Source organism: Nycticebus coucang, chromosome 9, assembly GCF_027406575.1.
Source record: "Nycticebus coucang isolate mNycCou1 chromosome 9, mNycCou1.pri, whole genome shotgun sequence".
In the NCBI taxonomy this organism is placed as follows: Eukaryota; Metazoa; Chordata; class Mammalia; order Primates; family Lorisidae; genus Nycticebus; species Nycticebus coucang.
In genome coordinates, this window is record NC_069788.1 from 68,712,276 (window position 1) to 68,776,306 (window position 64,031).

At 40.2% G+C, this 64,031-nt stretch overlaps 3 protein-coding genes and 1 pseudogene across 5 annotated transcripts; 3 read left to right on the forward strand and 1 right to left on the reverse strand.

Annotated features, from left to right (window-relative positions):
- Positions 1-477: 477 nt before the first annotated feature.
- LOC128595089 (uncharacterized) lies at positions 478-573 on the forward strand (annotated as a pseudogene).
- A 3,523-nt stretch (positions 574-4,096) lies between these two features.
- PAK1IP1 (PAK1 interacting protein 1) lies at positions 4,097-19,200 on the reverse strand. 2 transcript variants are annotated; one of them, XM_053601573.1, is made up of 10 exons: positions 19,063-19,200; positions 16,159-16,321; positions 10,872-10,992; positions 10,722-10,796; positions 10,058-10,110; positions 7,851-7,996; positions 7,662-7,759; positions 5,552-5,651; positions 4,739-4,862; positions 4,097-4,589 (listed from the first exon to the last, which is right to left on the reverse strand). In XM_053601573.1, exons 1-10 carry the CDS (start codon positions 19,144-19,146, stop codon positions 4,384-4,386), a joined length of 1,170 nt encoding a protein of 389 aa, XP_053457548.1. In that variant the 5' UTR covers positions 19,147-19,200; the 3' UTR covers positions 4,097-4,383. The 2 variants fall into 2 exon arrangements, with proteins under 2 accessions (XP_053457548.1, XP_053457547.1); XM_053601572.1 differs by lacking the exon at positions 19,063-19,200 and adding an exon at positions 18,060-18,623.
- A 123-nt stretch (positions 19,201-19,323) lies between these two features.
- C9H6orf52 (chromosome 9 C6orf52 homolog) lies at positions 19,324-34,014 on the forward strand. Of its 2 annotated transcripts, none has more exons than XM_053601575.1 (4): positions 19,324-19,455; positions 24,079-24,244; positions 28,438-28,483; positions 33,839-34,014. In XM_053601575.1, exons 1-4 carry the CDS (start codon positions 19,448-19,450, stop codon positions 33,979-33,981), a joined length of 363 nt encoding a protein of 120 aa, XP_053457550.1. In that variant the 5' UTR covers positions 19,324-19,447; the 3' UTR covers positions 33,982-34,014. The 2 variants fall into 2 exon arrangements, with proteins under 2 accessions (XP_053457550.1, XP_053457549.1); XM_053601574.1 differs by lacking the exon at positions 19,324-19,455 and adding an exon at positions 23,695-23,858.
- Positions 34,015-41,195: 7,181 nt separating this feature from the next.
- On the forward strand, positions 41,196-43,958 carry LOC128593516 (disks large-associated protein 5-like). Its single transcript, XM_053601567.1, is given in 2 exon segments — positions 41,196-41,504; positions 41,507-43,958. Coding segments are annotated over 2 exon segments (2,346 nt in total). The 5' UTR covers positions 41,196-41,239; the 3' UTR covers positions 43,588-43,958.
- The last annotated feature ends 20,073 nt before the right edge of the window (positions 43,959-64,031 follow it).

Genomic DNA, 64,031 nt, shown 5'->3' on the forward strand with positions numbered 1-64,031 from the left:
TAAGACTAACACACATCTTCCAACTCCCTTTCATAAATTAAAAAAAAAAAAAAAGAAAGAAAACTTCTTTGTGGGGCTTAAAACAGTTATCTTTCTCCCAGTCATACCCTTCTATTCAAACTTCAGATAGAATGGGTTAAATACAGTTACTAGGGTTACTCACAGGCAACCCCTGTCCAGTAAAATTAGGCAAAAGATAACAGGGGTGTATTTTGAAAACATTTCAGGACATCACATTTCTCAAGAGGTGAAATATATAATCTAAAACCTAAGTATTTAATGTTCTACTTTGAGCTTAATGACTATGCATTTAAGAGACCAAAATAGCCAGTTAAAGCTTTACAGTCAAATGTCCCACCAAGAATTTTAAACAGTAAGGGGAATGTGTCATCTATTATATTCAACCCTATTGTAAAATGCATTTCCCACAAACTAGAATTAAATTCCTGGAAGCTTTATCAAGTAAATTCTTCATCTGTGCTCGCTTTGGCGGCACATATACTAAAATTGGAACCATACAGAGAAGATTAGCATGAGGATGACCCGCAAATTCGTGAAGCGTTCCATATTTTATTATTTGTGTCTTCTTTCTTGTGTATTTATTCTATACAATAAAATGGCTTAAAACACCCCCCCCCAAAAGTAACTTCTTTATCATAAAGTGATTAATCTCATGTTGGTTCTAGGGAGAATGGTGTAAGAATTATTTGTATCTTGGACTCAGTGGGTAGGGTGCCAGCCACAGACACCAGGGCTGGTGGGTTCAAACCTGGCCCAAGCCTGCTAAACAATGATAATTACAACAAAAAACAGCCAGGCATTGTGGTGGGCACTGTAGTCCCAGCTACTTGGAAGGCTGAGGCAAGAGAATCACTTAAGCCCAAAAGTTTGAGGTTGCTGTGAGCTGTGATGACACGGCACTGTACCAAGGGTGACTACTGAGACTGCCCCCCAAAAGAATTATTTATATGCTCCTATCCTCCTTTACTCAATCAAAACTATATTCAGGGACTTCATATTCTGGAGAGATGACTTTTGCCCCATTTAAGTACAACTAGAAACCCAAGACATTATGAGAAGACAATGGAAGTTGGGGTCTTTGTCTTTTTTTGAAAGTTCATTACAATCTCTGAACCCCACCTAGCATGCACCTATTGAAAGTGATTCCCCAAACTATACTCTTACAATTTTTTTCGATTTTTTTTCTGATTTATTTTAAAAAATAATTGCAAACAAGTATGCAAACACAGTTTATCCATACTCATAAATGGAAACTCCTATACTTTTACATCATGTTTTCGGAAGGTTTTTTTTTTAGCATTAAAATTTGCACATTGCTAGCTTAAGTTATTTGCAAATTTGAAAGTATACAAAACAAAAATAATTGGGGCATTTGGATGAGAAATGACCTTAAGAATGCCTCTAGGAGCTTACGTTGCGTTTCATTTTATTTACTAATAATATAGTACAGACTGCTATGAAGTCTACTTACTTTGTTTAGGTCGGAAATAGTTCCTCAGCCATAAAGGGAACTATAGTAGACCTCCCTATTCTCCAACTTTTCAACTATCCACCGAGGATGTTTCCTGAGACATTTCCCTTTGATTTCGCAAATCAGTATGTTTACTTTCTTTATCCTCAAGTATCTAAAAGGGAAATTTAATTTCTTTCACGATTTTATGTTTATAATGATGTTTACCATGGTGAAAATATTAAAAATATGCAGTGCATACTTAATAGTCGTTAGTGTTGTAAAAGACCTTATATAAATTGGTTTATGTGTAATATTTCATTTCAGATAAATAGTAAACATTTTTCCTCTATTTTAGAGATGAAAAACCTGACACTCCAAGAGCTTCAATATATACCCCAAATGTATCACATTACTAATTGTAAAAATGTGTAACTCTATGAAAATTTTATCAAAAAACACCAAAAAACATCTTCAAGATCTAAGGCTAGACGAAGATTTCTCAGACTTACTACCAAAAGCAAGATTCATGACAGGAAAAACTGATAAAGTGAACTTCATCAAAATTAAAAACTTTAGTTATACAAAAGACCCTGGTAGAAGAATAAAGGCATGCTACCAACTACGTAAAAATACGTGCAAACCACAAATCTGACAAAGTCCAAGTCTCTAAAATATGTAAATAACTCTCAGCCAGGCACAGTGGCTCACACCTGCAATCCCAGTACTTTGAAAGGCTGAGGTAGGAAAACTGTTTGAGGCCAGGAGTTCCACATCAACTTGAACACCATAGCAAGAGGCCAGCTGTACAAAAATTAGTTTGGTAGGGTGACACATGCCTATAACCCCAGCTACTCAGGAGGCTGAGGTAGGGAGATCACTTGATCCCAGGAGTTTAAGGCTGCAGTGAGCTATAATCAGTCCACTGTATTCTAGCCGGAGGAACAGAAATCCTAATTTCAAAGGTGGCGGGGGGACAAGAAAAAGAAAAAGTACTTACATAATTTTCCAGGTAAGAAAAGATGAAAAGATATTAACAGGCTAGATGTAAGACTTATCTTTGTTTAAGATTAGCTAAGTGAATTTTTTGATGCCTTGAAAGGAATAAAGCAAAATTCAAAAATGTCATTTTCCTTCCTCTAAATTATCTGATGCATCCATTGCTTGGAAGCATATCGATTTAGAGAAGTCTGGTCTTCTGGGTATATGCCCAGTAGAGGGATTATAGGATTGAATGGCAGATCTATTTTTTTTTTTTTTTGTAGAGACAGAGTCTCACTGTACCGCCCTCCGGTAGAGTGCCGTGTGACTTCCTTCCTCTAAATTATCTGATGCATCCATTGCTTGGAAGCATATCGATTTAGAGAAGTCTGGTCTTCTGGGTATATGCCCAGTAGAGGGATTATAGGATTGAATGGCAGATCTATTTTTTTTTTTTTTTGTAGAGACAGAGTCTCACTGTACCGCCCTCCGGTAGAGTGCCGTGTGACTTCCTTCCTCTAAATTATCTGATGCATCCATTGCTTGGAAGCATATCGGTTTAAAGAAGTTTGGTCTTCTGGGTATATGCCCAGTAGAGGGATTATAGGATTGAATGGCAGATCTATTTTTTTTTTTTTTTGTAGAGACAGAGTCTCACTGTACCGCCCTCCGGTAGAGTGCCGTGGCGTCACACGGCTCACAGCAACCTCCAACTCCTGGAGGATTCTCCTTAAGCGATTCTCTTGCCTCAGCCTCCGGAGTAGCTGGGACCACAGGCGCCCGCCACAACGCCCGGCTATTTTTTGGCCTGGGCTGAGGTTTGAACCCGCCAACCTCGGCATATGGGGCCGGCGCCCTACTCACTGAGCCACAGGCGCCGCCCGGCAGGCAGATCTATTTTTTGATCTCTAAGTGTTCACCCTTGTTATGAAACTAATGTAGGACCTTCACACGAAAGCTATAACCCAGTTACAACCTAAGAATAGGGAGAAGGAGGAAAGGGAGGGGAGGGAAGGGGGAGGGAGGTGGAAGGAGGGGGATTAATGGGATTACACCTGCGGTGCATCTTACAAGGGTATATGTGCATCCTAGTAAATGTGGAATGTAAAGGTCTTAGCAAAATAACTAAGAAAATGCTAAGAAAGCTATGTTAACTAGTGTGATGAAAATGTGTCAAACAATCTATGAACCAAGTGTATGGTGCCCCATGATCATATTAATGTACAGAGCTATGATTTAATAAAAATTAAAAAAAAGAAAAAAAAGAAGTTTGGCAATCTCTATAATCTTATGTATGTAGTCCTCTATATAAGCATATGTTTCATACATATATGTTATATAATCTACACATGTCTTAATTTACTTGGTTTGAAAAATCTTTTTATACTTTGTTATCAAAATAAACAAAGTTTGCATTCAAATTACTACTTACCATTTGAAGAAGCCAGAGTAAGGCAGTTTCTTCTGCATTTTGGAGAAAAATTTGAAAAACAACTCTATCCACCTCTGGCAAAAAATTGTGAATATGTTCAAGACTTAACCATTGTGATGAAAATGTGTCAAATGGTCTATGAAGCGAATGTATGATGCCCCATGATCATATCAATGTATAAAGTTATGATTTAATAAAAAAAAGACTTAATATTATTTTAAATCATAGTAATCTCATTTATTTTGCCCAAAGTAAAAATTACATATCACACATTAGATCACTGATATATAATTCATGAAATAACCTGTCAAAAGCAATTTTACCAGTTTTAAAAGAAAGAAAGAACACTTAAAAATGGTTTTATAAAATGTACATTTCTCCAAAAGAAGACATTTCTTGTTTTTACTCAGAAAGAAAAAAAATATTTAGGTACATTTGAAAAGAATGATTCCATCTGAAAGACGTTCTCTTAGCAGGTATCTGGGATTTACTACAACATTTATATTTTCTTCTTTTTTCTCTTCTTTTCTAAGTTTTCTACCAATTTCCTCTTCTTGGTTGACACCAGGCTATTTCTGTTCCTTGGCTTATTGCTGTTATCAGTTAAACCGCATTTCTCTGCATTCGGTTTTGACTGCTTTTCTTCTTCCTGCACTGTGTCATCAGATTCCTCTTTGCTGATTTTGAACTGTTCTTCTTTACTTGCTAAAACACAAGAGAGAGTGCATTTCAAGACCATTTTTTCCTTTTGAATGAAATAAACATAGGTTAGCAATAAAGTTGTGTAGATCTCTTCTGCTTCAGTTAAGAGATAACAGATTTTTCAAATTTTTCAAGTGATCAACTTCAGTTACCGGGAGAAGGCTCTCCACCTGGAGGAAGGCTTTCATTCATGTCTGGCACTCTGTCTAGCCACACTCCAAGACATGTCAGCCTGGCGTTAGTATTTACTTCACAGAGTAGGGATGGGGGAACTTTCTACAGGAAGATAGAAAATCCATTAAGTAAATTCTGAATAATTACTTTTTTTCCATAATCAAGTCGCCTTAATTTAAAATTGACTGCATTTCACTGTATTTACTGTAGAAGTACTCTATTATCTTGATTCATACTTGGTTTGACTATGTTCTTCACTGAGCCAATTTCCAAGAAGGACCCAGAAATTAAAAATTCTAAAGAAAAGGACCATGTCTCTTCTGTTGTTTAACAAAGAACCTTGCACAAAACAGACTCTTCACAAACCATATTCACAGAATGCTTATGAGAAAACAAATAATAAACCAAGAGAGACAACAAAGAGATGCGGTTAGAGAATTTAATTGTCTAATATCTGGTTCAAAATTAACATTAGTTCCACAACTGATCACAAGCACTCAAATTGTTTTTAGCAATGGCAGCATTTTTAATCTAACACCTTTTAGGGAACAAAGTAGAGCTTCTCTGATTAAAAGAGAAGAGTGAGTTCCGGGATCCTGTCAGCTCAGACTCATAAATGCCGACCTCAAGGCAGCTCTGTGGATCTTTAAAACCGTTAATATCAATCACACCTGGAAGGGATCAAAAGATCTATGCTTTATGACCAGAAAAAAATATTCTACCACATTTAACTCAAAGTAAAATAGCAAGGATTACATTAAGGTGTATTTATACTGTGCAGAGACACTGACCTTATCCTGCTTCAGCTTCCACATTTTGATGAAACCATCACTTGAAGCTGTAACAATAACATGATGCTCTGGAATTTCAAAACTGAAAATGTCTTTTACCCTAGGATAGAAATATTAACACTTTCAAAGGCCTATTCTTTGAAATAGTGCAATGCTGTTAGACTACTAGGACTACTCTCTTGCTTTTTTGAGGCTATAAGTATTTCCAAAGTGATCGATGAATGGTGTCATAGAATACTGCTATGCTTCACATTCTGGTTAGTCAATGGCTCACTTTTAAAGCCAAAATACAAGATTAAATTGACTTAATGGATAATAAAGACATCCAACACAGTCCTTCACCTAACAAAGCTCCAAGTTCAGTAAGGACAACAGAAAACTTTCCCACCCTTTCCCTCAGCTCCAGTGCCACCATCGCTAGTCCAATCTGCTGTCATTTTTCTTCTGGATCATGGAAGTAGACTAATTGGCCTTTCTGCTTCATTTTTGTCCCCTCAGAATTAAAAAAAAATGCAAATTAGATGTTACTTCTAGGCTTAAAACCCTATAAAACTGGGATTTGCTTTAAAATAACATGGAAAAGGCAGCGGCTGCAGATGTCGATGAAGCAAGACTGGCCATAAAGTGACAGGTGCTAAAGCTCATGGTGGGTCTGTAAGGGTTGGCTCCTTAATCTGGTTTCCTTCTTTTAAATTTTTCCAAAATACTCATTAGAAGTAAATGAAACAATAGAGTAAAATCTAAATTCTTCATCTGGGCCCACTGTGTTGTCCACCTTGCTTATTCTCATCTAGTCACACCTGCCTTCTGTCTGTCCCTAAAATACACCAAACTCTTTCCTCCGTCAGGGCCTTAGTGCCTATGGGTTTCTCTTTTTAGAATTAGCTCTTTTTTTGTCGTTAGGTTTTCACTCATTCTTCCTTCATCATCATATCTAAACCAATTACCCGTATTACTTTTTAATCATAATACCTTTCTATTTCCATCCTGCTTGTTTCTAAGCTGTCTTCTTGCCTCATTACACTATAAGAACCGCAAGAACACAAGCTCTTGTCTTTTTTATTCATCATCAAATACCTAGTGTAGTAATTTATAACAGATGCTTGACAAATGGCCAATAACCTAAGTGTTACCAGTACATTTGAAGTGGCCTTCCTTGAACGATGTTTTGACTTCTAATACAGGGTAAAGATAAGGCTGTATCCTGACTACAATACTCTTGAGTATTTACAAAGACAGACTGCATAAAACTTAACCATTATTTAGAAAATATGAACGAAGACTTATGTGAGACATAGAACATGCAGATGATAAAAGAGAAAGCAGAGACCTAAGAGTCTGACAGAACTGGGCTTGAATTCCAGCTCCATCACCTAAAAGTGGGGTGATCTAGGCCAAATCACTTAGCTACGTAATCTGAGATTCAGTGTATACCCCCTAGAAATGCAGTAATAAGATGGCATAAAATAAAATTCAGTATCATTTCATTTCTCCTGCAGGAAAAAAATTATGTAGAAAAGGGAAGAAGTGGACAAGAAGAATAAAATAAAAGGACCAGAGTGGCCAGGGACAAAGCTTAAGATTGTTTAGTTCTTTATTTTATCAAATAATGCTTCACTATAGGCCTCAAGTCTAATGGACTTATTTAAAAAATAAATATATTGAACAAATAACTAGTCCTGATCACACTTTCACCACTTTTGCATCATTAAGGCCAGGAAGATAACATTTTCCACCATCTTCTTATACTCCAGATACTATATACCAGGCGTCCTCAAACTTTTTAAACAGGGGGCCAGTTCACTGTTCCTCAGACCATTGGAGGGCTCGACTATAGTTAAAAAAAAAAACAAAAAAACTATGAACAAATTCCTATGCACACTGCACATATCTTATTTTGAAGTAAAAAACAAAACGGGAACAAATACAACTCACATTGCCTCATGTGGCCCGCGGGCCGCAGTTTGAGGACCCCTGCTATATACCATACACATAGTATGTCTCCTTACTTCTGCAGTTCACGAAAACATATACTCCTGATTTATGACACCGCTGCACATAGACCATTTATTAAGACAGTACAGATGCACACACAGATTGGTAAAAATACCTGTTTTCATGAGCCTTAAATTCACAGAGGCACACAAGTGAATTACAGTCAATAAACCTTACAACTTCTTCATCTCCAGCCACTGCAAGGACAGACTCCTAAGAGAGAAAAAGAGTAATAATCTCTAGAACGTCAGCAACTATTTCAACCATCCCCATAAACTCCCATCACTGATTTCTAAGTACTTACTGAAAGAAATGTAACAGAAGAAATTCTCCTTTCATTTGTGATGGTGCCACTGATGGATGCAGTGTCAAGCTGATAGATGTCTATTTTATTTAGTATGACAACTATGTATTTCTCTCCCCTCGGAGACCATTCCACTATGTGAGCATCTGAAGGTAATAAACCACGGTTTATTTATATTATGAAGAAAACATAAAGGGACCAAAGTAATAATAAAATAGCAAATATTTATATTTTGTGTTTTCACATCCACTCTATCTTTATATCTTATGAATTACATTTTATTTCAGAATTTACAAGGGTACGCATGTTTTGGTTAGTTTGTTCTACACATTTCAGGTCAAAGTTGTAAGTGTGCCCTTCATCTACAATGCATGCATTATACCAGTTAGGTGTGAGTTAACCCAACTTCTCATCTGCCCTCCCATCTACTTAATTCCCATTGGGTTTTACTTCCATTATGTTGCCATAAATGTTGATTAATTAGGTTCAATTAAGTATTGAGTACATGCAGTATTTGTTTTTCTATTCAGGCCATACTTTACTTAGAAGAATGGTCTCAATGTCCAACCAGGTTGTTACAAAAGATACTAGATTACCATTTTTTTCAATAGCTGCATAGTACTTAATGGTAAACCATACCACATTTTATTAATCCGCTAATGTACTGAAAGGCATTTGGGCTGTTTCCATATCCTAGCAACTGTGAATTGTGCTGCTATAAGCATTTGAGTGCTCGTGTCTTCATGATAAATTTCTTTTTTTCCTTTGGGGAAATACATAGTGGTGGAATTGCAGGCCTGAATGGTAGGTTGACTTTTAACTCTTGGAGGTATCTCCATGCTGCTTTCCATAGAGGCTGTACCAGTTTACAGTCCCACCAACAGTGTGTAAGTGTTCCTTTCCCTCTGCATCCACACCAACACTTGTTTTGGGACTTTTTGATAAGAGCCATTCTTGCTGCAGTTAGGTGGTATCTCAATGTGGTTTTGATTTGCATTTTACCTATGAAAAGTCTGACATCCATACACTTTCCTAATGCATTTCCTTCTCCTAAACTCAGCTCAGGTTGCGGGGAGCTGCATCTACTTCAGGGAGATAGAGATGAGAGTTGCCCAGAACTAAACAGGTAGCTGCTGGGCCCACGCCTTGCTCTCTCACCTTGAAAACAACTTGTTCCTATCCATAAAGACCCACAGCTTTGACCCGCTGATGTTCTCTGCTTCTTCCAGCAGCTGCAGAGTGCCATTCCACCAGGGTTTGGATAGGTCTACCCAGGGGCACCAAAATTGGTTACCAAAGCGTGGCACTCATCTCCAAGGTCACATCGTTTGAAAAGTGTATTACTTTACTAGCAAGGGAGAAAAATGACAGACTACTGTCTCAAAATCCAAATTCCTCATGAGTAACATTTTATTTTTATTTTTTGGAGACAGGGTCTCACTATGTCACCCTGGGTAGGGTGCTGTGGCATCACAGCTCACAGCAATCTTCAATTTGGGCTTAAGCGGTTCTCTTCCCTGAGCCTTCCAAGTAGGTGGGACTACAGGTGCCCACCACAACACCCGGCTGTTTTTTTTGTTATAGTTGTCATTGTTTAGTAGGCCCAGGCTGGGTTCAAACCCGCCAGCCCTGGTATATATGGCCAGTGTCCTAGCCATGAGTAACATTTTAGATAATTATCTGAGTTCAAAAAATCTCCAAAAGTTACATTAACACTCAGCCCTAAAATAGGAAAAAAGGTAAACTAAAACATTTCCTCTCAGAGGTAACCACCATCACGGAGGGAAATAAATGTGTATGTGCACACACATAAACATACACATATCCATTAAGTAGCTGTAAAATATATAGGCTGAGTACCCCTTATCTGAAATATTTTGGATTTCAATTTTTTTCCAGATTTTGGAACATTTGCATATATGTAATGAAGTATCTTGAGGATAAGCTCCAAGTGTAAACATGCAATTCATTTGTTTCAATATGCATCTTATACACATAATCTGAAGGCTTTTTACACAATATTTTTAATACTTTTATGCATAAAACAAAGTTTTAACTGTGTTTTGACTTTGACTCATCACATGAGGTCACATATGTACTTTTACACTTACAGCGTTGTAATAGTGGTCAAAATGTTTCAAATTTTAGAGGATTCTGGATTTCAGATTAGGAATGTTCAACCTGTATCTCAAATAAATAATACTCACTTTGTTTTATGTTTTTTATGAATGCTGATCTTCCTTCAACAAGATTCCATGTTCTGCAAAACAGGAAGCTCACTCATAGCATGATTATCAATTAAGTTTCACTGAGTATAAAAGAGCAAGCATAACTCAAATGATAATATTTGCTAAATATGGGCTATTTAAAGCAACTGCCATCTTTTGTATAGCAGCGTCATGAAATATTTATCAAGATTAAAGCTCCTTTTGTTCCCATATTCCTTTAATATGCTGAGTCAATTTGTATCTATTGCATTTTCTTTTTTTTTTTTTTTGTATCTATTGCATTTTCAAAAACTTTCCCCTCCTAAAACATTTCTCTTGAGCAGTGGTTCTCAACCTTCCTAATGCTGTGATGTATTTTCATTGTTACAAAGGGGTTGCGACCCACAGGTTGAGAACCACTGCTCTTGAGGATCACTCTCCTCTTCACTTGACAGCTTCCAATGACTGCGTGTGAGGGCTTCTTGAATACAGAGCTTGTTGCTTTTATCCTACCATCATGAAAACGTTGACTGGCTTTCTACCTTTCCCTGTTTCACAGTATCTTTAAACAGATGAAAGCTGTGAAATAATACAGAAATAGCACCTAAGTATTACAGTAAAAGATACACCTTAATAAAGATTCTCTTGAGTGTTAATGACCTACCTTAATGTCTTATCTGTACCAACAGACAGGGCCAACTTGCCAGATGGATGAACAGAAAGGTAGGTCACATGTCCTCTAAAATGAAACCAACAGTTAGCCCCCAACTTGATCAGCACATCCAGAATGCCAATGGGAAGGAGCAGGACTCACTTGTGAGCTTTAATTGACTTTAGGCATTCCCATTTCTTTGCATCCCAGACACAGATGAGTCCGTCTTCTGCTCCACTGATTAAGTGTCTGTTGCCATAGAATTTCAAGCACGTTATTGTACCTAGGAAAAAATCAAGACAGGCTGTTTTCATAGTTTGTTCAGTTATAAATATAGATTTGACCTAATCAGTTCACTTTCTTGATTTTCCTCTTTAAAATTATAAAATTTGGAGATGGTTAGCTAGGATACTTTGAGCAGAAGTCAAACAAAACTAGCCAGCTAGGCTTGGCCCCTGTGGCTCAAGTGGCTAAGGCGCCAGCCACATACACCTGAGCTGGCAGGTTCAAATCCAACCTGGGCTCGCCAAACAACAATGACAGCTGCAACCAAAAAATAGCCGGGCGTTGTAGCGGGTGCCTTGTAGTCCCAGCTATTTGGGAGGCAGAGGCAGGAGAATCACTTGAGTCCAGGAGTTGGAGGTTGCTATGAGCTGTGATGCCAGGGCACTCTACCCAGGGAGACAGCTTGAAGCTCTGTCTCAAAAAAAAAAAAAACAAAACTAGCCAGCTAAAGTGGGAAACAAACCAAGATGACTTTTACTTTTTAAACAGTGAGTTAGCTAACCAACCAGACATGATCCAATCATCATCACTGCAAAGCTGCTTTGATTAAATTTCCATATACTTATCATTCATTGTCAAAAGAATTTATTAGAACAATTAGATAAAATGTTACACTCTTCAACTATGCTCTCTGGAATCTCCTTTCTTGTGGTTAACAAACTTTCCTACATCTTTTCGACTTTCTCATGAAACATCCCACTTCCCTTTACTAACACTGAAGCTTAGATCTCTGATGAATTTCCCCTACAGCTCCAGCAGTGAAATGCTGGAAGAGGCTGAGCTCTCCTAGCTCTCCAAAGCAGTCCCTACCATTACACCTTTACTCCCCCCCCCCCCAGTAAAATTCCCTATTTCTTTGGTATTTGTGTCACCTAGCTTCACCGCCCTGTGACTCAGGGGCCAGCAAACTATTGCCTACTGGTCAAATCTGACTGATGTCTTTTTTTTTTTTTTAATTAAATCATAGCTGTGTACATTAATGCACAGTACCATGTGCTGGTTTTACATACAATTTGAAATATTTTCATCAAACTGGTTAACATAGCCTTCCTGGCATTTTCTTAGTTTCTGTGTTAAGACATTTATATTCTACATTTAGTAAATTTCACATGTACCCTTGTAAGATGCACCGTAGAGTAGTTCCACCAATTACCCTCCCCTGATGTCTTATTTTTATAAAATATAATTTCATTGGAAAACAGCCACCAGAAATGTTTATGGCTGCTTTTGCACCACAGAGACAGAGCTGAATAATTGTAACAGAGACTATATGGCCCACAAAATCTAAATATACACTATCTGGTCCTTTACAGATTATGAGTGTGAACTTCTAAGTCATTTTCCATCTATACACAGCCTGGTCAATCTTTTAAACTAATCTTTACATTGAAAGTACCAAAGATCTTTAATGAAGTATTTTACACACAACAAAAGTATTAATAATGTGTGGGCTTAAAGACCACCTTTTTCTCAAAGTGGAAGCCATTAGCCACCTTTGCTCATGTTTTCCTCTCCCTATTATATTCTTACTTTGGAAAGCATGCTTTCCCACATCTGCTTCCTAGGAAAAGAGTTTATTGCCAACTGTCAGAAACACAGGACACAAGGAATGGAGGAAACCAAGAACCCTACTTCATTGAAACGCCATCTAAACTCCTCCTACTAAGTAAGTTCTTTTCTTATTGTTCAACACTAATACTAACATAACATGTTTGAACAGATCAGATTTCATTTATTTCTTCCAAGCCAAAAGAATGCTTTTTTTTTTTTTCAAAAGAATTCTTGTATGAACTGGAATTGAGAGTGGGAGGAAGGAATTTATATTGAAATCATTCAGGGCATAGCTTCTGGTGAAGAGCAAAACATCTGTCAAAGTAGCTAAGGGCCATCTGCTATGGTCTAAATGTGTCCCTCCAAAATTCATCTGCTGAAACTTAGTCACCAACGTGATAGTATTAAGAGCGAGAGCTGGGCACAGTGGCTCATGCTTGTAATCCTAGCACTCTGGGAGGCCGAGGCAGGTGGATTGCTTGAGCTCAGGTGTTTGAGAACAGCCTGAACAAGAATAAGACCCCATAGCCAGGCATTGTGGCAGATGCCTGTGGTCCCAACTACTCGGGAGGCTAAAGCAAGAGAATTGCCTAAGCCCAAGAGCTAGAAGTTACTGTGAGCTGTGATGCCATAGCACCTACTGAGGGTGACAAAATGAGACTCTGTCTCTAAAAAAAATAAAATAAAATAAGACCCCATCTCTAAAAATAGCCAGGTATTGTGGTAGGCACCTGTAGTCCCAGCTACTTGGGAGGCTGAGGCAAGAGGATCAATTGAGCCCAAGAATTTGACGTTGCTGTGAGCTATGAAACCAGGGCACTTTACCCAGGGTGACAAAGTGAGATTTTGTCTTTAAAAAAGAAGAGGACTGGAGCCTTTGGGGGTGGGGCTAACTCATGAGACTCTTAGTTCTCCTTTATAGGATTTTGAAGGGAGCTGCCTTGTCCTTCTCCCATGTGAAGACTCAACAAGGCATCATCTACAGAGAGCAGACTCTCACCAGACACTGAAATACACCAGCGTCTTGATCAGCCTCCAGAACTATTTGAAATAAATCTGTTATTTTTATAAACTATCCAGTCTAAGATACAGTAGAACGTCCATAGTTAACCATCTCCCTACACTGACCACCTCCTTAAGCTGAGACCTAATTTTCATAGACTGGACAAGCACATGTATGTATCAACATAGGTCACCTAGTTCCTTATGTCGACCACCTGTGCATATTGATCAGTCTGTTACAGTCCCTTGGGTGGTCAACTTACAGAGGTTCTACTGTACTCTGTAATAGTTAAGCCAAACGGACTACGACAGCATCTACCGTTTTCCCCGAAAATAAGACAGTGTCTTATTGTAAGGTGTGCTCCCAAAGATGAGCTGTCTTATTTCAGGGGACGTCTTATCTTCCTTGTAAGTAGTTTTATTTTCAGAGGATGTCTTATTTTTGGGGAAACAGGGTAATAGAAAGAAGCCATGTAGCACTCTAAATTTATTGCTAGAAACCAATCCCTGAATTTATGAAATACAGAGTAGGATAATGGGCAACCCTCTGCCTTTCTTTGCTGGAGACCAATTTCCCTGGCTGAGATGCTTCTCATTCTCTGTATCTGTCTGTCTCCTGGGAAAATGCAAGGTAAACAGCACAAAATATTCAATACTGAGAAAAAAAGTTACCTATTCAGTCTTTTCCTCCCTTGATCCTGTCACTATTCTGAACAACTTCACTATCAGTGAGGAAAACCACCCATGAGTTGGGAATTACTGCTCCTTGACCTCAACTCCAGCAACCTTTGCCTCCGCGGTATTTGAGTTCCCCATACCCATTGTTCCTACCTAATGCTGCTCCAAGTTGGAAGTCCTTAACTCTAGGAACCTATCCTTTGGCTACAAGCTCACAACTTCCCCGCCCTTTCATGCCTTTCCGCACTCACACTCTACTTGTTTTTTTTTATTTCAGAGATCTCCCTACCCTTGACATCCCATTTTCTCTAGGCTGACCTATAGCTAAAAGCCTATATGCTCTGTGCCCTGAAGGCCTAAGGAAAAGGCAGTTTTGATTTCCTGCACTGACCATAAGTTTCCTTGCAAGCCTCAATAACTCAGTAAACAAAGTTGTTAAGCCTGATTGCTGGAGGTAAAATTCCACAGTCAGTGACACAACATTCTGGCTGTAAGCCTGGGGGTTTTGGGGGCAAAGAGTCTCCACCCCCAGTGACCCAGCTCAGAGGGTGACTCATATGTGTCTAAAAGCTGAATGGCCTCTGAACTATGGGTAAGTGAGGTAATGAGTTACTGTGTCCTAGGTTGCCAATGGGTTTCAGAGATTTTAAGAGTAATTATACTACATCTTCGAAGAGGTCTTATGATTTATCAGTTATGGGCAAAACAACTGACATATGTCTTGTGTGAGAATTAAGAAATTTATAATCAGTTAATCAGTAGACTAGTAGGCGCCATGGTAAAAATAATTGAATATTACAATCAAGGTAGTGGAGAAATGTATGGTTATAGATTAATAGTGTGTACGTGACTGGTTGGCTATTTAAGCTGGCTGAAAATAAAGAATATTGCTACTTGCCATAAAAGAGCTTGTAGCCATTCTTTGCCCCATACAATTTCAAAAAGCAGGTTCTACCAACGCGTCATCGACCACGCGATTGGCCTTCATGCAACCCTGACCACCTACTCTTTCACCAAAATCCTTAATTCCCTTATAACTCAATCCTTCTACTACACACACTAACTTTCCTCTATCTATAGAAATGTACGTGGCTTACTGCTGAAGAAACTCAAAAAACATTGCAAACTGATGTTACTCAATCCACAGCTTCCAACCTAAATGGAGCAAGCTACCCTCAGTCCTTCTGCTTGCTCTTAGTTAGCACCTCTCTCATATCCAAATGGCCAGCGCTTCCCTCAAGCCCACACCACTCATCTGCTTGCTCATTCACTCTCACTCTGCCAATTCAATCCCTACCTGCCTTCTCTCAAAATTTCAAGATCTGGTCCCATCTACCTTGGCACTGTCCAGCCCCACTCCAATTTAACTTTCTCATAATCCAGAACTACTTACAGTTCTCAAGCACACTAGTGGCTAAAAACACAGGTTCTAGATCTGGGTTCAAGTTCTAGTTCCACTGTTTTGTGACCTTAGGCTAGTCATGCAATATCTTTGAACCTAGGTGTCCCCTTCTACGAACTAAAGATGTAACAGTACCTTTTTGGCACACTGAGGGATACATGATATGCCCTCAGTGAAGTTAGGTATTAGATATTGATACGATGCTACTTGTGCTCATCATAGTGCCTCCTCTGCCTGGAATAACCTTTCTTCTCCTAGCAAACCTGGCTAACAACTGACATTTCTTTTAAGATAATTCAGATGTCATTTTAAGCAAAGCAAAACCCCACTCCCCAAATGAGTTAAATATCTCTTTTCTGTCTCCCAATTCACACAGTGAGCAATATGACAGCAAGGATTTTTTTGTTGTTGTTGTTCTCTATTTCCTACTACAGAAACTGCTAGAAAACAGACGTTTAAAGAACTGCTCAACTGAAGTCAAATTGTAAAATATACCTCCACATCACTATCTTAAGGATACAATTTTCTTACCATTGTGATGCACTAGAGCCCCATGCTCTATCTTCTTTTTCATGTCATAAATGTGAATTGTTTCATCTTTACTCCCAGTGACTACAAAACGACTATTTACAGCTACTGCTGACAAGGAGGCAGTGTGGGCATGGTGAGTGAAGTCAGCCACCAGGGACCATTTCTGTTAAAGAGAAGATGTATGATCAACTGCCACAGTCACACCACAATTCTCCAGAAACAGATAAGTGATTTCATAATCCATGAAAACTACCAATGGATCCTATAAATGGAGAAAAAACTATGCAATTATGTATAGATGAAAACTAACAAGAATCTAAAAACTGAATAAGGAAGGTAAAACAAAGAGGTGGGAAGGCAATACTGGTATACTAACTCCGAAACACAGCAATGGAATCTGGACGAGATAGACTTCCAGATCCCACCCAAATCTTGAACTCTTTAATAGATGTGCTTATATGTGAGACTTCCACATCATTTACTCTTTCAAATGTTCAAATATTTATTTGAATTTATTCATTTAAATAATGAGTGCCTACTATGTATGCACTTGCCACGATTTGTGGCACTTGATATACAGCAAGAGACAAACTTTAATGGAATTTCCATTCTAATGGGAGACACAAAATAAATTAATACGATGTCATTTAGAAATACCTATAATGACAAGTCCTAGAAAGAAAAGCAAACAGAGTAAGGGTATGTTTCCATTAGTATGAACAATATACAGAATCACCATAAAATACACTTACTGACAGGTGACTTTTGGATTGGAAATGTGACTGGATGAGTGCGAAGAATGACAGCAAAACACACACACACACACACTCCTTAAACTGAAAGCGCTGTATCAAAGCATATTCAAAGAAGAAAATCAATCAAATCAAAGAAGAAAAAGCCCCCACCAAACTTCTCTGAACACACTTAAAACTTATTACTCCAAATCAAGTCCTGAATAACCACAGTGACAAATAGTTCTATCAATTGATTAGGACCAAAGGGGCCTCTCTTTTGTGTTAAGGCATAGCATTCCCGAGGGTCTGCTATGGCCTTAAATCTAGGAATAACTTCTGTCAATTCATGATACAAAAGTAATGTTGGTTATCCAGGGGTCCTCAAACTATGGCCCACGGGCCACATGCAGCGGTGTGAATTGTATTTGTTCCCGTTTTGTTTTTTTTACTTCAAAATAAGATAATGTGCATAGGAATTTGTTCATAGTTTTTTTTAAAAAACTATAGTCTGGCCCTCCAACGGTCTGAGGGACAGTGAACTGGCCCCCTGTTTAAAAAGTTTGAAGATGCCTGATAGTCTGTTGTCTAGACTTAGAACCAGTATTGGGTAATGATTAAGAGCTTCAAGTGTCAGAGCCACTTGGGGGTCCTAAACCTTCTGAGGCAGCTCTGCCAATTATTAGCTGTGTGCCCTTGAGCAGTTACATAACCTATCTCTGAAGAACTCTCATCTGAAAAATGAGAATAACTGTATCTGTCTCAATAGGTTGCTGTGAAGTGCACTGTGTCTAGAACACAGTAAGCAATTTTACTACCAAAAACCCATATTCAATAGTATCACCTCTGAATATTCAAAACATGTCACCTTTTAGTCAAAGGCTGAAAGCAGACAAATAACCAGGGTAGAAAACAAAATAAACAAAAGCAATTAGCCAAGTCACATACATCCAGTCTTCTAATTCAACACTGACACGTTCACGTCTTCATAAATAAGTACCATACTCACTAAAATAGATTTCCAGGAGGTGCCTGGAATTGCTTCCAGAATAAAATAGTAGTAGACTAGAAAGAAGTTGGAGACCTAGAAATCTGGGTACAATCCTATCTACCTATGACTACTGGCAACTTACTTAGACTTTTTATTCACACATCTAATAAAATACTTACATTCTGTTGTAATTTTTCTCCATGTATTTGACTTCTCAGTCTTACACCCTTTATGTAGGGAACATCTATAGAACAAGATCCATACCGCCAACATCTTTGTACTTGCATCACCAAACCCACAGTAAGTTCCCAACAAATAATAAACGAGTAAACGAATTTTATCTAGGAGAGATTTATACTAATCTAACTCTAATATTTTGTAAAACTCCAAGACAGAAACTTAATGAAACAGCGAGTTGTTCTTCAGTAAATGCTGAACACCTACACTGACAATCAACTTCTGGAAGTAACCCTTAAATCCAAAATCAATAACTCTTGTCCACGTGCGCAAATATCCGCTTCCTTCGTGCCCTGTTGTCTTTCTGTCTACTATAATCAGCAAATATTATCTCATTTTGGTAAAATGCCTGTGTCCGACCTGCGGCCCGCAAGCAGCATTTTGTTTGTTTGAGATAGAGTCTCACTTTGTCACCCTTGGTAGAGTGCCGCGACGTCATAGCTCACAGCAACCTCCAACTCTCGGGCTTAAGTGATTCTCTTGCCTCAACCTCCCAAGTAGCTGGGACTACAGGCGCCCACTACATCACTCCACATTTTTAGAGATGGGGTCTCGCTGTTGCTCAGGCTGGTTTCGAACTTATGAGCTCAGGCAATCCACCCACCTCGGCCTCCCAGAGTGCTAGGATTACAGGCATGAACCACCACGCCCGGCCTTGAGCAGCATTCTGATTCTGTGAGGACTCTGTTTTTTGCTAATCAGCGTTCGTTAGTGTCGGTATATTTAATGTGTGGCCCAAGACAACTCTTATTTCTCCAACGCATGGCAGAGAAAAAAAATATTTTAAAAGTTAGACACCCCTTAGCTTTACTTAGTTGACTCATTAATTCAAAGAGATCAGACGCAGAAGGCGGGCGCTGGAACGTTGACCCCTGCGGTGTGGGAACCAAACCTGACCCCTCCCCGCCCCGCCTCCAGAGGTCGTCTCGGCGCGCGGTATCTCACCTGGTGGTCGCCGCTCGCCTCGGAATGCGGGTGGACAGTGAATCCAAAAAGGACCTGCTCGTAGCTACCAGCGACCAGCTCCATCCAGCAGCTCACGTGCTTTTTCGGCGAGCTCCGATCAGTTTAGCAGAGGCAACAAAATCGGATGCAAAGGGGTAGCGGGGTGGGGGGGAAAGCGGGTCCTTCCTGTGTCGGCGCACGAAGTATACGTCAGAACGGCGGGCTGTCTTTTAGACTCCTGTGTCTGTGGAAACTGTTCTAGCGCTTGGAGAGCAGGTGAACTTTCCAAGAGGAGAATAAGGATGGACGCCATATGAGAAAGTTCCCATCGCAAAGAGAAAAAAATGGGGGGCAAGCAGGCATCTCCTAGGAAGCTGCGAGCGAAATGCGTGGGTGAGGAATGGGGCGGGACTTCCTCTACGGAAGCGCCTCTAGGCGAAGCGGTGGAATGGGGGCGGAGCTAATTTCCGGCGGCGGCTCGGTGGGGCTGCGATTTGGCTGTTGGAGTTAGGTTTCTTTTTTTGGCAGTTAGGTAGAAACTTTCTGTCATCACCAGAGGGGTAGAAAGATAGCCTGACTTCAGGTAGAAGGTACAGGTCATAATTGGTGAGCGTTCTAGAAGGAAATCTCACATTATTGGCACTCCCCCTCTTGCTCCAATTTTGGGTGGCAAAGTCAAACCTTAATGGAAGCAAAGGTAGCCTTTTACATTTGCACAAGGTATGGACAGATTCAGGGATGTGTTAAAAGAAACCACAGCTTTCTCACGTGCTTCTAAATACAGGATAGTCTTGGGTTTTAGAGTTCTAATACTATAGCAGGTGGATTTGACAAACAGGAGTTAGATGTATACGCATCTGTTGAAATCTTCAGCTCCCATTTGAACTGTAATAGTAGCTTTCAGCACTTAGACCAAGACCCTTTTGTTTCCAAGTACTTTTGTTCTCTGGTGTTCTGAATCGTCAGTACTTATGTAACTCTATGAACTTTAAGTGATGCTGGTTTGAGTCTTGTAAAGGTGATTTCACTTTGGATGATTGGGTAATCATAGCACAATGGAGGCTTGTCTTCTAACTTTAGCAATTCTACATACACTCCTGGGATGCCAAAACGCTGTGGTCAAACTAATTCGCAGTATAGTGGAAACACTTGTATTCATTCATGTTAGATAGTAAAACTCGTCAGTTATTTTACTATTAAGATTATTTCTCATTTACTATTTAACTCTTTCTACTAAACAACCACTAAAGGTCTGGAGTGTGATGTGGGTGTCCCCTGGGCATGGGATAAAGAATGATAAGACATTTCTCTGAAGTCTCATTTTATCTTTAAAAAAATGATTTTTCTTGGTGGTAGCTGAAAGCTACCTTAGCTCAAGTGGCTAAGGCGCCAGCCATATACACCAGAGCTGGTGGGTTGGAATCTGGCCCAGGCCTGCCAAACAATGACAACTACCAGCGAAAAATAGCCGGGCGTTGTGGCGGGCGCCTGTAGTTCCAGCTACTTAGGAGGCTAATGCAAGAGAATCGCTTAAGCCCAGGAGTTGGAGGTTGCTGTGAGCTGTGACGCCAGGGCACTCTACCCAGGGCTGTGGCTTGAGGGTCTGTCTCCAGGAAAAAAAAAAAATTTTTTTTTCTTTTTTTCTGAGGCAAAGTCTCAAGCTGTCGCCCTGGGTAGAGTTCTGTGGCGTCATAGCTCACAGCAACCTCCAACTCTTGGGCTCAAGCAATCCTCTTGCCTCAGTTTTTCTAGTTTTAGTAGAGACAGGGTCTTGCTCTTGCACAGGGTGGAAAAAAAGATTTTTTTTTTTTTTTTGCATTTTACCACATGACATACAGGTTCATCTTAAGGCAAAAGTAATATTCTCTCAAGCAAAAAAAGAAGGAAAAAAATACTTTAAATAAAACTGTTTCAAAATCACCAGCTTTATACATTCTGTTGCTTCTCCAATGTTTCTGGTACTCAGAGACCCCAATTGCTGTTTAATTAGTACTCATTTAGTATGTTTTTTGAAATTAATTTTATCTTAGTAAAACAGTGTAATTACTACATCGAACATGCTTTTACCTAAATTGTCACCTTTTAGAGGAGACAACCAAGTGGTTTTTAAAAAATCTTTTGAACCAACCAAGAATTTTAGAATATAATTAGTTCTAGAATGAAAACTGTAGTGGAATCACAATAAACATTCTCCTTAACTCCGTGATTTTCAAACTGTGTGCAATGAGAGGATGTTAGGGGTGCCGAAAAATGTTTTAAAGATCATGAATTATTTTGAAAGAAGTTCAAAGTACAGTAAACCTATTCTTTTACCCTTTGTTTTTGATCAATGTAATTTAAGTTTGCCACAGAAGTTTATAGGTTCAAGTATGCCATGAGATAAAGTTGAAAAACACTGCTTCAACTGTTAAAAATCAGTGGGAACGATCATAGAGCTCAAAGTCAGGTGTTACCAATTCAGTCAGGTGTTATTAATCTTGGTGGGGAGGGCATGGATAAATTTCAGGGGTTTTGAATATTCTGAAATTCCATGCAAAATTTGGATGTAAATCTTCAGAGCATGGATAAGATATAACTAGATTTTCATAAAGAATAGTGCGTCATTCAAGTTAAAATGCACTTCACGTCTCTTAGTTTATAAATGCTGAAATAAGTCCAGAAAAATGACTTTTCAGGAACACATAGCTAAGTAACAAAAGAACCAGCTTTGCTGCTATTAGTTATGTTTCCTTAACCTTGAACACTGTCTTTAACTGAGGGAAAAAAACAGCATTTGATTTTATTTATGGCCATGACAGTAGTTTCAAAACTTGCTCGGGCTGTAGGTTTTCATTGTCTAAAGAAAAACACACAATACAGATTGTATACCTGCTCAACTGGATTCTAAGGGAGCATACTTCCTGTAAGTCCTCCTCTTCTTTCCAACACAGAATGTAAAAAGCTATTTAATCTCATTCTTGTGAAATCTGCAGTTACTGAAAAACAACCAACTGTTGAGAGTTCATTGATCAGCACAAGCACAGATTTTTTTGTTGTTGTTTTCTTTTGAATTATTCATTGAAAAGCTTTTTGCCCTTGAGCCATGCACTGATTTATTCACTCTTTCAACAAATACCACATGACATACTGGTTCATCTTAATAGTAATAAAAGTGTGTGGGGTTATTTGATTTACTTAATAACAGCCAGTTTTTCTTTTTGGGCAGTGGTGGTGAAGTGAATATCCTGGTCTAAAAACAGAATGTAGAGGAAGAAAATCAACCCTGTTAGAAATACTAGGTATCACGAGAGTCTAATATTCCTGCTTAAATTCCCCTCCTTTATAAAATGTGATAGGTACCACTCTGTTACATTCTAGGACTATGTGTAGGTTGCATGTGATTGGATTCCCAGATGTCTTTGGCCCTCTTTGTATTTTCCAGAGCTGAGGGCAGTGAAGATAGTGCTCTGACTTGCCCTAGGTCACTGCCCTGATATAAATTTCCTTCACCTGCTTTATGGGAGTAATACAGGTGAAATACAGAAGGTTTGCATTTGGGGCTTTTAGAGAGCAAAACAATGTTTGTGAGCCCTTCCTTCCACTGTCATTTGAAGGCCCCTTAGTGCTCATCTTCATCTTGAACCTTGCTTACAAGTCTTCTGTCCTCAGCTTCTGCCGTCTTCCTGGGTGGTTTCAACATGAGATGTTGGCCTCCACTCTAAATCTGTTGAATTAGAACCTACTTTTCATTTATTTATTTAGAGACAGGGTCTTGCTCTATCACCCAGGCTGGAGTGCAGTGGCACAATTATAGCTCACTACAGCCCCAAACTCCTAGGTCAACGGATCTTGCTGCCTCAGTGGCCAGAGCAATTGGCACAGGTGTGTGCCACCATGCCCAGATAAGCTTTTGTTTTTAAGATACGGGGCCTTGCTTTGTTGCCCTGGCTGGTCTTAAACTTCCAGCCTCAAGCAATCCTCTGTCTCCCAAAGTGCTGGAATTATAGGTATAAGCCATTGTTTCTGGCCAGAGCCTGTATTTTAAACATGTCCAAATAATTTGTGTGCACATTAAAGTTTGGGAAGCTACCACTTTCTCATGCCTAAAGAAATAAAAAAGCAAAACCACAGAAATCTTTAAAATTTTACCCTGTACCCATATTATGGTTGTTTGTGTGTGAGACTTACCATCACTTCCCTCCCTCTTAATTTTGCAGCTTATTGGGATAATGATTTCAACCTGCAGAGGATTAAAAAACTGCTATATGCTGGTTCTTTTTATTATTAGCATATAACTGAGGAGGAAAACACCAAACTATGGTATTTTTCTTAAGGTTTTAATTATTAAAAGTGGCTCTCTTACCTATTATGGTAAGAGACTGTGTCCTTCAGAGTGGAGCAACACACTCTGCCCTTCTGACACACCCCTGGCTCAGTTCTGCTGGCTTCTCCAAGCCTCACAGATGGGGAGGAGCTGGCAGCTGGCAACCAAAGAAACAGATTACAGAAGTTCTCCCAGGTGACCCCAACTGCACCCCTGCCCCCACCCACGCCTTCCCCTCATTGTCAGAAAACTGAAGCAATTAATTGCCTAACAGGAATTGCTACTAAATGTAATTACTCTTTCTCAGAGGTAGTTGGGAGAGGTATTTGTCAGGGTTGAGAGGTCTTCATCCATCAGCTGGCGTTTTGACAGAGAAATAAATACTACATTCTGGGGTCTCCTTTTGTAGTGTTTCTGGATAAATGGCCCAACGGCAGAGTTTTGCAGGTCTTGGCATAGCTCAACAAAATAACTGTTATTGCCACTGGCAAAGGTGAGTGGGTTTTTTTCCTACTTCTAATGAAAATGAAAGCTATTGGTGTTCTGTTTGTTACATAGTTACAAACTATTGCTTGGAACATAGGTGTTTTTCAGAGAGTTAAAGCAGAGATTATTTTTTCTTGAAACTTCCTAGAATGAAGAGTCTGGGGGTTAGATGATTCTGTGTTGTTTGATGATGGTTGTCATTCCCACGGTCTCCCCTCTGCTACTAGAGTGAAGCTGGAGTTCCGGCCCGGCCAGGGGTACCACTATGGATACTGGTACAAGCAGCAACACAGCTTTTATCCTCTTTCTGGCTATGGCTGTGCAGTGGATGAAAGTGGAATGTCAGTATATGAGACTCCTGAACACTCAGCTGAGACATCTGTTGTACCTCAGGTATCCTTTACTGAAATGAATCTGTGTCATTCATGTGCCCCCAACATGTAAACTTCGCTTTCCTGTCTTCATGTGCCCATGTCCTGTCATCCGATTGCCACGGCTCATGGCTTTTGCTCTCTGTTTTAATAACCGAGCATAAAGCTGATAACCTAAGAAAATAGGTTTTGACAGCTTTATTGAAGTACCATTGATATTCAAAAAGGAGTAAGTCTTCTAGATCTTTCCCTCATACTCTTGTTGAAAGAAAAAAATCAACGTGATTGGGCTTTGTTTCTTTTTAGGGGTTGGAGGGCGCTATAGGCGAGAATGGACAATATAGTACATAGTGGTTTGCTCTTTGCTTCTGGTGTAAAAAGGAGATTGAAAATTGCCCATTTAGACATGCTGTGATATCTTTAACACATGCTTTATCTGACATTGTGTTTTCAGTGCATTCACAGACCTCAAGCATTTATCTTGAGTGTTATCTTTGTTTTGTTCTTGTTAAGAATAAATTTCTGGACGTGGAAGGGCTAGGTTAAAGGACATAACATAGACCATTTTAAATAGCAAATGTAGAAGCCTGCACGAGTTTCTGGGGGATACATCTGCTTCTCTACACTCTATTAGCCACTCTGATAGGCAAAAGACACATTCATTTATTACTGAGGGCAAATACCTTTAAAAATGTTTATTGGCATTTGGTTTTGTGACTGTCCTTCATCTACTCTTCTTCCTGTGGGATTGTGGCCATTTTGCTCGACTGCATAAAATATTCACATATTAGGGAAATGGATGTTTTGCAATCAAAATTTTATAGACTGCTCTTCCCCCAACAGTTTGTCTATTAGAATGCACGGTGACACTTTATGTAATGGCCTTTGCCTTAAAACCAAAGTTGGATTTATAGCTAGATCCTTGGTCTTTTAAAAAAAATCTATTGACTTACTGATTTAGACCAGGTCTTGCTCTGTCACCTGGCTGGAGTACAGTGGTGCAATCATAGGTCAGTGCAACCTCAAACTCCTGGGCTCAAGTGATCCTCCAGCCTCAGCCTCTTGAGTAGTTGGGAGTGTAGGTAACTGCCATCATGCCTGGCTAATCTTTTTATTTTTACTTTGTTTTCTTTTTTTTTTTTTTTTTTTGAGACAGTCTCACTTTATCACCTTCAGTGTTGTGGCGTTACAGCTCACAGCAACCTCAAACTCTAGTGCTTAAGTGATTCTCTTGCCTCAGCCTCCCAAGTAGGTGGGACTACAGGCACCCGCCACAATGCCTGACTATTTTTTTCAGAGACTAGGTTTGCTGTGGCTCAGGCTGGTCTTGAAGTCATGAGCTCAGGCAATCCACCAGCCTCAGTCTCCCAGAGTGCTAGGATTACAGGTGTAAGCCACTGTACTCGTATTTCTTTTTTTTTTTTTTTTTCCAGTTTTTGGCCAGGGCTGGGTTTGAACCTGCCACCTCTGGCATATGGGGCTGGTGCCCTACTCCTTTGAGCCACAGGCGCTGTCCCGCTGTACTCCTAAGTAGTCTATTTTAGAGATGGGGTCTTGCTATATTGCCCTCTCTGGTCTCAAACTCCTGGCCTCAAGCGATCTTTCTAGTTTGGCCTCCTATAGCCTCCTATAGTGCTGGGATCACAGGCATAAACCACTGCACCCATCTTGGTCTTGAAAACTTGGAATTGCTTAATATTTTATTGCCCAAACTTCATTTTCAACTTTTTTTTTAAACAGAGTCTCAGTCTGTTGCATGGGTAAAACACAGTAGCCTCATAGCTCACAGCAACCTGAAACTCTTGGGTTCAAGCAATCCTCCTGCCTCAGCCTACCAAGTAGCCGGGACCACAGGTGGGTGCCATAACACCCACCTAATTGTTTTGTTAGTAGAGATGGGGTCTCACTTGTGCTCAGGCTGGTCCTGACCTCAAGTAATCTTACCTCCGCCTGCCAGTATGCTGGAATTATAGGTGTGAGCCATTGCGCTTAGCCTCATTTCCAAAATTTTAAGTCTGTTTTAGGTGTTCCTCCTGCATAAAACATCTTGTTAGATTTCTTGTCCTTTTTTGTTCTTCCTTTTAGCCCAATTTGGGTTTTTCCCAAATAAGTGATATTTTATATTTTATAAGCGATATTGCACCACTTATAAAAAACCTGTTGCTGTATTGCCTGAGGTTTTAGCACACTATTTTTCTTTTTACCCCCTTCTTTTTTTGGAAAGTGGTCTATTTGTCTTCTGGCAGTTACCTTTTATCTTTAAAGAAGTACAGGTATGAGTATAATATCAACTTCTGAAATGAAAGTATATCTTCATTTCCTGTCACTCGTGAGAAAATTAAGACATTAACATTTTTTTTTCTCACCCAAACACCCCTTCTTTCTATTTCTCCATTTTTGTTTTCACATTCTGGAATTTTTCTCACCCTCTAGTCAAATTGTTACTATAGAATACATTAAGTCTAGAATTATAAATACGTTCTCTGTGGTGACCATGCTGTGCCATCTAGCTGCCATCCTGGTGGGTGTTTCCTGTTTGGAAGTTGCTCAGCAAAATGGCAGAAGTCCGTAGTAGATCTTTCACTCACACATCCTCATTTTGGTGTTATTAATAAAATGTGTCAGGAGGCCATGTTAATTTACTTCCTGCTCCCCCAATGTGCCATGCCTCTGTCCCTGGCCCTTATTACCTCAAGTTAAGGAGTTAGATGCCCCCAATCAATCAATCTCCTCCTACTTTTTTTTTTTTTTTTTAAGAGACAGAGTCTCATTTTGTCACCCTCAGTAGAATGCTGTGGTGTCACAGCTCACAGCAACCTCCAGCTCTTGGGCTTTCGCGATTCTCCTGCCTCAGCCTCCAGAGCAGCTGGGACTACAGGCACCTGCCACAGCACCTGGCTATTTTTTTTGTTGCTGTTAGGGCGGGACTGCGTTTGAATCCGCCACCCTCAGTATATGGGGCTGGCGTCCTACTCACTGAGCCACAGCCACCCTCCTCTGTTACATTTTGACATCATGACTTGCTTAAGATTAGAGAGAGTGGATGTCTTCAAAATGATTTTCGGGTCTTTGTGGACCATCAGCACAGCTTTCCCATATTGTGTCCAGGAGAGGCAAATGTTTTATAGATGTGCCTTCCTTTGAGGACAGCCAGCTGCATACACTGCCCAGGTGGCCCTCAGACCAGAGCGCATGCTCTGTCTCCAGGTAGTTTCTGCTTTCCCTTCCCTGGTCACTTATGTTTACTAGAATACACGTTGAAAAGGAAGAGATGGGAGTTTATTTGGACACTGTATTATGGGACAGGCCTTCCTTAAGCACAGATTCTGGCTGTCCCAGACTTTGGTAAATAGATAAAAGACGCAGACAGTAGGATAAAATTTATGGTAACTATGTAGTTTATTTTCTGAACCATGATGTATTTCAGAGTGAAGGGGAGACATACTTTTAGATAGACTGAAAATAAGAGATAGTGGATCCTTGGCTGTCAATACCATTTCATTCTTATTAGCAAGGGAGGCTTCATTAAGTTCACTGGTGCCAGGAGTGTCCTTAAACATCTGTGCATAATTAAGGCAGGTTCCCCGCAGGTGTATATGAAAAGGAGACATAAAAATGTATGCTGCCCCAGTATAGCTGGCAGAGACTGGGTTAACCAACCAGAATTCATTTGGGTAGTGCTTCTGGAATTTACATTTCTCTTCTGTAAGAATAGGATCAGTTGGTTTGCTTTTCTGTAGGCTCTGCATTTCCTGGGGCACCTAATGTCCTGGTCCTTAGCTAAGCCATGGGGTTGCAGACACAATTAGAAGGCCAAGAGGAAAATGTATTCTTGGAGACTGCAGGTTATCTTCCAGAAGGAAAAGCAGGACTACAGGTAGAGAGGTAGACTTCTAGTGCAGGAAATGAGGAGTCTGGGTGCCAGCTCAGGCCCTGGGATACCAGTTAGTTCTAGGAATCTTCAGAGAGGTCAGAGGCCTTTCTCAGGCTTGTTCCTTCTATGTGACTTCTGTTGGCTCAGTTCATTCATTTCATAACTGTGGTATAATATCATCTAAAGATTCTTTTAATCAAAACTCAAAGCTATTTCATTTGAGTTTCATTTAAGAAATAGAAATTATTTTTTAATTTGAGAGCTAGAGTTTTCCCCATGAAAGTGTATATTATTAAACTTGTAATTTTTTTCTTAAAACAGTGATGTTGTTGTTGTTGTAGGAGACTACAGTTCTTGCTGAAAACCAAGATGAAGACCCAGTAGAAGGTAAATGTAAACCTTGTGCTGCAGTGATTGAAAACAAAACATAACCCTGTTTCCAGGCTCCTCATTCGCTCACCTTGCTAGAAACCAAGAGATCTTCCTGGAAAATTCCAGTGTAGGTTGCCTAACCATTCTCTTCAGTAATTTAAACTGCTTTTGGAGGTTGCTTCCATGGGGACAACTTCGACTAAGCCCCACTCTGGGTTGTTCTGAAGGATTTGGAAATGGGGACATTCCAAACAGTAAGATGACAATAAGTGTTATAGTTAATATCTGTTTTCTGTGTAAATCTAGGCTTTGAGATTAATATGCTTTAATTGTTTGTTTTTTTTTTTTTTTTTTTTTTTTTTTGAGACAGTCTCACTCTGTTGCCTGGGCTATAGTGCCGTGGCACCAGCCTTGCTCACAGCAACTTCAAACTCTTGGGCTCAAGTGATCATCTTGCCTCAGCCTTCTAAGTAGCCTGGAATACAGGCACCTGCCACCACACCTGGCTAGTTTTTCTATTTTGAGTAGAGATGGGGTCTCATTCGTGTTCAAGCTGGTCTTGAACCCCTGAGCTCAGGTGATCCTCTCACCTCATTTTCTCAGAATGCTGGGCTTACAAGCATGAGCCACCCAGGCGGCCCTTAATTTTGTTTTTCTGTGAAGCAAAGCATGAAATGACTGCTGTAGCCTTGGCTGCCTAGCTGCCTCCAGGGTTATTGGTTCCCATGAGCGCCTGCTCTGCAGAGTCAGGGTGGCACTGCTTCCTGTAGTTCTCGATCTGCTTTGAAAGGACAGTTTGCCTAGAGAACACTGTTTCTGAATGTGTCTCATGTGAAGAAAAGAAAAAATGTTTTGCTGCTTTTAAGTAGTAAGAAGGCAAAATAGAGGAGAAATGCAGAGAACACTGTTTTTTTTTTTTTTATCATGTGCCTGTCTTATCACACATCCATCTGTTCTTTTTCTTTCTCCTAATCCCTAGCAGACAAACCTACTCACTGCCTCTATGACTTTATCAAACAAGAGAGCATGTAAGGTCAGGTGTGGGGGCTCATACCTGTAATCTTAGCACTCTGAAAGGCCGGGGCAGGTGGATTGCTTGAGCTCAGGAGTTTGAGACCAGCCTAAGCAAGAACGAGACCTGATCTCTACTAAACATAAAAACTAGCCAGGTAGGTGCCTATAGTCCCAGCTACTGAGGAGGCTAAGGCAGGGGGATCATTTGAGCCCAGGAGTTTGAAGTTGCTGTGAGCTTTAACACCACAGCACTCTACCCAGGGTGACAGAGTGAGACTCTGTCTCAAAAAAAGAGAACATGTTATCAGTTTTTATAGCTCCAGTGACTAATACAGAATTTGCGTGTTAGTGGGTGCTCAATGAGATGAAATTGATGTTTAAAAGAAGTCTTTAAATGCTTTGAGCAGTTCAAATTTTTATTTTGATTTAACTATGAATAAGGGGGTACTTATTTCTAGCTCTCAGATAGGTTGCATTAAAATATGAGACTACTTTGCCTGCGTAACTACCAAGGCAGGCAATCTATAAAAATGATGGAGGAAAACATATGCATGTACTCTCTGGATCTAGTCCACCAGAGTTTAAATCCCACTTCCTAACTCTAATTCCAGACAAATTAATCATCTCTAGTGTGTGTACTTCACTTTCTATACAGCAAAGTAACATTAATTCCTGCCTTTATAGGAAAGGTGAGCATGATAGATCTAAACTGCTTTTAGGTGGTCTAACATCTTCTGGCACATGATAACCACCCAGCCATCAGCTAGTCACAGATCTGGCCAGTAGAAATGTAACACAATTGTACCTCAAGGAGCCAGAAGAACAAGAATAAACTCAACCCAAACACAGAAGGAAGTAAAGATCAGTGAAGAAATAGACTAGAAAAACAATACACAAGGTCAATAAAACAGTTTTTGAAAAAAACTTGACAAATCTTTAGACTGTGAAAAAAAACTAAACTGGATGAAAAAGATGTTACAACTGAAACCACAGAAATACAAAAGATCGTAAGACTTATGAACAATTTTACACCAATAAATTGGATAACAAAGGTGAAAAGGATAAATTCCTGGGTACATACACCTACTACCTCCCAAGATTGAAGTATAAAGAAAGAGAAGGAAAAAAATTAAAAATTTGAGCAGAATAGTAAGGAATTGAATGAGTAGTAAAGTCTCTCATCAAAGAAAGGCCCAGGAATACAGGATGACTTTAACAAATAATTCTACAGACTTCAAAGCCCCAGGATATATAGGATGAATTTTTTTGAGACAGTCTCACTATTTCAGCCTGGGTAGAGAGCCATGGTGTCACAGCTTCCAGCAACTTCAAACTCTAGGGCTCAAGCAATTCTCTTGCCTCAGCCTCCCAAGTAGCTGGGACTACAAGTGCCCGCCACAATGCCTGGCTATTTTTTTGTTTTAGTTGTCATTGTTGTTTGGCAGGCCCAGGCTGGGTTTGAACCCACCAGCTCTGGTGTATGTGGCTGGCACCCTATCTGCTTGAGCTATAGGTGCCAAGCCCAGGATAAGTTTAATAAACAATCCTACAGACTTCATCAAACTATTGATGTTTGATTTATATCTAGATCTAACCTAGATCTAATAAATCTAGTAAAGTCTCCGAATGTAGAATTAATATACAAAACTCAATAGTGTTCATATACATTAATGGTAAAGTATTTGAAAAATGTATCTTAATTCCATTTATGGTAGCTATAAAAAATACTTTGCAAATCTAACCAAGGACATGAAATATTTTTATGCTAAAAGCTATAAAACATTGATAGAAATTGTAGATACAAATAAATGGGAATATATTCCACATTTGTGGATTAGAACAATAAATATTAAAATGTTCATATTACCTAAAATGAGCTACAGATTCAGTGCAATCTCTATCAAAATACTAATGACATTCTTCACAGAAATAGGCAAAAAAAGTCCTATAAAGGAACCATAAAAGACCCCAAATAGAGAAAGCAATTTTGAGCAGAGAGAGCAGAGCTGGAGGCACCATACCACCTGACTTCAAAATACACTACAAAGCTATAATAACCAAAACAGCATGGTATAGGCATAAAAACAGGCACATAGACCAATGGAACAAAATAGAGAGCTCAGAAATTCACACATTTACAGCCAGCTGGTTCTCAACAATAGGAACAGGACAGTCTCTTCAATAAATGGTTCTGGGAAAACTGGATATATACATGTGAAAGAATGAAATTAGACCCTTATCTCACTATATTAAAAAATGACTCAAAATCAATTAAAGACTTAAAGGTAAGACCCAAAACTATAAAACTACTAGAAGAAAACATAGGTGAAAGCTCTACAACAATGGTAATAATCTGTGGGGTCTGACCACAATCACAGGTGACAAAAACCAAAATTGAAAAAAGACAACATTGAACTAAAATGCTTCTGCATGTTAAAGGAAACAACATAATGGAGAAATGACCTACAGAATAGGAGAAAATATTTGTGAACTATGAATCTGATAAGGGGTTAATACTCAAAATATATAAGGAACTTATGGCAATTAAAAAATGGGTAAAAGAATAAAATTCAACATTAGTAGTCATCAGGGAAATGCAAATCAAAATCACAATGAGATATCACTTCACTCTTGATAGAATGGTTACTATCAAAAAAAACTTCAAGTATTGGTGGGGATGTGGAGAAAAGGAAACTCTTCCATATTGTTGCTGAGAATGTAATTTACAGCCATCATGGTAGACAGTGTGGGGACCCTCAAAATATTATAAATAGGCTCAGCATTTGTGGCTCAAGTGGCTGAGGCACCAGCCACATACACCTGCACTGGCAGGTTTGAATCCAGCCCGGGCCCATCAAACAACAATGATGGCTGCAACAAAAAATAGCCAGGTGTTGTGGCAGGCACCTGTAGTCCCAGCTGCTTGGGAGGCGGAGGCAGGAGAATCACTTGAGCCCAGGAGTTGGAGGTTGCTGTGAACAGTGATGCAACGGCACTCTACCCGGGGCTATAGCCTGAGGCTCTGCCTCAAAAAAAAATTAAAAATTACCATATGGTCTAGTAATCCCACTACCAGGTATATATTCAAAGGAAATGAAATCAGTATGTTAAAGAGATATCTGCACTCATTTTTTTTTTTATTTTTTATTTATTTTTTTATGGACAGAGTCTCAGTTTGTCACCCTTGGTAGAGTGCCGTAGCGTTAGAGCTCACAGCAACCTCCAGCTTTTGGGCTTAGGTGATTCTCTTGCCTCAGCCTCCAAGTAGCTGGGACTACAGGTGCTCACCACAACACCCAGCTATTTTTGTTGTTGCAGTTTGGCGGAGGCCAGATTTGAACCCGCCACCCTCGGTATATGGGGCGGCGCCCTACTCACTGAGCTACAGGTGCCACCACCTGCGCTCTCATTTATTGTAGCAAGGTATGGAATCAACCTATATGTCCATCAGTGGGTAAATGGATAAAAAAAATGTATGTACCCACAATGGAACATTGGCTTGTTAAATGAAATAAGCCAAACACAGGACAAATGCTGTATGATTTCACTCACGTGTAGTATCTAAACATTTTCATCTCATAGAAGTTAAGAATGGAAAAGTGGTTACCAAACGCTGGAGTGGTTAGGTTAGAGAGGGTGATGAGGAGATGTTGATCTAAGGATATATAATTACAGTTATCTAGGAGGAATAACTCCCAGAGATCTGGTGTACAGTATGGTGACTATAGTCAATGAAGATATATCATATTGAAAAATGCATATGGAGATGTTTTCACAAAAATGACTGTGAAGTAATGCACTTTATCATTTCATAATGCACATATGCTTGGAAACATGGTGTATACAATAATATGTACAATTTTGCCTGTCAACAAAAAGCTTTTAAAAGGAAAAGAAATGTGATGTGAAACACAAAGCCATCCATGTAGGCGAGTTAAAATATTTTAGTAGTCTAATTAAAGACGCAAACTAAAGAGACAGGTGCAATTAATTTTGATAATTCTTACATAACCTAATTTATTTCTTATTGATTAAATGTTCTCCCACCCAAGTTCATTTGTGGAAACTAACACCCAATGTGATAGTTTTAGGAGGTGTGTCTTTATGTGGGTGATTAATACTAGATGATGTCATCTCTCAAATCCATCTCCTGTGCCAGATGGATGCTCACTGAGTCTGGAAACATTATTTCTTTTATAGCTTAAATTTCAAGTCTTATTAAAAGGAAGCACACAATTTAAGCATTTTAACTGCAGTACTTCCTGCTAATGCTTTTATAAACTGTTCTAATTTTAAGCCATTTCCACTATGTGTCCTATAAAATTCATTTTTAATATCCTTTATTGCCTTCTGCAGATCCAAATCTTCATTTGAACATTGAGGAATTAAACCAAGAGTTTATGGCAGAAAGTGAAGAACTCTACGACTCCCTCATGAATTGCCACTGGCAGCCTCTGGATACAGTTTACTCTAAAATCCCAGATGAGACCCCAAAGTGAGGCAAGGTGTTCCTTAAGCTCCCCAACTTTCATGTTATTTTTATTCTCCTTTGTTTGGGGTAAAAAAAAATTCTTTCAGGAATATGCTAGATTCTGTCTGCAAATATCAACTTTCAAAACTTAGATGTGATTGACATGGAGAAGATAATGTAAATAAACGTTATCAGCACACATGTCCCTGGAAGTGTGTTATATTAAGTAACATAAAAGCCAGTTCTGAAACTACTGTGCTCATTTATAAAATGTCTTCTGTTCTGTCCTGAAGATGCATATTATGTTCTGTTTTATTGCATTGCTACAAGTGTATACTTAAGTGAGCCCCCTTGGACTGATAAAAGGCCAGAAGATTTATTGTTTAGAAAGAGTTGATCTGACTGTGGGCACAAGGAATTTGACTTCTGTCTCTTCTACTCCTGAAGGTACTTGATGTGGTAATCCTTGTACGGACCAGGCTTAAAGAGCTGACACTACCGTGAAAGCTTCCTCTACCCGGTGGGGTGGGGTGGTAGGGTTTCTCACTCTCAGCTCTTTTGCCTTTTGGGGCTGGACATTTCCTTTGTTTAGGCCACCGTCTAGCACAGTGTCCTGACCTCTACCACTAGATGTCAGTAGCACCCTGCACTCCAGTTATAACAACCATAATGTCTCCAGACATTGCCATATATCCCTTGGGAGCAAAATTGCCCCCTCCAATGAAGACCGGAATGGGGCAATGTTTTTGAAACTTGGGTGTATCAGAATCTCTTGGATGTATCAGCACCATCCCCAGAGCTTTGTTCAGTAGTTCTGGGATAGGATCTAAAGATTTATGAATTCTCTAAAAACGTTCCTGTGTAATGTTTGTTAATGCTGCTGATACAGATATCACACTCTTGAAAACCACTAGCACAGGGAAATTCCCAAATTTTTCACTGTAGTTCTACCTCAAACAGAAGAAGGTAAGTCTCCTTTCTTACTCTCCTCTCCCAGCGCAAGATGTGCAAGTTTCCTACAGGTTCCTGACTTGTCCAGATATCAGCTCTCCCAGCAATCTGTTTTGGGGACCAGCACTAACTATAACCAGCTTAGGGAATGGCTCTTGTAGGGTGTGAGCCACCTATAGTAGTCCCATTCTTCTTGGCAGTGATTGATTTAGATTGAAACACATAAAATTCTGGATCCTGAGATGTGAGAAGTTTTTCTCATATATAAAAGAAAAAAGCAGTTGCAGCCTCATTCTACACATTAGGTTTATATGTGATGCCTGGCGCTGTGGCAGCCATCTTGTGACAATTAGGGGAGGAGCCTGAGGATAGTGCTGGAACGCCAAGGATGGCAGTGAAGGAAGATGGGAAGGATCTGGATTTGTGATAAGGACATTGAACTATTGAATTAGCCAACCCTGGATTCTCTCTTATCTGGATTTATATTTACTCTGAATTGTTATAATTTGTAGCAAAAGTATCCTGACCAATACAGTTAGCATGTGCAAAATCAAAAGGAGACCCATTAGTGTCTGGAGTTGTGCCGTGTAATATGGTAACCACTAGCCATATGTGGCTATTGAAATAAAAATATTAATTAAAATTAAAACTTCTCTTCCCATTTGCACTAGGTCCATTTCAAGTTCTCAATAGCTGCATGTCACTAGGGGCTACCATATTGTATGGTGGGGGTCTAATAGATAAGGAGCAAAGGAGCCTGAGCTGGGGGTAGGTTAGTTTCTCAACCTTTATTTACAGTCTATTCTAATCATTCCCCCATAAGCTTTTAATTCCATAGATATCATATATAGTCTATCTGTTCTTTATACTTTGGAAAGAGATTTTTTCCACCCCCTTTCCTGCCCTCCAGAACATTTCCACCTTCTATAGAGTATGGAGAATTGAGTATTCCCATTGAGAATACACAGGTTGTCATGGTAATCTTGAATAAATTCAGGCAGAGATGTTAGGTCACTGTAAAGAATCTAGATTAAAATTCAAATTGTTGGGAAACACCAAAAGGATTTTGAAAAAGAGACTATCACAGAGGGAGGCAGGAGCTGATAGGAAACTATGGTAATGGTACAGGAAGATAGGCTGGAGGTTCTTCCCAGGGTGGGGACAATGTGTATGGGGAGAGGTGGAGGTAAAATGTTGATGGTAGGGGGAGAGGAAGAATTCGGCATTACCCCTAGGACCTTGGCTTGAGTAACAACACGGGTAGTGATTCCATTTACCAAAAGGAAGAAATTGGGAGAGTAGTGTGATGGGGGGAGGCTGATGGTTTATTACAAGTTCGGTTCTGGGTATGTTAGACTGGAGATGCCTGTCAGACCCTAGGCAGGGACTGCTTGAACTTCCAGAGACGTATCTACTCCCCCAGTGTTCTTCAGCCTACCCTTGCCAGAAGCTTGTGTCAGTCAGGGTCCATCCCTTTCCACATTCTCAGTGGAATGTGGACCACAATTGGGGCACCTGTATTGTAGACCTACTAAAGGCAATTGGCTATATTCATACTGTGTTTAACCAGAGTCCTTTCGAATAGCAGGAAATAGGCTGAAGGGAGAGCTGCTACAGAGATTGAAAAAATGGCAGGATGGCCTTTGCATATTTACTCTTGAAATTTGATGTACCACAATAATGGGATTTTTTTTTTTTTTTAATATTGAACAGAAAAACAGATCAGGCACAATGGCTGACACTTGTAATCCCAACACTTTGAGAGGCTGAGGTGAGAGGATCACTTGAGCTCAGGAGTTCAAGACCAGCCTGGGCAACTTTGTGAGACCCCATTTATACAAAAAATAAAAATATAAATTATCAGGGCATGGTGGTGTGCTACTGGGGAAGCTGTGAGGCAGAAGGCTCCCCTCGAGCCCAGGAATTCAAGGTTATCACGAGCTATGATTGTGCCACTGCATTCCAGCTTGAGGGACAAGATTTTGACTCTTAAACAAAAACCCTAAAACTAGATGTGCCAAAAATTAGTTCATAGTTGTGCTTTTCTTTAAAAAGGCTCTTATAATGTCTAACGGGAGATGTAAGCTCCCTTGTTGGAATTTCCTTTCCTTTTCTTTCTTTTTTTTTTTTTTTTTTGTAGAGACAGAGTCTCACTTTATCATCCTCAGTAGAGTGCTATGGCATCACAGAGCTCACAGCAACCTCCAACTCCTGGGCTTAGGCAATTCTCTTGCCTCAGCCTTCCTAGTAGCTGGGACTACAGGCGCCTGCCACAACACCCAGCTACTTTTTTGTTGCTGTTTGATGAGGGCCGGGTTTGAACCCACCCCCCTCGGTATATGGGGCTGGCACCCTACCCACTGAGCCACAGGAACCGCCTGGAATTTCCTTTTCTAAGTACAGTATTTGCACTACCCAAAGAAGAAAAGGATGAGGAATTTTTCCCCCTACCATTCTTATGGTAGAGTGTTTCATTAGCGGCCTCAAGTCAGTCAACTCTGAGTAGCTGTGCCTTTGGGCAGCCCTGTCTCATGTTGATGCTGGCCTTGGCCAGGCAACTTGCTTTAGCCAATGGGCTGTCAGCAAATGTGATAGCAAGCAGAGGCCTAATAAGCCCTTCCACGTTGGGGTTTGCTTTTTGGTAACACTTCCACCATAGTATGAAGAAGCCACTCCTGCCTAACAGATAAGAGGCCATCTGAAGAAGAATTGAGGGGCCTAGTAGACAGCCAGTGCCAATTGACAGACAAGTGAGTGAGGCCATCTTGAAACTATAGCAGACCAGGACATGCCACCCCAAAATATACCTCTTTTGCATAATCCTTTTGTGTAAGGATTATTTCAAAAACAGCAAACACAGGAGAAGGTCTGAAAAGAGAAGTTATCCCTTTTTTTTTCACCCCACCTGGAGAGCAGTGGCTTCGTCATAGCTGACTGCAACCTCAAACTCCTCTTGGCCTGAGGCTATCCTAATATTTTTTGTAGTGACATGTCCCTCTTGTGCAGGTTCCTGACCCTAAGTGATTCTCCTGCCTCTGCCTCCCAGAGTGCTAGTATTACAGGGTCAGAAATTACAATTTTTCTGTACCCTGGGTAGAGAAAAATGGTGTCTATGGTGTCGTCATAGCTCACAGCAACCTCAAACTCATGGGCTCAAGAAATCCTTCTGCATCAGCCTCCCCAGTAGCTGGACTACAGGTGCCCACAACAATGCCCAGCTAATTTTTCTGTTTTTAGTAGAGACAGGGATCTTACTCTTTCTCGGGGTGGTCCTGAACTCCTGAGCTCAGACGATCCACCTGCCTGAGCCTCCCATAGTTCTAGGATTATAGGCATGAACCAACACGCCTGGCCAGAAATTAACACTTTTATAAAGGAAGTGTGTTTCCCCGCCTTCTGCACTTGGAAAGTGGACTAAAGCAATAGACTCGTATCAATAGAGAAGGCATCTAATGAACCTTGTCCTTGCTATGTCCTGTTTCTAGTCACCATCACATATAATAACTTGCCTTTCCCTTACCCTTTTTCCTTTGAGCTGAAGATGGTATTTAAACCTAAGTCCTAAGCTGCCTCTTTGAGAGTTACTCATTTTCCCCTGAGTATTTCTTATGTATGTACATGAGGCATACGTGTTCATAAATGTCTATCTTTCTCTTATTAATCTGCCTTATTATAGGGGAGGCCTACTTAAAAACCTTCCCCTATAGAACTTACCTAATTCCGGGATACAGGTGAGACCAGCCTACATTGCCCATCCTATTTAAAATATCTTTGAAAAGATTACATTTTGATTTGGCAGTGAAATGAAAAGGACTAGAAAACAAGCAATGTTTTGAAATTGAAGTGAAAGGAAAAGAAAACAAGTCAGTAGGGCCAAAATTTGACTTTAGTGAGCAAATATTTGTTGTTAGATCACTACAAATCCAAATTTTCTTGCATATTTGTTGTAAGTAACTGGTTTATTTCATTTACACTAATCCTTGTGTAAATAAAAAGGAAAATGAGTTTTTAAATTTTTTTTTAACAATTTTAAATCTTTTTTTTTATTTATTTTTATTAAACCCTAGCTGTGTACATTAGTATGATCGTGGGGCACCATACACTTGGTTCATAGATCGTTTGACACATTTTCATCACATTTGTTAACATAGCTTTTGTAGCATTTTCTTAGTTATTTTGCTAAGACCTTTACATTCCACATTTACTAGGATTCACATATACCCTTGTAAGATGCACCGCAGGTGTAATCCCATTAATCCCCCTCCTTCCCCCTCCCTCCCCCCTCCCTCCCCTCCCTTTCCCCTTTCTCCCTATTCTTAGGTTATAACTGGGATATAGCTTTCATGTGAAGGTTCTACATTAGTTTCATAATAAGGGTGAGTACATTGGGTACTTTTTCTTCCATTCTTGAGACACTTTACTAAGAAGAATATGTTCCAGCTCCATCCATGTAAACATGAAAGAGGTAAAGTCTCCATCTTTCTTTAAGGCTGCATAATATTCCATGGTGTACATATACCACAATTTATTGATCCATTCGTGGATCGATGGGCACTTGGGACTTGATCAAACTAAAAAGCTTCTGCACAGCCAAGAACACAGTAAGTAAAGCAAGCAAACAGCCCTCAGAATGGGAGAAGATATTTGCAGGTTATGTCTCCGACAAAGGTTTAATAACCAGAATCCACAGAGAACTCAAACGCATTAGCAAGAAAAGAACAAGGGATCCCATTGCAGGCTGGGCAAGGGACTTGAAAAGAAACTTCTCTGAAGAAGACAGGCACATGGCCTTCAGACATATGAAAAAATGCTCATCATCTTTAATCATCAGAGAAATGCAAATCGAAACTACTTTGAGATATCATCTAACTCCAGTGAGACTAGCCTATATCACAAAATCCCAAGACCAGAGTTTTTAAATTTGTCTAAATGAAGAAAGAACAAGACAAATATTTTTGACTTTGAAGACCAACCTGTCCTTGTCCCAGTTGCTCAGCTCTTCCATTGTAGTGCAAAAGCAGCAGCGAGGTGAAGGGCATACCAGTGAGCGTGGCTCTGTGTTCCACTGAAATGTTATTTACAAGAACAGGTGGTAGGTTGGATTTGGCCCATGGATGTAGAAAAACACCCTTAAAAAGTTTTAAATAAAAATCATAAATTGTTTTTAAAAGCATCATTATAATTTCATTGGCAAGGTTTTATATTTTTTTATTTTTTAATGTAAAGGATTTATTGTAGTTCAAACACATAAACCAAACATTCAGACATCTGAAAATTAAACTTTAGTAGCAAACTTTTGAACATTTAAACAGAACTACAATTTTTAGGAAATACCCAGGAAGGTAATGTGTTGTCTGATCCAGAATAGCGGTAACAATTACTTCATGATGAATAAAATGTTTCACCAGCAGCTTTATTCTCACCAACATCTTAATAACTCTGGGTTCCATATCTGAGAAGAAATTGCTAAATAAATCTTCTCTTAGGCCAATCAAGACTTTATTCTGGTGAGGAATATTCAGGTGGTAATCAAAGCATGTAAGTGAACAAAATAAACTGTAAAAGCATGTCTTATCCTCCAGAAGATAATTTGATTTTCAGTTTCTTACTTGATTTTTTTTTTTTTTTTGAGACAGAGTCTCACTATGTTGCCCTGGGTAGAGTGCTGTGGTGTCACAGCTCACAGCAACCTCAAACTCTTGGGCTTAAGCCATTCTCTTGCCTCAGCCTCCCAAGTAGCTGGGACTACAGGTGCCCACTACAACACCTAGTGATTTTTTTTTTTAATTATTGTTGTAGTTATTTAGCAGGCCCTGGCCAGATTCGAACCCACCAGACCTAGTGCATGTGGCTGGCGCCCTAACCACTGAGTTATGGGTGCTGAGCCTTCTTACCTGATTTAAGAAAAACAAAAACCAACCCCCAACTTAAGTTTTTTTAGAGTGTGTTCTATTTGCATCTTGTGAATTTAAACCAGACTCTCTTTAAACCTTTTCCACATACATCACTGTCAGGAAGAATATCACAGAAAGACATATATTTCCTAGGGGTGCAAAACCTAATGGGTCTTACAGTCAGTAGAATTTTAGACTCAATAAAAGACAGCATTTAGATCTGTAAGGAATATAGTATTAAATAAGAATGAATAATCAAAAGTTAGCAGGTGAATGATTGCACTTCTAAAGTTTGGGGCATTATATTTTAAACTCAGTTTGGTGGGGCAGTATATAACAGACATGCAGAACTTAAAACTTGATTAAGAAGGTCTGGGGGTCCACAGCCCGGTTCCTTTACTTTTGATTTGCTTGGGTTTTCCCGCTAGCAGGTGCTTCAGGATGTCTTCATCACATTTTGCCAGTCGGTTCAGAAAGGATTTAACTACTGAAATGATTAGGACTAAACTTGCTCATAGGAAATCACTGTCTCAGAAACAAAACAGACATAAGGAATATGAACAAAATAGACGCTTTGGTTTGAAAGATGTCAACATTCCGACCTTGGAAGGTAGAATTCTTGTTGAATTAGATGAGCCATCTCAAGAGCTTGCTCTAGAAAAGGCCAATATCAAGCCAAGGTCAGTGAAAACTGTTCTGTGTGACCAAAGAAACAAATGCTCCAAAAATACAAAGAAGAAAAGCAACTACAAAAGTTGAAAGAGCAGAGAGAGAAAGCTAAACGAGGGGTGTTTAAAGTGGGTCTTTATAGACCTGATACGCCTGGTTTTCTTTCATCAAACCAGAATGCTATGAAAGCTGGGCCACAAAAGACTATCTCATCTTCTGCACGGATTACAAGGTCAAAGGCCAAAGACCTGATGGAGCAGACTAAGACTTATAATGGGAGTGATGTTCGAGCAGTACGACCTGGTCAAAGACAAACTTCTGAAAAGAAAGTGTTGGACAGAGAGGAAAAAGTTGTACAGCCTGTAGCACCCACGTCGGTGAGAATGACTCGATCAGCTTCTCAGGCAGCAAAGCAGGTTGCTGGAGCAGTCTCATCCAGCACAGCAAGAAAGCCGTTCTCAAGAGCCACTGGTGATAATGAACTAGCAAGACAGGCACTAAATAAAGGAAGACCCACCCCCCAAACAGAAACAACACCTAAAAAGGATATTTCTCATAAAGTTGATCATGAAGGAAATATGTTGGATTCACAAACTATTAAAAGTACTACAAATGTATTAGATCCAGATGGAGTCTCATTAAAAATGGAAAACTCACCCAAGACAAATACTGTAAAAATAAAAGGGAAGAATTCCTTTGCGCCAAAGGATTTTATGTTTCAGCCCCTGGAAGGTCTGAAGACCTATCAAGTCACACCCATGACTCCGAGAAGTGCTGATGCTTTCTTGACACCCAGTTACACCTGGACCCCTTGGAAAACAGAAGATGATAAGACTCAAGAAGCAACAAAAGACATTTTGGCACTAAAATGTAAAATGTCGGCTACCGAGATAGTACAGCAAGATTCAAATAAATTACAACATCCTTTGGGTTCTCTAACAGTTTGGAATGAAGAACAGGTCTTAAATTATAACAAAGCTACTACTAAAAAATCAAATGGCCTTCCAAGAACAGAAGTCCCATCACTTGAAATGAAGGAAGGACAGATATCTCAACTGCAACATGATGTGCCATATTTCAGAAATATCCTCCAGTCAGAAACTGAGAAATTAACATCAAGTTGCCTTCAGTGGGAGAAGAAGCTGGAATTGGACATTCCAGATGATGCTAAAGATCTTATTCGCACAGCAGTTGGTCAAACAAGACTCCTTATGAAGGAAAGGTTCAAACAATTTGAAGGACTAGTGAATGACTGTGAATACAAACGAGGTGGAAAGGAGACTACCTGCACAGATCTGGACGGGTTCTGGGATATGATTAGTTTCCAGATAGAAGATGTAAACCAAAAATTCAACAATTTGACCAGACTTGAAGAGTCTGGGTGGCAAAACAATAGTAATGCAAGCAAAAAAGTCTTCCGGAAAAAAGTCATCTCAGGTTTAGTGAATAAACCAAAACAAGATGATGGTGGAAGAATTGCAGCTAGAAATCGCTTGGCTGCCATAAAAAGTGCAATGAGGGAGAAGATGAAGCAGGGAGAACATGCGGAAGCTGCAGCCTCTGTGATGCCAAAGGAGGTTGATAAAATCGTGTTTGATGCTGGATTTTTCAGGGTTGAAAGTCCCATTAAATCATTTTCAGGACTTTCCATTTCTTTTGAATGTCCTTCTCAAAGACTTAGAACGCCCAAATCTGTCAGCAAAGCTGTGTCTCAGAGCAGGGGTGCGGTGAGCCTCCTAAGACAAACTGCATCATCGGAGAGTCCCAGTACCAAAAATGAACACGAGGATAAGAAGACTTTGTTTGCAAATATTCCTGAAAGTGGGATCAGCACAGGAGAAGATGCTCAGTGTCCTGGATCACAAGATTTAATCGAAATGAAACCCAATATCGTCTCACAAGAAAAGAAAACTAAACTTCCTCAGTCAGTACTATTTGATAATAACAGTCTCACTACTGAATGCCACCTTGTTGATTCAACAGGCTTGAACTGCAGCAATCCATTCACTCAGCCGGAGGGCAGACATCGAGAACATTCCCGACACGTTTCCCTTGGTGGTGACCTGATTTCCTTTTCACCTCTAAGGCCTCCCTGTGGAGAACAACCAGAAGAATTTTAAATTTAAAAATAAATCCAGGCTTGGCGCTTATAGCTCAGTGGCTAGGACGCCAGCCACATACACCAGAGCTGGTGGGTTGGAATCCAGCCCGGGCCTGCCAAACAACAATGACAACTACAACCAAGAAATAGCTAGGTGTTATGGTGGGTGCCTGTAGTCCCAGCTACTTGGGAGGCTGAGGCAAGAGAGTTGCTTAAGCCCAAGAGTTGGAGGTTGCTGTGAGCTGTGATGCTATGGCACTCTACTCAAAGTGACTGCTTGAGACTCTGTCTCCAAAAAAAAAATCCAAACATTTTTCTTCATACTACCAATGTTGTTATATATTCTTACTATTAAACATTTGGATATTATGTACAATGTTTTAGATATGATACGCTTTCTCAAGGGAAGGGGGGATGTTTTTACATTAACCACACAGAATAAAAAATGTACTCTGAAAAAAAAAAAAAAGAAGGTCTGGGTTTAGAGTATGGCAGGGTATATACTCAGTGAAGAGGCTAAGGATAAAATGAGAGCATCAGCATAAATTCATATACTTTAAAAGCTCCTGCTCTGCTGCTGGAATAACCCACATGGCCTCCAATATCATTCAGCTCTGCAATATTCTAGGAAATGATAAACATCCAGCTTAAGCATGAAGATTGTCTTCACATTCTTCTTTACCATGTGGGATCAGGGTGACTTGAAAGGTTGCAGGTGCCGTGTTGTGGAGCAGAGAAGGCAAGAACGGCCTGCTATCTCTGACGACTGGAGAGACAGCTCTTTCAGAATTGTCTGGGTTATCAGTGATAGGGACAAGTCTAATGTGAACAGAAAGGCTCCCTCTCATGGCAGTGACCAGACAGTGGCAACATGATTATGAGAAACAAAGACTACAGCCAACTGAAACAAGTCATAGCGGCAAGAAGGGCCAGGCCCTCGGTGATTCTAAAAGAGAAGTTAACAAAACACAGATGCTTACATCGTGTGGACATTGTTTCTAACTATTGGATTGGTGTAAATAGTGAGAGGCTGCTACTTCAGTTCTGGCTAACAGTGATATTATCACTGATTGTTGTGGCCCTACCAAGTCCTAACTTGTTCAGTTCCCTCTGTTGAAACTTAATAGTGAGTGACCTAATTGATTGTGATAAGCCTCCTTTGGCCTATTTCGTGGAGCAGTTTAGGTCATGGGTAATCAAGAGTGGACACTATGGTTCTGTTTGTGATTATCTCATCCGCAGGGATGAGCCCACAAGAGCAAAGGCAGGCAATGTTTCTCCGCTGCAAGTAGATAAGAATGCACAAGCAACCTTGTACTCACCACAACTGATGACCACTGCCTGGAAAAATGTGTTGATTCCTGGTTCTGACACACTTTGCTGATAAGAGAAAACCACTGGAGCACAGGATGGAATCCTCAGCGTCTGGTGGGACAACTTTCAGATCGTGTGTGTCAATAGTCCATAGATTCTTACCTCTGATTCAGTAATCTTTGGGAAGATGGGGTCTGGAAAGATTAAGCTCTTATAAAGAAAGTGGGGAAAAATACTGAGGAATTACCGCCCCCATCCTCCAGGGCAGACTGCTGGAGGGCACACTGATTGTATAGTAGGATACTGTGAAAGCTAAGGATATGCTGTAGCCTCCCCTGCAGGAACTGTGGGGCCTCAGCAGTAGGCTTCCCAGGCCAGCAGGAGACCTACAACTATTGAGATGTTATCCCTTTTAGAAACAAATGCTAGTAGAGAGGAAGGATGTGTGGCTGGTGTCACCATACTGTTTTTATTTACCATCCTTCACAAACAGGCTTTTCCTTCAAGAGTCTGGATATCATCTGGTGGCCTCTTGGTTTTGTCTGTCCAGGCCTCTTCTTACCTTTTATAGAAAATGCTTTTCTTACTCAAAGCTGGCAATTCTGGTAAGGAATTTTCCTATCCTTACTGACCCTTCCTCTCTGGACATGGTTGATGACTGATCCAGGCATGGCTCCACCCCAACCTAATTATCTCTGCTCTCTAGCCTGAGTCTCTTGGTAGTTCTCTTCGTCTATTCAGGTTGCAATTACAAAAATGCCTTATGAAAATCACAAATTCATTTCTTACTGCTCTGGAGGCTGAAACACCAGCAGATTTGGTGTCTGGTGAGGGCCTGCTTCCGGGATCATAGATGGCACCTTCTCACGATGTGTTCTCACCTGGTCAGAGGGCTAACTGCTCTCTGGAGCCTCTTTGATAAGGGCAGTGACCCCATTCCTGAGGCTTCCACCCTCATGACTGAATCACCTCCCAAAAGTTCCATCTCTAAACACCATCCCAACCTTAGTGGTTAGAATTGCAATGTCAACTTACAAATTTGGGGGAAAACACAAACATTCAGACTATAGCATTCGGGTAACCACATGACCGAAGCTGTAACTATCAAATTTTCCCTGGAATATTTTTAACTGGAATTAAAGAGAAGATTGGTCCTTCTTGGTGGTGAAGCAGGAAGAGATGAGAACGTTGCTGCTGTAGCAGAGTCTCCTCCTCTGGCATAAAGTTGATATATAGAGGAGCAGGTAATTATGCTAGAGCAAGAAAGTCACCAGGTTTATTTTCCAGGGATCTTTCATTTTCTGCACCCCTATTCTTTGTGGAAATTACGAAGCTTCCAATACAATCCTCTTGTTGGCTCAATTTCTCTTGTCAGAACACAAAGTGTCCTGATTAAATCCTTAGTTTAGGTAGGTTAGAGAGACCTGGGTGACATTTCCTGTATTTTCCTTCTCATTAACTTAGTCCCAGGCCACACACACCCTCTTTTGTCAGAGTGAACTCATCCAGTCCCATTCAAGTCTATGTGTTCTGTGCAAAAGGCCGGATTTATTTTGTTTTGAGCTCCATGTTAAGCTTATCCTTTCTGCTTTCTTTTTTTTTTTTTTTTGAGAAAAAGTCTCATTATGTCACTCTCAGTAGAGTGCCATGGCCTCAAAGCTCACAGCAACCTCAAACTCTTGGGCTTAAGTGATTCTCTTGCCATAGCCTCCCAAGTAGCTAGGACTATAGGTTCCTGCCACAGCATCTGGCCTTTTTTTTTTTTTTTTTTTTGGTGGTAGTTATCATTGGCCCGGGCTCAACAGGCTGGAGCACCAAGCAATAGAGCTCTTAGCCATTAGTGTCTCAAGGTCACAAGTCAAGGTGACAACTGGTCATGAGAGGGGCCAGATTTCTGCGACCTCAGAAGCTAGTTCCACTGTCTCTTTTCTTTCTGATTGCCAATCCTTCCACCAAGAGAAGAGACCAGTTTTCACGAACCTCTCAAACTTTAAAGAGCTTGGTTCTACCTTTTTCCCAGAGTAATAAGGCTCTCGGCTCTATCCTTACATAAATGTTCAGTCATTTCTTGGGACAGCAAGAAGGTTCTACTTTAAGGAAACTTTCCATCCTTACCTTTTTTTGAGAACAGTCTCGCTCTTTCACTCAGGCTGTAATGCTGTGGCATCATCATAGCTTGCTGCAGCTTCAGACTCCTGAGTTCAAACAATCCTCCTCCCTTAGCCTCCTGAGTAGCTGGGTCTATAGACACCTACCACCATGCTCAGCTAACTGCTTTTGTTAATTTTTGGTTCAGACACAGTGTTTTTGGTTCAATGTGTTGCCAAGACCAGCCTCAAATGTCTAGCCTCAAGTTGATCCTCCCACCTTGGCCTCCTGAAGTGCTAGGATTATAGGCATGAGCCACCACACCTGGCCTGTAGCCTTGTATCTTTGCTTATATATAAAATAGCTGGACCCCCTCTCACTAAGGAATATGGGGGCGAGGGGGAAGTCACTAATTTATTCTCTGGAGGGACACTCCTTTGTTAGAGAATTCCAGAAAATTTATAATGTTTGTGACTTTGATTAGACTGGGTTAAAGAGCTAAGAGACAGCTGCTTGTAGTGGAGGTGCCGCATGCTGTCAACTGAACTTCATTCTAATGTCTTTTAATGTCATGGTGATCTGAGGATATTCTTCCTGTCCAGAGGTCTATCATGTGTCCCAGGCAAGATCTAGGAGGAAGGTAGGGCACAGACTCCAAAGTGAGAGTTACTCAGTTTTTTATTGTTGATACTTTAGATTTTTTTTTGGAAGTGACTCTTAACTTGAAAACAAATACCAGTCTTGTTGCACTAGAACTTCACTCTGAATGAGACATCACTCCCGAATGCTTAGTCCTAGGCATTCCACAGTAAGTGGGTAGGTTTCCAGCTCAAATTTGTTAGCACACAAGCTGGAAGAAGTATACAGCCACTTTAAGTCCCCAGGTCCATAGACACATATGTCTTCCCAGTAGTGGGTTGCAAATGAGTAAGACATCAAGAGAAACACAGAATAGCAGCGCCTGTCAGTGGTTACAGCGCTGGCCACACACCCAGGCTGGCCTGTTCAAACCCAGCCCAGGCCAGCTAAACAACAAAGACAACTGCAACAAAAAAATAGCCAGACGTTGTGGCGGGTGCCTGAGTCCCAGCTACTCAGGAGGCTGAGGCAAGAGAATCGCCTAAGCCCAAGAGTTGGAGGTTGCTGTGAACTATGACGCCACGGCACTCTACCAAGGGTGACATAGTGAGACTCTGTCTAAAAAAAAAAAGAGAAACACAGTAAAAACAACCCAAACAAAAACATCTTACATCCCAGAGAAAGAAGGCATTCTGGATTTCTGGATTCTTTGGGTGCTCTAAGATAAGTGCTTATTGTATCTAATAAACTGCTTCATTTTTTTTTTTATTGCCTCATTTTTTAATGAAAAGGTCACTTGCAGATAACTCTATCAAGTGCACTTATTTGCAAATTTATCAAGGGTGAGTCTGAAATAAAATGGGGATGGGGCAAATGCAAGTTTCAAGTGGAGAAGTAGAAATTTATAGCACTAATTCCTTCAATAAACAAATACTACTACAGGTACTACACGGCACTTCAAATTTGCAAGATGAACCAGGGCATCTGATCACACCTGGAGAGGCTCACAGGCTAAGGAAGAGAACTGCCCTAAATGCTAATGTAAAATATAGAATATAGGGCAGCACCTGTGGCTCAGTGGGTAAAGCGCCGGCCCCATATACCGAGGGTGGCGGGTTCAAACCCGGCCCCGGCCAAACTGCAACCAAAAAATAGCCAGGCGTTGCAGCGGGCACCTGTAGTCCCAGCTGCTCGGGAGGCTGAGGCAAGAGAATCGCTTAAGCCCAAGAGTTTGAGGTTGCTGTGAGTTGTGTGAGGCCACGGCACTTTACCGAGGGCCATAAAGTGAGACTCTGTCTCTACAAAAAAAAAAAAAAAAAAATATATATATATATATATATATATATATAAAATATAATGCATGCCCCAGAGACCTGCAAAGCACTATGGAAGTTCTAAGGTCAAGCCATAGAAATAAATCTCTACACGTGGCACTAAGTTTAAAAAAAAAAAAAAAGTGTCTCAAATTGTCCTTCAGTTTCACCTTACCATCTCTGGATAGCCAACAAGTGAGGATTTGGGTGACTCATTGCACATTGTGAGGGGTTTTCCTTAAAGTCACTGGTGGCTTCATAATCTTATACAGAGGACAACAACACGGTTATGCCATGTGTATGGTATGGTTGGCCTTTAGGAGCGGAGGTATTGCTCTTTTCCCAGTGAGTCAATGCATCCCTCCAAGGGACCTGCTCCTCTTCACACAGTCCCTGCCCGAGGAGGACCCCTCTCTCCAAATCCAAGCAAGAACTAAGAGCCCCAGGCTTTGGTCTCTCTCCTCGTGACTCTTCACCTTGACAAAACCCCTGGGAAGCTGATCTCAGTAAGCCCTGCCCTCCTCTTTTTTTTTTTTTCTTTCTTTCATTTCTAATGCTCCTTTAGTTGCTATCCTACCCTGGAGGTAAATAGAGAGGATTGTTCATGGGCTGAGACCACATAGTGGTGGCCGGGAATGGTTCCGGGTTAGGAGGTGCAGGGCTGGAGAGAGACCCTATACTCTTGTTTGTTTAAAGGACCCTGTATCTGGAAGGCAGGGAAGAGCTGTAAGCAGTGGCATGGTGTGGTTAGATACCAGTGTTTAGAAGGCAGCTTTGGCAACAGTTGAAGAATTTAACACATGGACTGCCATGAGAGTTGTATGTAACTTAATGTGAATTAAGAGTCCATGGCCTCGTGAAGGCACATGTATGACTTACGCGACTCTTGACTTACCTTGACCTAATAAAACACCATGGCCCCAAGGGAAAAAAATGTTTTTCTAGTGTGGCAGTCAACATGTTAAAGGATAGAGGTGGCTCCTACTGACAACCAAATGGTGAATTCAGGGGGACAACAGGAAAGGATGGGAGACAATGGCTGTAGAAAGGGGCTGGTTAAGCTGAATTGGAGAAAGGTAGCAGAGCCCAAGAGTTTTCATTGGAACCACAGGTGCAGGCTAGAAAAATGAAGCAAAATTTAGAAGTGATAAGAGTTTGCTTAAGAGGGAAGAAAACCCTGGGTAGTTTTGCTTCCCCATGGAGACAAGTTGTAGGCACGAGAACACATTCACACACTCCAGGGCATGGAGAGCTGGCCTGCACAGCATAACACAGATGGTCTATCCCAGGAATCAGGCAGATGCTATGCTTCAAAGCATGGTTTCCAAACTGTGATCTATGGAGCACCACGGTTGAAAGACATGAACTATCAATAATAGGGGTGGTGATTCTGTATTTCTCAAGAAATACTGTGTGTTACTCTCATGTCACCAGATGAAAGGCTCTGAGGTTTCTGCATTATCTTCTCATCAGTTCCCGAATGGATTGGCCCACAAAACATCTTTTTCCATCACATCTTTGTAGAATCTGGGGTTGTAAACGACGTAAAGTTCTAAATTTAGATACTATAGATGTGTCCTCCAGACCAGGGCTGGTCCACTGTTTACACCCACAACCGACAGCAAGATAATTGCAGAAATTAGGTGGGTTTGGAGATTTTATTGCAATTTGACATTGCTGCAACATCCAAGCGGCACTTTGTTTTTCTAATAATTTATTTCATTATATTTTACAGTAACATCACGACAGATTAAAAAGGAAAAGCTGGATTTTCATCACATAAGGTTAAGATACACTTTTAAAAAAGCAATGATCTGGGTTTGGTGCCTGTGGCTCAAGCGGCTAAGGCACCAGCCACATACACCTGAGCTGGGGGGTTCAAATCCAGCCCGGGCCTGCCAAACAACAGTGATGGCTGCAACCAAAAAATAGCCAGGTGTTGTGCTGGGCGCCTGTAGTCCCTGCTACTTGGGAGGCGGAGGCAGGAGAATCACTTGAGCCCAAGAGTCAGAGGTTGCTGTAAGCTGTGATACCAGGGCACCCTACCCAGGGTGACAGCTTGAGGCTCTGTCTCAAAAAAAAAGAAAAATGGGCAAAGGATTTGAATAGACATTTCTGCTGCGTAGATACACAAATGGCAAATAAACACATAAGAAGATGCTTGAAATCATTAGGTAGCAGGGAAATGCAAATCAAAGCACCATGAAATACCAGTTTATATCCACTAGAATGGCTAGAATCAGAAAATCAGGTGGTAACAAGTATTAACTAGGATGTGGAGAAATTAGAATCCTTGTACATTGCTGGTGGGAATGTAAAATGGTACAACCACCTTGGAAGACAGTCCAGCAGTTCCTTAATGAGGTGTAGAATTGCCAGATGACCCAGAAATTCCATTCCTAGGTGTATATATACCTAAGAGAAATGAAAATGAACATTCACACAAAACTTACATGTAAATGTTTATAGTAACATTATTCATCCTATCCCAAAGGTGGAAACGATCTAAATGTCTAGTAATGAATGAATGGAGAAATAAAATGTGGTCTATTCATACCACGAGATATTAATGTATTAATTTAAACATGTGGCACTGAAACACGATACAACATGGATATACCTTGAAAACATTATGCTAAGTGAAAGAAGCCATTCATAAAAGATCACATATGAGATAATCCCATTCATATGAAAATCCAGAGTAGGGACATCTATAGAGTCCGAAAGTAATCTAGCTGCTTGGGCTGTGTGGTGGGGATGGGAGTAGAGACAGGGGAGGGCACAGGGAGATAGAGTGATACTTAGCTGTACAGGGGCACGGCATTTCTTCCTGAGGTGACGACAGACAATGTTGTAAACCACTGTCGTGGGGGTGGCACATCTGTATCTGCAGATATGCTGTCAAAATGCACATTCCAAATTGCATCTACCTTTTCTGTTTCACCTTCACCTCCTCTTGCCAAAGTGTGGTCAGTTGACAGCAAATTTATCTGACCATTAAGTCTCTTCTTATGCAGATATGACGCAGAATTGAATAGGCTTTCATTTTTATGGCAACTGAAGGCTATTTACTATTCAGTAATTACTGAACTACTAACGGAAACTATAATTTTGTGTTCAAAAATTAAAGCAAATGCATTCTCAGGGTCCGCTGTCAATATTCCATTGCTCAGTCTGGCTTCTTATTCAACTTGCTAACCTTGTAAAGCTCCTACTGCGTATAGACTTGTTGAGTGTTTTTGCATTTAAATTATTTTTTATTGTTAGTTTTGCAATTTAATTTGTTTCAGATTGCTTGGCTAACTCTAACACTAGGTAGCAGAGGGGTATGTTTGGCTGAGCAATGTTTTGGGTCTATAATGTTTCACCATAAAGCATATACAAGTCTAAAGCATATATTTTTAAAAACTTACTTATGCAGGGTCACTTCCTTGGTGGTATATGATGACAGCATCTGCTATTTAAATAACTTGCATCACACTTTCAGAGTGTGGGTAACACTATTACTGTAGTCATAATGATTTCTGTAAAGGTTTATGGTGTCTCAAGGCCAGGACCGGGGCAAGGTGAATAAGACCCTCTCTCCCCGGGTCACATAGGTGCTGCTCCTGAAAGCAAATGGGTGCGTCACTCATCTCATCTTAGTCTTGATCCCATGATCTATTATAAAATCCTGTTCATAAGATAATGAAGAAAAGACATCATGCATGAAGGCTGGTGACATATATGAATTTAAGAATCTATTTCTCCAATTCTTTGTGAGAAAAAAAGAGAAAAACAGAGAAACTTTCCTCTGTGGTCAGAGGGAGATGTGACCAGGGAAAAATGGTCGAGACATGCGGTGCTGCTGGTTTTAAAGGCGGAGGAAAGTGAGCCAAAGAATGGAGGTGGCCTCTAGGAGTTAGACAAGGCAAGGAACAGATGTTCCCTCAACCCTCCAATTATTTTAGCAGAGTGAGAGCCATATCAGACGTCTGATCTGTGAAACTATGGGACAATAAATTTGTTGTTTTAAGCCCCCGAGTTTGGTAATTTGTTATAGCAGCCATATGAAACTAACGCACAACCTCAGATTACTGAACACATTAAGTGTATGTATTTTTTCAGTCTTTTTTTTTCTTTTTTGAGTCAAGTCTTGCTCTGTTGCCCAGGCTAGAGTTCATCGTCATAGCTCACTGTAACCTCAAACTCCTGATTCAAGTGATCCTCCTATCTCTGCCTCCATAGTAGCTGGTACTGCAGGTGCGCACCACCACGCCCAGCTAATTGTTTTCTATCTTTCGTAGAGTCAGGGTCTCACTGTTGCTCAGGCTGGTCTCAAACTCCTGACCTCAAATGATCCTCTTGCCTCAGCCTCCCAGAGTGCTAGGATTGCAGGCATGAGGCTCCGTGCCTGGGCTTTTTTCAGTCTTTATACATTGTAGCTTGGTAGAAAGAGGGGTAAGGATCTGGCTTTGCAGTTTGAAGTACCAATAGCAGCTCTTGAATCCCCACTTGTTCTGAGGAGCAGAACAAACCACTTTCAGGTGGAAGGACCCTAGGACTTCTCCTGAAGCTACAGTGTCAGCTTTGATCCTGTAGTTGTTGTTACCAAAGGTCTTAACTGGATGTTGTTCCTGAAACTCAAAGCCGTGTGGAAAGGTGTCTCCATTCTACTAGGAACTCAAATTCACTGCCACTTGTTGAAACCCAGATTATCTGGAGAAATATGAGTAGATCTAATTACTGCCTCTGGTCCCTGCAACCATAGCTTGTGGAGTTTCTTTTCCCAGTGGCAAGACCTAAGGACCTCTGTTTGTATGATAGAAAGGACCTAGCAAAGAAATTTAGAAAATCCTTTGTTTTTTCTTTTTGAGACAGAGTCTCAAGCTGTCACCCTGGGTAGAGTGATGTGGTGTCACAGCTCACAGCAACCTCAAACTCTTGGGCTTAAGAGATTCTCTTGCCTTAGCCTCCCAAGTAGCTGGGACTACAGGCGCCTGCCATAATGCCTGGCTATTTTTTTGTTGCAGTTGTCATTGTTTTCTTAGCTGGCCTGGGCTGGATTTGAACCTGCCAGCCTCGGTGTAGTGTGGCCTACCCACTGAGCTATGGGCACCATCCTAGAAAATCATTCTTAAGAGCGTAATAAAAATCTGAATCTTCTGATTGAAGGTGCTTATTCAGTACCAAACAGATGAATTTTTTTTAAAGAATCCATACATCTAATAGATCCTTCCTGATGAACTTTCAAGTCTTCAAAGTCAAGGAAGAAATCATAAAAGATTTTAAAGGGAGAGAATAGATTATCTAGAAAGAAAAAGATCTCTTTGGTAACAGATTCCTCAATAATTACGTTCGATACTTAAAGTGATCAAAGCAGAGTTCCAAGGGAAATGATTTTAAATTCAGAATCACCTGCAAGATCTCAAATAGTTGGCCCCACTTTCAGAAAATTTATTAAATAACTACTCAAGGATGTTCTCTATATAAAATATTAATTTGAAGAAGAGATAAATGGAATACACGTATGAGAAAAAATCTAGAGCAGAGAAATAAGCTAAATTCATACTTAAATCTAAGTAGTTGTTGATGACATTGCTTTGAAGCTCACGGTAATTGTGAGGAAACTGCCTAAATATTGCCCATGAATTGCCTAAAAAGTAGAGGCAAAGATTGGAGAAACAGAGTGTATCCTCTCCTCCTGACCTAATTACTAGTTATGCCTGAAACTATCTTTTCCCAATTCTCACAACTTTTTTCCTTGTCTTATTGAACTGACTATGCTTTCTTTAATATGTTGAATATAATAGTGATAATGATGTCCTTATTACTGGCTTTCTTTTTTTTTGTTTGTTTGTTTGTTTTTTATTTTTTTGGCTTATTACTGACTTTCAATAAAATGCTTCTGACATTTCACCTTTAAGAATAGTGAAGAATTGTTTGCTGTAGAGTTTTGGTAAGTAGTTATAAATTCAGCTCATTTGTGAGCCTCTTATACTTGGATTCTTTGGGAAGAAACAAGGTCTGTAGACATTCTTACTGCCAGTTCAGGCAGCCTGATCTCATTGGTATACAAAAGGGAGGATTTTTGGTTTTGTTCCTCTGGGGATGTCCCCCCATCTTGGAGAAATCTACGTTGCTAGCTGTTTCTGAGATCTGCAAAAACATCTATCTTCCCACATGTGTCTTTGCTGCTTTTGGAGCCCTCTCACGTATTTTGTGGTTTAGAGTTTCAGTTTCTTCTCCTTTCATCAAAGCTAGAGTCTCTAGGCCTCTTTCTTCTGGTGGCTTTTGGATAAAGGGGATTGCTAATCTTTTATTGACGTCTCACAATAGAAATCACAGCAGAATACTTATCAGAACTTTCCAAACTGTTCCTGGTACTAATTACAAGTGTAAGGGCCAAAATTTGCCAACGACATTTTAAGCATAATAGTAGATATTATGATATTGCTATTAGAAAAATAAAACAATAGGAAACAATAGCTTAAAAAGTGACCCAAGGAACTTAGAATGAGAAAGAAATAGCACTAGAAATCATCACTCTTCCACAAAGGGTGTTGAAACATGGTCTATCCCAAATGAATAAAGATCATCTTATATTTATTGTTTATATTACATAATTCCTAAATAATTTCCAGATATATGAAAGTGGTAAATGTGAAAATAAAAACAGGAAAACAGTTAATAAAAAATATGGGAGAAGATCTTTCTGGTCTTAGGGTCGGGAAGGATTGTCTATAGAAGGCAAAAAGTGTCTAGATCACTGTCTAGTAGTATGGCTGAGGGAAGGGAAGCCAGGAGGTGAGAGGCACAAGGTGAGTTGGGAGTGATGAGGCTGGGTGTATGCTATAGCAACCTGCAGGCTTTTACCTGAGTTAAAGGGTTTTTGATGCCTGTAGTCTCAGCTTCTTGAGAGTCTGAGGTGCAAGGATCATTTAAACTCAGAAGTTTGAGTTTAGCCTCAGCAACATAGCAAGATCCCATCTCTTAGAAAATAAAAGAGTTTTTGGCGAAGGGGCAGAAAAAAAGTGCTTGAAACAGGAAAGTATTTGGATCAAATCCATGTTTTTAAATATTACCTTGGCTGTAATGGATTGCAAAGGGACGGAGATATTAGAGTACCATTTAGGAAGCATTTGCCGTAGAGCAAATGATGACAGTGACTTGGTTTAGAATACTGCAGAGTGAATGGTGAGGGAAGATTGGGCTCATGCTGGGATGCGTTGATTTTCAGGGCCCAATGGGACATCCAAGAGATGTTGAGTAACTAGCTGAATACATGTGTTTGAAACTTAAAAATGTGCTTGGGCTGCAGATTAAAATTTGGAAATTACTGTGTATATATAGCGATTCACATCAGGAGGGTGAAAGAGAATGCCTAGAACAGGGCATGTTCTAAGTTTCTGTACAACCCACAGGGTAAGAATTGTCTGTTCACGTTTGAATGGTTGGGGAAAAAAATCAAAAGAAGAATAGTATTTTCTGTTTCAAGCTTTATTGGAATGTGACCACACCCATTTATTTGTCAGCTGCCAAGCTCTGATGGCTTGAAAGCTTAGTAGTTAGGACAGAGACTTGGGGACACTATAGTCTGCAAAGCCTAAGACACTTGCTCTGTGGCCCTTTACAAACACTTTGCCAATGCTCACTTAGACAAAGACCATAGGATTAGAGTGAAGAGGGCCGCAGGCCACCTCCTGATAAACGTCCACGTTAGTGATTTACTAGAGGATGAGGAACTGGCAAGAGAGGCTGACAAGTTGTCAGAGAGTTAGGGTGACCAGAGGTGTGGTAGAACCTGGCTCAAGGGTGACAACTTGATGATTTATCAATGCAGTCATCAAGATCCTTAGATGATCACTTGGACAAAAGGGCCAAGGGAGGAAGAGGAGCAGAATGCAGATGAGGTAGCTTGAGGCCAGGGCTGTGGAAGAAGAATTGGAGATGGTAACTGGTGACCTGGAGGGCATGAGAGGAGAGGCAGTGTCTTGAGGAGCAGGGGGCTAAGGCAAACTCTTGTTTGTTTTTTTACTTTCTTTATTAAAATGGAAGAGACTTGAATATATTTGAGTGCAAAATAAAAGCAGCCATTAAAACATGATAGGTTGGCTTGGTGCCTGTAGCTCAAGCGACTAAAGCGCCAGCCACATACACCAGAGCTGGTAGGTTTTAATCCAGCCTGGGCCTGCCAAACAATGACAGCTACAACCAAAAAATAGCCAGGCATTGTGGTGGGCGCCTGTAGTCCCAGCAGCTTGGGAGGCTGAAGTAGGTGAGTCGCTTGAGCCCAGGAGTTGGAGGTTGCTGTGAGCTGTGATGCCACAGCACTCCACCCAGGGTGACAGCTTGAGGCTCTGTCTCAAAAAACAAACAAACAAACAAACAAACAAACAAACAACAAAAAAACATGATAGGTTGATGATTTAGAAGAGAAAGGTTCATCATTCATGCATATTTGCCTGAGAAAAAGGAGCCCATTTCAAGATGTGCAGTTTCTGTCAGTCTATAATTTTTTTTTTAAACCAACCTTCACCTCACCCTTGTTTCTTGTGGCCAACCTTTCATTTGCATGTTGGGTTTCTTTTCTGTCATTTCCTTAATGAGGCCTCATCTGTGTCACCCTCCCCCTCCCCCATCTATGCTAAGTTAAATCCCAATTGTGTAACAGAACAAGGAGAGCCAGAGCACAAATACATATTTTGACCTTAGGTGATGAGGATTCTTCTCCACTGTTGCAGGAAAAAAAGGATGTGTACAAATGGGGGCAGGAAGTCTGCACCAGTCTCAGTCTGTTCTGTGTTGCTGTAGCAGAGTACCACAGTGGGTAATTTACAAACAATAGAAGTTTATTGGCCTCCCACTTATGGAGTGGGGAGTCTAAGATCGAGGGGTGGCATCTAGGGACAGAAGGGCAAGAGAGCAAGGGCACAAGAGAGAGCGGATGGGCTTTTTTAAAGATAACAAACCTACTCCTGTGACAATAACATAATTCCATTAATGAGAACAGAGCCTTCCTGCGCTGAACACCTGTTATTAGTTCCCCCGTTCCAATACTATTGCATTGGGGATTAAGTTTCCAACATGTGAGCTTCAGGGAAAACATTCAAATCATAGCACCATAGGCGGCACCTGTGGCTCAGTGAGTAGGGCACCAGCCCCATATACTGAAGGTGGCAGGTTCAAACCTGGCCTGGCCAGCTAAAATAGCAATGACAACTGCAACAACAATAACGGAAAAAACAACAACAAATCATACCACCATCTGTTTGCTTCTATTTGCTCTGTGAATTTGGAGGCAAAGCCCTCTGTAGAAAGTGAGGTCGGCAGGGAGAGCTGGAGGTCTGAGAAGAGTGGAGGAAATCTGAAGTCATCATTGCTGGTAGAGGAAAAGTGCTGAGGGAACCTGCAGGTGGCCTCAGGGCCACATGTGGCTTTCTGGATCCTTGTGTGAAGCTTTTTGACTGACTCTTAATTTTATAGAACAAATTCCTTCCCCCAGAGGGATCTTTTTTCTGTGAAGTTTGGAATTGGTTGAAGGGCCACACTTTGGAATATGGAGGGCCATATGTGGCCTTGAGGCTGCAGGGTCCCCACCCTTGGCTGGGCAGTGTAAGGATCTAGTTGAAGTAGTAGGCTGTGAACATACAGTGATTGTTTTCTGCTGGTTGTGCAATTTTTGTGGTAATGTCCAGCAGCCTAAGCCTAGCAATAGAAAATAGAGATGATGAATATCTGAATTTGTTCCAGGATTGTGCATTTCTATATGGGTGTAACCAAAGACAAAGGGGCAAAAATCTTAGAATGTTGGCCAAAAATGAATGGAGAAGGAGTAAAGGGGAAGTGGTTAGTGAGGCAAGCTCCAAGGAGATAAAGGGAGTAGTTGAGAATGGGTAGACTTAGGGGACAATTGTGTAAATGTTCCATTAACATGATAATGTCCTTACACTGGAAACGTCAGATGGTCTTAGAAATGGAAAGATTTACTATGTCATCTTGGGGCCGGAAGTGACTGCTGCATGTCAAATCGTCAAGTTTGAATCTTCCAATGGAAAAATTTACTATGTCAAGATCTGGACCAGAAATGATTGCTGCACGTCAAACAGGTTTGAGTTTTCATTCTGCTGCTTGTTAGCTATATGACAATGTCTGCACCCTTCAAAGGCACAATCATCCGATGGCCTGTGTCAGAGGTTGTTGTGATGATTAACTAAGATGCTCTAAAAAGCACTTAGTGCAGTGCCTGGCACTTGCCAAGAATTCAATAAATGTTAATTATTGATGTTGTGACTAATGTTATTACAAACTGAGCATCCCTTATCCAAAATGCATGGGACCAGATGTGTTTCAGGTTTTGGAGTTTTTTTTTTTCAGCTTTTAGAATACTTGCATGATAATTACTGTTTGAGTATCTGAATCTTGAAATGCTCCAATGAGTATTTCCTTTGAGTATCACATCAGTGCTCAAAAAGTTTTGGATTCTGGAGCGTTTTGGATTTGGGGTTCTTCATTATGGATAGGGATTCACATCATCAGTACTCTAAGTCCCTTGGATCTAACAACAGTCGTCGGCCGCCTCACTTGCAACTCCTTTGTACATATCCAGTTGCTCCTGAGTGAGTAACTCTAATTTCTCTCTGACTGTGAACATGAATTCTGGGGGAATCTCATGGGCCTTGTAGTTAACAGTTAACTGTAGACACGGCCCCAAATCCTTGTGACCATCATGGCTCTAGTCTGTGAAATATTGGATTACAGATTTTTTTCTATAAATAAGTTTACTAGCACAAAACTGAATTTAACATTTTAAACTTTTAAATTTAATTAGTTAATTAATTTTATTTTAAATCATAACTGTGTACATTGATGCATTTATGGGATTCGGTGTACTGATTTGGCATACAATGTGAAATACTTATATTGAACTAAGTAACGCATCCATCACAATTATACTCTTTTCTTAATAGTTTTGATATGTACCATTGCATCATGCACATTAGGTGAGGTCCCCCCAAATACCCTCCCTCCTTCCCCCACCCCCTTAAATGTAATTTAATACACTAATAAAGAGAAGCTGGAAAAGATAATGATTTGCTCATATTATTATTCAAATGTTTATAATTGCCTGTAAGAGAGTGCATTGGTTTAAAAGTAAACATTTATTTATTTTCATTTTTAGAACCCAACTGCAATATGGTAAACAGTAAATACTCAGTTTAACCACGTCTAAGGAAATTAAGGCATAAATAAGACTTAGTTCCTTTTGAAAGTGTTCCCAACCTAGCGAGGTATGAAGAGAAATAGACCTTAAATATATGATAAATCCAGTCATAAATAAGTGACCAAAATGATGTGAAATTGGAGAGAAAATGATTATTCTGCTTGGGAGAGACTGAGAAATGAACTTCTGTCTTATATCTGTTTATCTACTCAGATATGGACTCTGTGGAGCCTTCTCTGGCTTGGGCAGTGTGGTGTGAATGGAGAGGGAGGATCTGAATCAAGGAATGCTCCTGATTTAGAGACTAGCAGGAATGGGGAGTCAAGGAAAGGGAAGAAGGCTGACTGTTTCAGAGGACTCTGCCTTGAATGAAGACCATTGCGTAAAGAAGCAGAAGAAAGGATTCCCCCAGCCAGAAGTGCATCCTTCTGAGGCCAGTTAAGAGTTGCTTGTGTCCCTAAGAGATAATCGGACATGAACACAGGGCGATGCCATACAACATGAAATGCTCAGAACCACCCGAACAGTTCTCTTGCTTTCCTGGCTGATTTAACCTTAATACAATCAAGCTTTGACCTCTAATTGACAGTCTACAGGAAATGTGTGGGATAGAGAATCAAGTTAAAATCAAAACAAATCTTGAATGTGGGATATCCTACAAGACAAATGATCTGTTCTAGGAGAAAAGGACTTCAAAGAGATTTAAGAGAGATGAACAAATTTGATGAGTAAAACCTGTTCAGATTCTATTTCAATAAATCAACTATATTCAATTTTTTAGACAATTACAGATATTTGAATTGAATATTCAATTATAGATGGTCTGCAACTTATGATAATTGGAGTGAAGATTTTTTTGATTTTAAGATAGTGCAAAATCAAAACACAGTCAGTAGAAACCATACTTTGGGCCATATGACCGTTCTGGTTTCCACTTTCATACATATTCAGTAAATTACACGAGACAGCCAATACTTTATTATAAAATAGCTTTGTGTTAGAAGATTTGGCGCTTTCAGGGCGCTGCCACCATAGACTCGGGACGCTCTATGCGTCAGCGCCCTCGCTACCCAACACTTGTATCTTCCCGTCAGCGTTTGCAGATCAGGCTGTTTCTTGAAGACTGTACGGCCACCTTCCTGAGGCGGAGCAAGATGGCAGCCGAGTAACAGCTTCCTTGCATCTGGGCACCGTGAGTCTGGGGAGATAGGACTCCAGGCATCTCTGGCTGGTGGGATCTGCCTATCATCAACCCTGAGAGGATACAGGGAGTCAGCAAGAGACTTCTGGACCCCAAGAGGAGGACTAAAACAGTGGAAAACCGTCCACAGGTACGAGAAATTAAAGAGGCAGAGGAAGTGAGAGGAAAATTAGGGCAAGGAAACAGATAAAAGAAATCACTCATGAAGAAGAATCAGCAGAAAACTCCAGGCAACATGAAGAACCAGTCCAGAAAAACCCTGCCAAGGGACCATGAGGTAGCTACTGCAGAGGATTCCACCTATACAGAAATGTTAGGAATGACAGAAAGGGAATTTAGAATACACATGTTGAAAACAATGAAAGAAATGATGGAAACAATGAAGGAAACTGCTAATAAAGTGGAAAATAACCAAAAGGAAATTCAAAAACAGAATCAAATAAGAGATGAACGATATGAAGAATATAAAAAGGATATAGCAGAGCTGAAGGAACTGAAACAGTCAATCAGGGAACTTAAAGATGCAATGGAAAGTATCAGCAACAGGTTAGACCATGCAGAAGAAAGAATTTCAGAGGTAGAAGACAAAGTTTTTGAGATAACTCAGATAGTAAAAGAGGCAGAAAAGAAGAGAGAGAAAGCAGAACGTTCACTGTCAGAATTATGGGACTTTATGAAGCGTTCCAACATACGAGTTATAGGAATTCCAGAAGGGGAAGAAGAATGCCCCAGAGGAATGGAAGCCATACTAGAGAATATTATAAAAGAAAATTTCCCAAATATCACCAAAGATTCTGACACACTGCTTTCAGAGGGCTATCGGACCCCAGGTCGCCTCAACTCTAACCGAACTTCACCAAGACACATTGTGATGAACCTGTCCAAAGTCAAGACAAAAGAAAAGATTCTGCAAGCTGCCAGGAGTAAGCGCCAGTTGACCTACAGGGGCAAATCCATCAGAGTGACCGCAGACTTCTCTAATGAAACTTTCCAAGCAAGAAGACAATGGTCATCTACCTTTAATCTACTTAAACAGAACAATTTCCAGCCCAGAAATCTGTACCCTGCTAAGCTAAGCTTCAAAATTGACAGAGAAATCAAATCATTTACAGATATACAAACATTGAGGAAATTCGCCACAACAAGACCAGCTCTACAGGAAATACTTCAACCTGTTCTGCACACTGACCACCACAATGGATCAGCAGCAAAGTAAGAACTCAGATATTAAAGGACAGAACCTAACCTGCACACTGATGCAAAAGATAAAACTAAGCAATGGACTATCACAAAAGAAGACGAATAGAATAATACCACACTTATCAATTATCTCAATAAATTTTAATGGCTTGAATTCCCCACTGAAGAGACATAGCTTGGTTGACTGGATTAAAAAACACAAGCCATCCATTTGCTGTCTGCAAGAAACACACCTGGCTTCAAAAGACAAATTAAAGCTCCAAGTCAAGGGTTAGAAGACAATTTTTCAGGCAAATGGAATTCAGAAGAAAAGAGGAGTTGCAATCTTATTTTCAGATACATGTGGATTTAAAGCAACTAAAGTCAAAAAAGACAAAGATGGTCACTTTATATTGGTCAAGGGAAAAATACAACAAGAAGACATTTCAATTCTAAATATCTATGCACCCAATTTAAATGCTCCCAGATTCTTGAAACAGACCTTACTCAGTCTGAGCAATATGATATCTGATAATACCATAATAACAGGGGACCTTAACACTCCTCTTACAGAGCTGGACAGATCCTCTAAACAGAAATTAAACAAGGATATAAGAGATATAAATGAGACCCTAGAACAACTGTGCTTGATAGACACACATAGAACACTCCATCCCAAAGATAAAGAATATACATTCTTCTCATCACCCCATGGAACATTCTCCAAAATTGATCATATCCTGGGACACAAAACAAACATCAACAGAATCAAAAGAATTGAAATTTTACCTTGTATCTTCTCAGACCATAAGGCACTAAAGGTGGAACTCAACTCTAACAAAAATGCTCGACCCCACACAAAGGCATGGAAATTAAACAATCTTCTGTTGAATAACAGATGGGTGCAGGAAGAAATAAAACAGGAAATCATTAACTTCCTTGAGCATAACAACAATGAAGACACAAGCTACCAAAACCTGTGGGATACTGCAAAAGCAGTTTTGAGAGGAAAATTCATCGCTTTAGATGCCTACATTCGAGAAACAGAAAGAGAGCACATCAACAATCTCACAAGAGATCTTATGGAATTGGAAAAAGAAGAACAATCTAAGCCTAAACTCAGTAGAAGAAAAGAAATATCCAAAATCAAATCAGAGATCAATGAAATTGAAAACAAAAGAATCATTCAGAAAATTAATGAAACAAGGAGTTGGTTTTTTGAAAAAATAAATAAAATAGATAAACCATTGGCCAGACTAATGAGGAATAGAAAAGTAAAATCTCTAGTGACCTCAATCAGAAATGATAAAGGGGAAATAACAACTGATCCCACAGAGATACAAGAGATCATCTCTGAATACTACCAGAAACTCTATGCCCAGAAATTTGACAATGTGAAAGAAATGGATCAATATTTGGAATCACACCCTCTCCCTAGACTCAGCCAAGAAGAAATAGAGCTCCAGAACAGACCAATTTCAAGCACTGAGATCAAACAATAAAAAATCTTCCAACCAAAAAATGCCCTGGTCCAGATGGCTTCACACCAGAATTCTATCAAACCTTCAAGGAAGAGCTTATTCCTG

Bases quoted from the DNA above. Each gene is read 5' to 3' on its own strand.
- PAK1IP1 (XM_053601572.1), bottom strand. From the start codon at position 18,167: ATGCAAGTACAAAGATGTTGGCGGTATGGATCTTGTTCTATAGATGTT. The intron at 7,997-10,057 runs GTGAGTATTATT...TATTACCTTCAG, and splicing joins CATAAAAAACATAAAACAAA to ATGCTCACATAGTGGAATGG. The intron at 7,760-7,850 runs GTAAGTACTTAG...TTTCTCTCTTAG, and splicing joins CTTCTGTTACATTTCTTTCA to GAGTCTGTCCTTGCAGTGGC.
- C9H6orf52 (XM_053601574.1), top strand. From the start codon at position 23,788: ATGGCCCAACGGCAGAGTTTTGCAGGTCTTGGCATAGCTCAACAAAAT. The intron at 23,859-24,078 runs GTGAGTGGGTTT...CTCTGCTACTAG, and splicing joins TGTTATTGCCACTGGCAAAG to AGTGAAGCTGGAGTTCCGGC. The intron at 24,245-28,437 runs GTATCCTTTACT...TTGTTGTTGTAG, and splicing joins AGACATCTGTTGTACCTCAG to GAGACTACAGTTCTTGCTGA.